Raw genomic sequence first — 72,089 nt, 5'->3', positions numbered from 1 at the left:
ATCAGGCAGCGCTGGCAAAAGTCAGAATGAGCGCCACCAAAAAGGCTATTTCTGCTCTTAAAAAACGGCGACAGAGAGTAGCTGAAAAGACATAGGAAGAAGTGTTAGAAATCAAAGACGAACAAACACGTCTCAGTACCTAGCCGACTGAGCTGACGGATAAGATGAGACAAACGTGCGAACGGGTCGCTCGTGTAGAAATTCGGCCTGAAGCAACAGCACAGCAGGCCTTTTGTGGCCGGGCGATTCTAGGCGCTTCAGTCCGGAACCGCGCTGCTGCTACGGTCGCAGATTACAATCCTGCCTCGGGTAGGGTTGTGTGTGCTGTTCTTAGGTTAGTTAGAATTAAGTAGTTCTAAGTCTAGGGGACTGATGACCTCAGATGTTAAGTCCCATAGTGCTCAGGTCCATTTTGAGCAACAGCACTTCACCGTGAGGCTGTTGGTCACCGGAATGTCAAAGACAAAATTTTGCAACCTCGAGCCAGCACAAACCGATATACGGCAGGAGCGCTTGCTTAACGGGGTACGACGCTCGGCAGAACGAGCGCATTCAATTGTGCGTAGTGCACAAAGTACCGAGCCGGACCACAATTTCCGGCAACTCACGTCGCACGGAAACATTACTAGATGTTACTACATGACTCTGATGACACGAGACTAGGATACAAGAGCATTCAGGGGGCGGTCGGCCATCAAATCTTGCGCGCACGCGCGCCAGAAGTCAGAGAAAGTCCAGGAGAGCAAAATTATGAATATTCCGACCTAAAATATTTTCTCTAAATTCAGAATTTTCTGGTTTAACAAGAGAACCACAATTCATTACATCCCAAATCATGGGTTGCTCACTATGAGAGGGTACTACCCGAGTCATGGTCACTGGTCTGCAAATTGGAATTTGTCTATTGGTACTTGTAATGTTCAGCAGCAGAGCACATGCGTAGAGCTGCAGCAAACTGTCACAGGTACTGCGAATTCAGAGAAGCTTTTCTAAAGATCTACTGGTCACAGGACATCCAAGAAAGTATTAAACAAGACATTATGTAAGGGAAGGATTACGCAGCATTGGGGTGCGGCAGCCCAGTACAGTTTTTCGAGACGCTTGTTAACAAGAAACGTTACCGGTACCAACCATATGGTAATAAGGAGATAATACGACACTGCTACATGAAACTACCATTGAGATGCCAGGAACTACTCATTTGCAAGTGTAATGACACAATAGAGTCATTCAAAAGCGGTCTATGAGAATTAGACGAGAGGGACCGAATGAGACATAATGAACGAAATTTGCGAAGTGCATTAGATGGAAACAATGATGGGCAAAACAGAAACAGAAACAGGGTGACAAGAAACCACTGTCAACGCGAAAGATTTAATAATGAGCATCAGTGGAATGATGGAAGCAGACGGTAATTTTCAAGAAAACAGATTTAACAATAAGACAGAAATGCAAAACTTCAACAGCCGGTCTGGAACTCAGGGCAAACGAGGAATAATGGAGGGATTGGTAGGCGAGGTCCGCAACGTGATCACCAGAATGAAGCAGTGGAAATCAGACCATCAATCCATCAAACAGAAACCTTAGCAGATGTCCGTGTAGGAATTGACAGTCGGCTGCTGGTGCCTCGTTATACCATTAAGTTAGTGTTAAGAATCATTTGTTTCCAGTTCATTTATGTAGTCATTTAGTGTATTGTTCTTTATTTGTTCGCACTTGCACTTTTTCGATGATTTATTACTTAAGATCTTCTCCTGTGGCATATGATCAATGAGTTTGGAGTTTTTAGTTTTCTGTCCAGCATTTGCGCTTTGCTTAATTACAGCAAATTTCAGATGTACTGGTATCCTCGCATGTTTCACAGATATAAACCTATTTCGTGGAAAGGAATGTACGGGCTTCTCGGCGGAAAACTCTTGGGTTCATGACAAGACTTGTTGGTTTAACACTTCGGCATTGCTTTATTGGTAGTGTGTCACTTCACAGCTAAGGTATGTGTTGCAACAACGTGAAAATTTATTTTTCGTTCAGAAATAATTGCACAAGTCTTGCAGACATAATTATTCTCAAAAAATTACCAAATAAGCAGCAACCAGTCGCAAAATCATGTTTTCTTTATTTTAGAGGACATGAAGATCTTTTGTCATCATAGATCAGCTAACGTGCCCCTTCTCAATGAGCAGGTGAATGCGAGAGGAGTTCACTTTTGGGAGCTCTTCGCCGAGCATTTGCTTGATGGGAATGGAAATGATAGGACAAGGAAAAACGAGAGAGGGGTGGAGGAGGGAAGAGTGAAAGGGGGTTGGGAGATAAATACATTGGTGATATGAATTACGTTATTGTGACTAAGCTTGCGTTAACGCCCTTTAATTTGGGCTTCCGCCGTCTTTGTCGGCTGCACCAACAAGGACATTGTGTGGAGTTACGTCTCATGAAATACGAGCACACCGTAAGAGCCCCTACGAATTCTCAATTCACCTTATCGAGCCTGTGTTAATTTTCCCATGTATGAAGTGTGCTAGCACTTTATTTTTCCATTTGGTTTTGTTTCTTTAATACGTTTGTTTAGTTCGTGATCGTAATTTTCTTATCTCAACTTAGTTTAACTTTACATGTGCATTCAGCAATGTGGCGCAATCTGCCGAAAGAATCCGATCTTCCTGAATTTCATTAACTGTACGCTAGATGGATGCCAAAACCGATTTTACGTTTTGGCATCGATTAACTATTGCTCTTCGATAACATGATAAATATTATTAACATTTTTAAAATTTTTGAAATAGTTTTTTTAAATTTTTTCTATGGTTTCTTTCTCACCTATGTTTATTCCTTTTTTACTAATTTGTACAATCGCTTTTCGGCGTATATAACTGTACTATGTGGTTGACAAAATCTTTGTCAATGTATCCGTTTTTGTAATTTTTCAGTATTTTATCATTATATTTTACTGCACTTTGTATATGTCATTTCTTCTTCTCATTTTTATTTTTGATGTATCTTTCCGCATAGACGGCGGATTTGCTTTGCAGCGCCCCCTACATCTACATCTTCATCTACATACATACTCCGCAATCCACCATACGGTGCGTGGCGGAGGGTACCTCGTACCACAGCTAGCATCTTCTCTCCCTGTTCCACTCCCAAACAGAACGAGGGAAAAATGACTGCCTATATGCCTCTCTACGAGCCCTTATCTCTCTTACCTTATATTTGTGTTCTTTCCGCGAAATGTAAGTTGGCGGTAGTAAAATTGTACTGCAGTCAGCCTCAAATACTGGTTCTCTAAATTTCCTCAGTAGCGATTCACGAAAAGAACGCCTCCTTTCCTCTAGAGACTCTCACCCGAGTTCCTGAAGTATTTCCGTAACACTCGCGTGATGATCAAACCTATCAGTAGCAGCCCGCCTCTGAATTGCTTCTATGTCCTCCCTCAGTCCGACCTGATAGGGAACCAAACGCTCCTGCAGTGCTCAAGAATAGGTCGTATTAGTGTTTTATAAGCGGTCTCCTTTATAGATGAACCACATCTTCCCAAAACTCTACCAATGATCCGAAAGCGACTATCCGCCTTCCTCTGAACTGCCATTACATGCTTGTCCCACTTCATATCGCTCTGCACTGTTACGCCCAAATATTTAATCGACGTGACTGTGTCAAGCGCTACACTACTAATGGAGTATTCAAACATTACAGGATTCTTTTTCCTATTCATCTGCATTAATTTACATTTATCTATAGTTACAGTTAGCTGCCATTCTTTACACCAATCACAAATCCTCTCCAAGTCATCTTGTATCCTCCTACAGTCACTCAACGACGACACCTCGCCCCCCCCCCCCCCCTATGGTTTCACGCCCTGTCATAGTAAATTCTTTATGTATCACATTATGTTTGACCTGTGCATTAGACAGTGTTACTACTCAGGGACCACATACATTGAAAGGTAAATTTGTATGTGCATTTTAAATGGTTTAATGTGTCTATATTGGCTTTACGTTTCTTTATGTACATTTATTCATTTGTTCACTGTTATTAATTATTTTTATTTTTATTCTTGTATTTGTAGCCCCGATGATGGCTGTTAATCAGTTGAAGTCGATTTGCAAAAGTAAGTAAAGAAAACGTGATTTTGCGATTGGTTGCTTCTTATTTGATAATTTTATGGTTTACGGTCGCTGCACGACTTGGGAACCATATGGAGCCTACCATTCACAATTATTCTCAGTTCATCTTGGCATGTAGTAATGGTTTGGTTTCTTCCGTTGACGTTTGGAGCATTGCCAGTGGGGCGTATGCACCGTCTGTTCAACCACAGGAGGTGATAGTTATGGCACAGCAAGTTAATTTGCGATCCAGTAGTGGGTCGTAACATGATTTTGGTCATGCCGCCGATACCAATGGCGGTATCTTGTGAGATGGACGTGGGCTGTCCACGCCAGAGGCGTGTTGACGTTCTGTTATGGTTTTTTTCTCACTGTGTTTCACTTACGGTTTTCGAAGTGGTGCGATGTGTTCGTTGGTGGTTTTCGTATGGTTCAAATGGCTCTCAGCACTATGGGACTTAACATCTGAGGTCATCAGTCCCCTTGACTTAGAACTACATAAACCTAACTAACCTAAGGACAGCACACATCCATGCCCAAGACCGTAGCAGTAGCGCGGTTCCGGACTGAAGAGCCTAGAACCGCTTGGCCTGTGGTTTTCGAGTGTGGTCACAGTTACGGATATGGTACACCTGCGGAGTGTGGTTACACTTACAGATATGGTACACTTACGGTGTGTGGTTACACTTATGGATATGGTACGATATTTTTCACTGGTGCTACTTTTTCTTCTGTGTTATCGCTTATGGATTATTGCCAGTAATGCGATGACGTTTACCTTGAGGTATTTCGATTGTGGATCGCCAGCGCCAGGGGCCCGTGATGGGCGAAATTTTGTATTACGTGGCGTGAGGAGGTGGGGTGCGAGTCACGGTAGTACGTTTGTAAATGAATAGTAAGGAAACAGTGGATGGGAACATACAAAATGAAGAAGGTAATCACAATTCCTTATGCCCTACAAATTATAAAAAACTGGTATTTTATGTCTTTGCAGCAGCTGTTATTTGATGATATCTGTACGCTGAGAGTTTTTGAGAGTTATTGCCCAGTTTCAGACTGACTGGTGAATTCATGCTGAAGTCTGATGTATCCTGACAGCACAGAGAGGAGTGTACCGATGGCGGTGAGCGGTATTCGATCCAGATTATGCGCCAAATATCCGCATCAGCGTCACCATCCAATATGTTGGCATCACGAGAAGTATCAAAGTCCACATCAGAGTTGAGTAGAACGGGTTAGAGGTAACTAGACTTTGTAATGGTCAGAATATAATCACAAGTAAGTGTTGCCATGGTGTGAGACTGCTTGATGTATGAATGTGCTAGCTGTGCCATCCTAGCCCATTGAAGTGAATGAGTGGTGTTTGTAAACTAACAAAGCAATGACATACACTACAGCAACACGGCTTTACCACTAGAATATAATTAGTTTCTGTCTTTTAGATAAGCGGTTAACTATCAACGGTATTGCAATTTTTCTCAAAAGAACTTAGCAATAACATTGTTTAAATGAAAGGAAGCAGTAAGGCAATTTGTTTTTCTTTAAACATACTGTAAATTTTCAACTACAAACAGGTCCTATTTTTGTTATGGTTTTTATGTGTGTGTTTTTGTACACATTCATTGTAAAAACATGGCACTAAAATACACGCTAAGGCTTGTGCAGAGGACTACAGCATTCCAAACAGCGAGCAAGAAGCAGACCCAGGCTGGACGTCGCCCTGGACACTGGCAAGGTCGCCTGAGTAGGTTCCACATATCGCAATGTGGCTGGTGGGGCTGATGCAACGTAGCGCTACCTCAGGCGCAGCTGCCGGTGTGACGTCACAGCAGGACAACCATCCGGGCGAGTGACCGGCTACGTGATGTCACTGCAGTGCCACATCTACAGCTGTCAGCTACAGGTGACCCCTCTACCGCCCCTGAGGTGACAGGGCAGGCAGCCGGTTGATGTGATGACACTGGGGCACCTCAAGGGTGACAGAGGTGTGCACAGACTTGCACTCATGCCTTTTGCTCGTGCCAACGGAGAGTGAAAGAAATTCTGTGCGCTCCAGCTGAAATCATCAGCAGGGGTGTCTTTCTTGCAACTAGTAGGTAACAGAGGCCTGCTCCTGATGTTATGCGACCACCTGGGGCCACTGCTGTTTGACACAAAAGTCTCGAGGGACTGAACCTGAATGTAACGCCACTGCCGGCGAGAAAGGAGGTATCAGAGAGCGCCAGAACAAGCAATTGATGTCTCTCGACACCCACAACACTGAAAACCGCTGCTGAAGGCCTGTCATCAACAAGAGTGTCTGTTTGTCAACTGCTGCCCCATCACTGGTCTGTGAATAGTTCAGATGCCTTCCTCTCGCTGGTGTAGACAGGAGACCGGTTCCATGGATACCGCTGCCACTACTTATTACGTTATGTAATGGGTAACCTTTTCTTAGCACCAGTTCACTCCCTAGGGCTGCCACTTCCAGCCTGTTACCCACCTCATAAGTGTAGTGCTGTGTTTATTTGTGTGTCTGATCTAAAGTTAATTTCTCGACCCCCTAAAGATCCTTGAGAAAGGAGCAGTAAGAGAATTAAAACGAGTTTGTGTATTTTTTAAATTGTTATTTTTGGTGCCTTGCTGTATTTATCTTATTAGATTTGATGTAATTTTTCTCTTTTCTTTCCTACTATATTTGTCATGAGGTACAACACCATTTTCAGATGTGTACTGAGGTACAAGATCAGACATAACAAATAAAATAATATTAAAACCACTTTTGTAAATTTAATTATGTTCTTATTTTGTCTTTGTCATTTGTGTAACTGCTTGCTATGTTTCTCATGTCATTTAAATGTTCTTTGTATTAATACCAGATACATCACTGTAATAAAAGAGCAGAAATGTGTCTTACCATTACATAAGGTTAACAGATGACACATGTCACAAGAACACACACTTGACTTGCCTACATTTGCTGAATGCTTGGAAAGAATTTGTCGTATTACTTGTCCCAATGGAAGACTGAATCACTATGGACACTGGACCAGGGGTAGCAAAGTATCTGAGGCAGACAATGCTCAATGTTCATTGATACTGTATAGGTGTTAGGGAAACTTATCATTTCTGATGTGAATAGATTAGTTATATATCTGAATGACTTGTTTAACCTTTCAGTCATGGTATTTAGAATAAGGTTGGTTTATCAGAGGCCTGAGGGTCAACAGGGGGAACAATTCTGACACCCACCAAACTACAAAATTTTGAAGGCTGCAGCAGTGAGTGTGTGTATGACCGCTCGTGAAATGAGGTAAAGACAGCATGTGGTATGTTTTGGTTTTTGTTTGTCAAAGTTGTCATGCTCCAGCATGTTATTCTTAAAGACCCAGTTAAACTCTCATAATTTCTTCTGCTCCACGTCATACTAATCTCTTTGTAGAAGTGTGACACTCCTCACTCAAAAATTATTTGTTAACGAGGAGGTAGTGAGAGTCGGAATGCCAATCTCTCAATTTAACTACACTGTCAGTCAAATTGACATATACGTTCTAGATAACAATCTCGGTGTTCCACATTCCTACATTTGACATGTGGAATTTATGACTTTTTGCATGGGGAAGTTTTGGGCACAATATTCTTATAACTGCATGTGTATCCTATAGAGAACTTGTACCCAAGGGGCCATAGTAGAGGCAAAGGAGAACAGGGAGAGAGATGAATTGGGCACCAGAAATGCTGAGTGCCGTGACCAGGTGTTTGAGTGATTCTGGGAATCAGCACTCCGTAGATTATACCTGCAGAGGGACTTCTGGCCAAGGCACTCTCGTCCTTTCACTTAATTTCGGACAGGAGGGCGCCTGTTAGCAATACATTTTACCTGGGCTAGGTGGCAGTCCATCAGCCAGTTGGCACAAAGTGGTGGAGGAAGCCATTTAAGAGAGACTGCTGTATACTGAGCCTTTGTGCAAACTGTGGGAAGGTCATAAAACTCTGTGCATTCTCATGTTAGAAGCTATGACGATATGGACAGGTTGGCTCATGCATGTGTTTAGTGGAGGCAAGACTGTAAACTCCTCAGACACCAGGAAGTTGCAAGGTTTTCTTAGCTAACATCAAAAACATACATTATACGGGCGTGACTGTCTGGGAAGCGTAACAGCCTTCTTGCAGAACCTGTAAATGGTTGGCCTGCAAAGATTACATCCCTCCATAAATGATAGACTGTGGTCCCAACCAAGTAGATGTTTTTTGCAAAAGCATGGCCATGATTACCGTCAGAACGACACCTTCGTAGGCTAAAATCTTCTATTTTCAGACAAGAGAGATTTCGAGTCTTTGATTGGCTGCTCTAAGATATGCCAAGTGGAGGATTGCTTCCCCAGCATGGAAACTCCAGTACTGTGCCTGGAATGGATAACTGGACAAAAAAACTGTCAAGAGAGGAGAATCGATGAGTAAAGAATAGTTTGCTTGGTTTTTGCTATGTGGGGGCAGTTTCGTTCTTGCTAATTCAGCTCCCATACTGAGGCTTCGTACGAAGTGGATGTGTTTCTATGCCTTCTTCATCTTCTGCTCCTCCCCTGGCGGAGAACTTCAAGTCTTTCCCTGTTAGTTGAAACTTGTGGTCTGTATCTTGTGGTGGACTTAGAGCCATTGACAGTTTCCAACTGCATCGACACTGTAACTGCATATTATCTCGAATGTATTGTGTGTCATGAGGGTAAACTTGCCAGTCATGAGTCAGCCATCTGATGCTTGATCACCGAATTCAGCGTGGTGGAGCGGTGTCGTTGTGCGGATGTCGGCCGACCTCGTGGTGCGGCAAGGCTGCGCTCGTCTATTCACTCCTACCTATCTTGCTCAGTACATAGCTGAACCAAAACTTCCTACCTCGAAGCTCAATCGTTCCATTTGCTAAGTCCTAAACTGCAGAGATGCTCACTCTTTCTCAGGCAAGCTGAGTAAAGAACGCCAAGTCCGCACTCTAGGCAAGCTGGAAACGGAAGACCACTACGGACACTTCTCCCAGTCTGCTCTTTGCCGCAGTTTCCCCTCCAGCAAAATAACTTACGCCAATTGCAGCACAAGTTGCGTTAATTATGCGCCGACCAATGCCTGCTCTGGGAAGTGAACAAATTCCCACAAAATTTCCCTTCCTCTCAACTTCTGCTATTTAACTCCTCCCAGGCCACCCATCAAGGTTAGCGTCTGCACAAACACCAATTTTTCCGGAATTCTGACTCCCAGGAGAGTACTTCAAATTCCTTTGTCCTATATTCCCATCGGAGGTCAGCGTATTTCATTCTGTCGCTCTTCACCTGATTTACTTCAGGCCCTGCGGACCCTGAATGCAGCGTGAAGTTGCTATAGTCACGAACACACATATTTTGACCTCTGTTGACCGCTCCACCATAGCTTTGCGCGGCTTTCTCGCATGTTTCACTGAAAATGGTACGACAGACATTTATCAACAGGCGTACAAGTTCTCCGTCTGCTTCCTGGTTCACCAGCATGGGGTCAACCACCATCTCACTGCCACTCATCTTAAGGCAGCTGGAGGCTGTGCCCCATTACCGCTTTCTCAGAGCTTGAGGCGCCCTAAGCTGGCTATTGTCACTCCCTTCCCCTATCCCCCGCTGGACAGCCACGGTCACTCTGTATGCTTCCCTGGGATAAACTAGTCTACAGTAAATCGATGCGTTTCCACAAAGTTTTTCATGTCGTGTGAATTACTTAAAACCACCACCTGACATTAATAATTCCAATATGTCCCTACTATACCCTCTAAAAGATGCATTGTGCCTTGTCAGTCATTTTTGTTCAGCCCTACTGTTCGCTCAACGTGAGTTAGGTGATCTTTAATGACTTCATGTAAGGGGCATAGTTCTTGCCATCTTACAAAATGTCATTCTTTTTCTGATTTGTGTTTGTCATTTTGTTGTAAGATGTTCCAACTACTTGTAGTTACAAAATGATTAATGAAACTTGTCATTAATCTATAAACATCAATATTCCACTGTTGTGATTCTTACTCCATCACCACCGGCTGGAGTGGCTGTGCGGTTATAGGCGCTACAGTCTGGAGCCGAGCGACCACTACAGTCGCTGGTTCGAATCCTGCCTCAGGCATGGATGTGTGTGATGTACTTAGGTTCGTTACATTTAATTAGTTCTATGTTCTAGGCAACTGTTGACCTCAGAAGTTAGGTCGAATAGTGCTCAGAGATATTTTACTCCCTCACCTATTCATTGTTTCCTTATTTTCGTTCTGAAAGTGACCACAGGCTTATCCAACAAAAGTGCCGTGAGTAAATTCACTAGTTCATGTATAAAAATTGAGCGTGTAACTCACGATGCGAGGGTTCTTTCCTTTATGTAAAAATAATAACATTTAGCGTCACTCTGACACATATTTGTGCAAATTTACTACTCAAAACACTGTTTTTTTTCAGCAAAATTCCCAGTCTTGTTTGGAGAAATTCTCTGCTACACTACGCAGGAACTTTTTATAAATACTCACTACTAAGTAGTACTAGAACATGCGATTTCCCTAGCAAACATTTCTTGGTCTGAAACATACTCGCCAAAAGTGCTGTGCTACTGATGTTAGGCACTGTATGGCATTTTAATTTCATTCACTTCTGAAGCATTACACATTGAAAACCGACTTCAGTGGTATACGTTGGAAGTTTAAACTGTGAAATTAGATGAAAAAAATAAAAAAAAAGGTTTAGACACGTTTTGCCACTTGAAATATTTGGTGTGTGTAAACTTTTTACAATTAATTTTAACCGTTAAGACACGATGGTAAACTGAATAAATAGCATTAACTCAAATTTTAAACCATTCATACTCTTTAGCAAATAGGCAAAATATTTTTAAAGGCCTCATATTCAACTTCGTTACACTGATGACATCTTGTAATCTGAATTCAAAACACTTCCTTTTGGGCCAATGCAGTGAATGTAACTGTAGCAAAGTGCAACCTATTATTTGAGCGGGATGATGATATGAAGGCAGAGCAAAGCAGAAAGGTATAGATATCCATGTCAGCCATGCCCAGGTCTCTCAGAAGTGGGACTTGCTAGTGGTCAGATATTTATGCAGCAGCTGCTGCCTGGACAGTTAAATAGGGGTTTTTGTTTATTTCTCAACCAATTATTAACCAGTTTTAAAAATTAAAAATGCTAATATAATCTACAGAAAAAGAATTGTTTCGAGAAATAATAAAGAATGTAAACCATTAGCATTAGATACTGATTTTTCAGTTCAAAGATTCTCAGTTAATATTCTGTGTTGTGCATCAAATGTGAGATTCTTCTTTCCAATCACAAACATGTAGATGATTGTGTACTTCAGTATGCTATAGTTAAATAATGTGCATAATTTCATAGTAGTCTTTTGTTTGATAGTAAAATTATTTGTGCTAGTCATATTAATCACACAGATAGGATAGATCGTTATTAAATTATATTAACTTAGATCTACATCGCCCTTTAAATGTGTAATCCGTTTAAAATCAAGAAATGCATCAAACGCCTTCATATAATTATCTGGTGTATACAAATTCCACATTTCTGGTGGGAATATTTCATTCCTTCCATTTTCAATATAAATATTAGGTAGTTTCACACGATTATATCAAGAAACTAATCAGTTTTTCGATTAGTTTAAATCACAAATAAAATAAACTAATGTGTATCAGATTCTGTGGAGTCATACCATTTTGTGAGATTTAGCTCAAAAGATTTCTTGTTTCTTAAACCAGCAAATTTCACAGTTGGTAGATTATGGAAAGATATAGGAACTTAAGGGTTTTTCAGTATTTCTTTCAGTGTTGAAGCTCATAATTCACTTCATACTGAAAGACAGGTACAAGAATTTCCATAGATTCTACTACAGTTTCACTTTCTCTTGGAAGTGTATACTTTATTTCAACTCCAGCATCATTGTAGTCAGCCCATCTATGAAGAGCATCTACAGCACTGGAACGCCAAGTAAAAATTACAGTAAGATTCCCCTACGATAAAATTTCTCTATTGTCCCTAAGGAAACAATCCAGCATATTCAATGGATAAAGCATTTATTTTTCTTATTGTTTACTTTACCATTATTAAGTATGTATCATTTGATGCTTATATTATGATTAAAAGATGAAGTCAAACACAACAAAACTGATGAAGAAATAAAAGGGTGTTCTATTTCAGCCATTACATTATTCCCTTTCTTTATAGTTCTAAACTCAAATAGCTTTCCCATACAACTATCAATTAATTATTATTACATTTTCCATTATAAGCTTTTAATCTGTACCATCAGTTCCAATAATACTGAAGCCCATTTAGAATTGAGCACAATTAGGATGAAGCCATTCATCTCCTACATTTAGGTTAATTTCTGTCTCCTTGTCAGGAATATTTAGATTATTTTTTGATTTCCCATGCACAGGGAATGAGTGGAACTGATAGCCCTCAATCATATTGACTTAATAAGGATAAAATTTTAGAAAGACATTTGTAAAACAATTGTCACTCAAGTTCCAATGAAGTAAATTAAATTATCATTTTCATCAGTTATAGTTATTTCTAATTCCTGTACAGCATCAAAATTGTGAATGTATACAGTATAATGTGTTTCATGAATTGTTGCTCCACGTAATTCAGAAAGAGGTAGGAAGTATAAAAATGTAAGTCTTGATCTTTATCAGAAACTTGAAAATGTTGATTTTACTGCAGTGGTAGATCTTATTCCTTAAATTATTAATAAAACTAATATATCTATCAACATTTATAAATTTGACGAAAATACATCGCATATCTATTAAAAGTTACGAAAGGTAAGAAACAGAAACTTGCAAATCTCCTTTTTTTCAAGGAAGGAAATAATTCACAATATTGTTCTATAAAAAAATTATCTAGGCATGGTTTGAGTCAAGTTAATGAACATAAAGAAGTAAAATTTGTTTGTAATATGTGTTTACTCCTTTTCACTAGCAAAGAAAAATTGGATAATAACATATCAAGCTGTTTAGTTAAGAAAGCATTAAAAGTAGAAATGCCAGAGACAGGTTTGTATGTAACTTTTAGAAATAATCAACATATACAGTAAATTCCATATCTTATTTGTGCTGATTTGGAAAGTCTACTATCGAAGATGGAGAACTGTCAACTGAATCATGCACCAAAGGTGTGCTCTGCCCAGAAATCCAGAAAATTCATACACAATGAAATATCAAAAACATGAACCAGGTGGATTTTGTAATTATATTAAGTATGTAAATGGAGAATAGAAAAATTCTGTCATTTATAGAGGACCATATTGTCATAAAAAATTTATTGAATCTATATAAAATGGGTTGAAGAAATTGAAAGAATTTATTCTGAAGTTGAAGAAATGAAATCATTAGCTCCTGAAGAAGAATCGAGATTGCAAGATCGAGAAAGTGTTCATTCTTAGACTGTGATTATTCACTGAACAGTAATAATGTTTTTAGTTATGTTTATTTGACTGGAAATATATAAATCCACTATGTAATAAAAGTAATATACAGTCAAAACATCTAAGTTTTGTACCAGTTTACTTACATAATTTATCAGGACATGACTCACATCCGTTTGTGGAAGAACTTGGTTATAATAGGAAAGAAACACATTTAGTTCCAAACAATGAAGCTAAATATATTACTTTCGATAAGACAACAGAAAGTTTAAAAGTAAGATTTATTGATACTTTTAAATTTATGGCTTCTTCACTTGAAAAACTTTCATCATATTTCAAGAGAGAACAAAGGAAAAACAACAGAACTTTTTCGACGAACAAAAGGTATATATACTCAGTCAGAAAATGTATATATCCATATGATTACATGAATTCTTAGAAAAAAATTTTAAGAGACACAATTACAAAATAAACTGAATGAATGTGAAATGTGAAATATTATAAACAAGGCAAAAAAGGTTTGCTAAAGCTTATAGCTTATTATTAAAAATTTAGGTGAATTTCCATAAACCATTGAATAATTTGCTCTTTGGAAAGAAAAGGAGAGTTCTAGAAATAGAGTGAATATAAAACTAGTGTCAGATAAAGAAAAATGCGATAAATTAGTAGCAAAGCTAAATTTTAAACCAAGTACTATATTTAATGGAAATCAAACTGCTACTCATATGAATAAGACAAAAAATATTTAATAAACCCAACTCTATTTGTATGAGTATACTTCATTTATCTCAGGAACTGATGAATGATTTTCACTATAGAACAATGAAACTGAAATAGTGAGAAAATATTGACATATGTTATCAAGATAGAGACCATCTTAGCTATAATATACAAACTGAAGATTTCGATGAAGATAAGTAATCGATGATTGATAATTTTGATACTAGTGATTATCCTGAAAATAATATTTATGGTAATCCACAAGTTAACAAGAAAGTTGTAGAAAAAAAGATGAATGCAATGAAAAAGTAATGAAAGAATTTTGAGGTTTAAGAGTAAAAATATATGCTTATGAAGTTGGTAATAATATGGAGAAACAATCTAAAGGCGTTAAGAAAGGTATTGTTTAATATAGAATAAGATTAGAAGATTATGTACATTGTTTAAGAACAGAGAGTACAGAAGAATGAATAAGATTCAAAGTGCAAAACACAAAATATACACAGTTGAAATGAACAAGAATGCATTGAACCCTCTTGATGACAAAATATATGTTTTTGAAAATAAAGCAGATACATTACCATACATACATTAACAGTCTAGGACTTACATCACTTTACAAATCATTTAAAAAATGTAATAAACCTTTTCCTATGTATATGGAGACTTTAATAAAGAAGCTGAACTACACAAGTGTCTCAAAACAGATTTAGAAACTAACTCATCTAGAGATAAATGTATTATATAAAGTTACTAGATGTGAATATTTATGAAGTAGATATAGAGAAAACTTTTTATTGTGCTTAGTAATGATTTTATGATTATTTTACCATATACATATTCTAAAGTAATTACTGATGGGGATTTTCAATTAACTGAATATGAACAGATGAAAAGGAAATATAAAGGAATGAATAAACTTAAAAAGAGATATAATTAATTTAAAGATACTGAATTCACAATATGAAAAATATGGACTTTTTGATAATGAATTTATTTACTTTTTTACATTCACCATAATTCGCTTTATATATTTTCTTCCATTAATTTTTTATAAAAAATGTTAAATTACATTTCCTTACTTTCACCTTTTCTATGAAAAAGTAATTATTTTGAAAATTGGTGAATGTGATATGAAAAATACTCATTATTATTACTTTTCCTAAGTAATTTAAATGAAATGAAGGGAGTTAGACATGAAAAGTGGATTATAGTAGATACATTTAGTAGGTTATCGGTAAGTTTTCGTTTTCTAGTGAAACCAGTGAGCTATAAAATCGAAATTGAGCTAGAAACTACTAAATGGGTCTACTGATATTTCTCGGCATACTGCTGTTAAGTTAAAATCTGTTGTTTGAACATTGTATGATGTTGTACAGAATATTCTGATTATAATATTATTTATATTGTTGAAGTAACTGAATATTCATTACTTTTCTGAAAAATATTGTCTATCTCAATACTATACTTACGTGCAACATTTTCTACTTTGTTTGTGTTTATTCCTATGTATGGAGTTTATTGATGCTTTAATGAATGTGTTCAACTCCCTGTTAATTACTCTTCATGAACTTCATGTACTAGAGTTGGTTACATATGTATTACCTCTCTGTGTTTTCGTGTACTGGAGCTGTGATTATATTTATCTTCTCTTTGTCTATTACATGTACTGCAGCTGAGAGAACATGAGTAAAATGTAAGAATGAAAGGGCCACATGTCTTTCAGAAAGCATGAATCTTGAGTGGTTAAGAGATGACCGTTTTGCTGAAAGCTATTCTATCTCTATGGTCGAGATCTGGAGCAAATGAATCGCTGGAAAGTTTCTGAACGATGAGGAGAATATCATGGAGGACCAGTATTATTAACACATGTCTGTAGTTCTGCTGAGGGGTACTCAATCAGGACTAATGCTGAATCATTTATCCACACCGAGTGTTGTACTACCTGCTCCAATGTGAATTACATTGCTACTGAAATATAAGGTGGATAGGAGAGCCACCCACAGTCACTGGTAGCGATAATGGATCAGAAGAAACTGCTATCACGAAACTGTGTTGGAAACACAAGAATGTACTTTACCATTAGTTTCCACCACAACAGTTTCATCACCATCATTTTCTCCCACTATAGCCTACCAAAATGTCATGTACCAAGCCCGCAACTAGAATTGAAGGCGTCTATTGTTATATGTACCCTGTGAAGTCCCAGTGTTATCACCTGTGCAGTTATAATAATAATACGGTATATGTTTTTTTTCCACTTTCACACTTTGGCTACGATTCTTAAAATTTATTTCTCATAAATTACTCATAAAAATATGATTGAGCTAGGACATTAATAAACTGGGTCTAGTTAACAGACACCATTTTGAGAGTCATTTACCATAATTTGTATCAATATTTACGTTATCCAATATGAAGTTTCAACAATTTTCCAGGTGTTCTTAGCAAAAATCGATTCTATGTTGTTTTAACATTATTGTGATTCAGGTAATGTGAGTAAATTAACATGTAAAGACAGTCGTTTCAAAAGTCTGCTTAACAGACATTTTCTCAGGTGTTTTATATGTTTATTTAATGATCGAAGGTTCTTTCTCTTGAACATTATAAGCTACCAGACCCCTACTTGCAGTATGATTCACATACTTGTAACTAGGAATATGCCTGCAAAATGTTATCTATATTTGGGTTTTCAAAAATATGTTGGAATATTTTCTGTTATGTGGTTACTGGAACACTTTCTGAACATTTATTTAATATGAATGAGAGAGAGACGAAAACCATCTGCTACAAACAACATACTTGTTCTGTACCAGCGCTGAGTTGCGAAGAACTTGTATAACTCAAAGACTCTATATTCTGTGTTTTCGTCTGCTAAGATAGCCTTTTCTTTAGCTGAGTACTGACAAGCATGTCTTTAAGCACTGCTTCGAAAGTGGGGCACGAGCAGCCAATCAGGTTATCAATTTCAATAAGACAGCGTGAATGGGCAGTCTGTTCACACTCTTCTTCTCCGCCTGAATCTATATACATCGTGGTCCCTGCTGGCGACCTTAAAGTTTATAAATGTCTCTTGTGTACTATTTAAGTGAGAATTTCTAAGTTACTTCACGTAGGATTATTTGTGAGGCTCTTGCTTTCTCGTGATGCAGGAGGGTAATTCCATATTATATGATTTTCAGGTTTATTTGCTATATGTGCTTTTGCAATTGCCTATTCATTGGCTCTTTTTTCAGTTAGAGTATTTTTTGAATACACGAGGATGAGTATCTCCTTTCTGCTGAGTCATCTGAGTATAGTGGTCATCGTTTACATTCCACTTGCTAAATAACATTACGTGGATTAGAAACCATATGCAGTCATTTCTCTGTACTTGTAAACGTGTGGTACTGTACAGCAATGTGGTCCTTCAGAACGTTTTATGAATTATTCATGAGCTTTCGTGTCCATTTTCTGAAACACCTGCAATTCCTTTCAAATCTCCCACAAATTATTTTCCTCATGATGTACCTTTACAGTCCTACAGTCATTAATGCTCATGTGTACTTGTGGTCATTTAAGCTTCGTTCTTACAAGCATCATCGACCTATGCGAGGGAAATGAAAGAAACTTCCTTCAGGATAATTAATCTTTCTAGAAACTGACTTCAGCAGTCACATTATTTCTGCTTTTACGTATATTTTTTTCCGTTAAATAAGGTGATTGGTAGTTGCAGTGAACTTCAAGACATGTGTTGCCGTGGTGGATACTAGAGACTTCCCTTTCAAATTAATCATTTTTCTTTCGACAGGTTCTAGACTATACTGTACGAAGTTACATCTCCATTGCACATGTGTCCCCTTCAATGAGGGATGGATGTATAATGGTAGGTTGTATTAGGGCAGTTGAAAATCTTGGTTGCAATTTATGTTCATTTACTGAATTTTAAAAATTCTTTTTTTGTTACATAGCACTATAGTCCAGTGAAACTGTCAGAAAAAAAGCCTGTACCTTGCAAAAGGTGGGCTAGAAGATTTAATTTTTTTTATCTCGTTCATATTGTTGGAAAGGTTAGAAAACCAAGTTTTGCCAACAAAATTTCTCTTGGGAAAACTTTCTGCAGTCAAAAAACTTCGAAACTTTCGGACTTTTTTCAGTTTTTTCCAAATATCTCAGTTTCATTTGCTCCTATCGCTTTGACGTCTGTTTTCTTTTTTAAGGAGCACAAAATTCTCTACAAATTTGATTCTTACCATTTTTTTCTACTCTCAGTATCTAAGGCGCTACAGCGCGCCAAAAAATACCATTTTTTCAAATTTCAAGTAAAGTGGCAAACTACCTAATTTTTGAACACTGTTATTTTAGTTTCTATTTGTGTAGTGTAAATATATTACTCATCATGTTATTCGTTGGAATTTATCATCTCACTCTGCTGCAGGGCCAGGACAAACAGCATCATATTCAGTAACAACGAACACATTCACGTCGGATTGCGTGAAGTTTATTTCTGTTACAATATGTAATACGATTGCATGCAGGCGCCGTACATTTTCTACAGTTGATTGACGCTAATGATAAGTTATAAGAAAAAGTATGTAGGAATTGTTCTTTAGCGGACAAAAGCGTATTTATTCTCTGTCGGGCGGAAGGCGATTATCTCTGGTGATTGTTCACAGCGCGCTGACAGCTATTAGCACACAACAATAAGGGTGCTACAGTTTGTAGTCGCTTCCATTCAGTATATGTTGTGGTGCTGAAAATGAGTATGTCTGACATGAATTTGTCTTTCATTTGCGAAAAAACTGTGGTGAATGGTGGACGCAATGTGAAAAAGAAAGGACTGAGCACACTTATCGATTGTACTGCTAAACGCTTGGAGTCTGCTCACACCCGTTTTTTGAAAACGCTCAGTGAAGTGATGGTGCATGAAGCATGCTACAAGAAGTACATGAACGAGAGGGTGATAGCAGCTAGCCTTCGACATCCTCAGGAACCAACAGGCGTGCTACGTCGGTCGCAGGGAAAAGGTCAGTTCAATTTCAAAGAGAAATGCTTCTTATGTGCAAAAGGGAATTCTGATGACTTTTTAACCAAGCAGTTAAGATTGCCATATGCCAAACGAAATTTTGTTTACAAAGTAATGAAATTGGAAATGCAATCGACAGTATTAGAACAGGCTAAACGACGTGGTGATGAAATGGTTCAAATGGCTCTGAGCACTATGGGACTTAACATCTATGGTCATCAGTCCCCTAGATCTTAGAACTACTTAAACATAACTAACCTAAGGACATCACACACATCCATGCCCGAGGCAGGATTCGAACCTGCGACCATAGCAGTCGCGCGGTTCCGGACTGAGCGCCTAGAACCGCTAGACCACCGCAGCCGGCGACGTGGTGATGAATTTGGCCAACAAGTGATAGAGCGGATTCAAATTGTAAATGATTTGGTTGCTGCAGATGGGTGGTACCACAGATTTTGCTACAGAAAGTTCTTTCACCGTGTTTCAGCTACTGGACAGAAACGAGGTTACCGACCTGCAACACAAGTAGATGACGGCATGGAGGCTATATTTGCCTACCTAGAAATCAATTCGGAAGAATGTCAGTTTTCTATGGACGATCTGTTAGAGCAAATAACCACATCACCTCGTCCTGAAATTCGAACTGTCAATGCTCGCCTTTTCCAAAAATATGGTTCATTTATTTCATCACTTTTGAGTGCTATTAGTGTATACTTGTACCGGAAGTTTGGCTCAAAACATCTCATCCAGGTTATGTCTTCCCTTGACTTTGCAGCATCTTATACGGAAGCTGCCCTATTGGAAGTGTCTTTAATCCTTCAGCTAGACAACGAAAGACAACGAAGTGACGCATTTGGCCAATTTGTGTTTGATAATGCCGATTTCAATGTAAACGCCCTAGATGGAACTGGTACTTTTCATGCAATGGAAGGTATAATGTGTGTTACTCCTCATGATGCATTGCTTCCTCAGATAAATATTAAAAAGTCGAATCATCGTCCTTCAGCTCAACTTGTTAGTGAAGCCGCAAAAAATGACATACAGACATTCCACAGAACACAAGTTGGAGGGCTGAAGGCTATAAAAATTAAAGATTTGGACATAATTGCTCCTGCAAAAGGTGAGATCGTCATCTCAGCAGCGGAAATTACGTGGTCATATTGTAAATGGTCTCAGAATGCAGTTGTTTCAGGATGGAATGGTTACATGGAACGCTTGACGGCAGGCAAAGAATATGAACGTTCTAAAATAACGTGTCTTCCAATTATTAATTCATCACCAATCCATTATGACACCATATATACTGCTCTGATGATAGCTAGAGATGCATGTAAAAGACATAATCAGACTACATGGTTTGTCACATTTGATCAGCCTCTGTATTGGAAGGCAAGGGATATTGTGGAGATTGACCTTCCTGAATTTCATGATGTGGAGGTTCGACTTGGAGGTTTCCACTTCCTTATGTCGTTCATGGGATGTATCGGTATGTTCATGGGTGGAGGTGGATTAAAGGACTTATTTGGTGTAATATTCGCTGAAAACAGCGTTGAAAAGATTTTGTCAGGACGTGCATATTCCAGGGCTGTGCGAGCGCATTTATTGTGACACCTTGCTTTGGCCTGTCAAGTGTGGGATCACATTGAGATAACAGAAGATGAACGTGGGACATTGAATGACTTGTCTTCCCCTTGTGGTGAGTCAGAACTGTCAGTTGGCCAGGATACCAGTGTTCTCAGGGAACAAGTCATAAAAATAACTGTAACTGCCCTGGAAACGATTGAAAGTAAGGGACTCACAGCATAATTATGGGTTCAGTACTACAAGATGGCCACTCTCATGAAACAATTTATTGAAGCGGATCAGTCAGGGAATTGGAAACTTCATTTTGAAAGCGTGCGAAAAGTGCTTCCCTACTTCCATTCAGCTAGACATTTTATGTACGCTAAAAGTGGCCACCTCTAATTAAAGGATATGTTGAGACTCGAGGAAAAAATGGATTTATCAGAATATAAGAAGCTCACAACGAAAGGACATTTTACAATCCGGTGATCAGAAGAGTATTGGTCAGGGGTTCCTTCTGACATGACAATAGAACAAACATTGACGAGAACCATGAAGGGTTTTGGAGGACTTACTTCTGGCCGAGGAATTACGGATAGTGTATTAACCAGACGGACATTGGGTATGATTCACATGCAGTACATTTGTGAAGAAATTGAGTCTTATTGCAAAGCGAGCGCAGTAACATCAGAACAGCATGTAGATGAAAGAAGTTGTGGCATCGAACGAGATGGCATAGACTTGCGTAAGCTGCGTGATTGGTTGTCAGTGCACCCTCCCTTCCCTGAAAGTGATTTTATAATGTCTATCAGCAGTGGTGCTGTCGGAACGGAGGATGTTAATTGTCATATGTGTCACGAAGAGTGGGAAAAAAGCATGAAAAGAATAGTTGGTGACAATTTCCACGATGTAAAGTTCCGTAGAAAAGATAAAGTTGTGACTCTCCTTTCTGCGTTCAATTCTGTAAAAGCTGGGAGCACTAAAATTACTCCTTTTGATCCTTTAACTCTTTTACAAAGGATTTGTTTAATGAAACAAAGTGAAGAAGAGTTAAAAGCCTTTCTGAAATATGAACTTGCTCCTTACCCAATCTCCCTATTCGCAGCAAAAGGCATGTGAAAAGGAACCAAATCTTCATTCTACAATGCCTTAGTTCCAGTGGAAGATGTGAAGTCAGGTGGACCGAGTAAATTTTTTGTCATTGATGGAGGGTACCTTATCCACAAAGTGACTTGGACTCGAAATGTTTGCTTCAAGTCAATAGCCCAAAAGCTATGTTTCTTACCTGCAACGTCATTTTGGATCTCAATTTGCTATTGTATTGGATAGGTATCCATGTGAGGGAAACTAATGTGGCACAAAGAGTGCTGAGAGGATTCGTAGGTCCAAAAAACATTCTTCGATGACGTTGTGGGTGAATCAGAGATGGTGTACCAAGTCCCTCAGGACAAGTTCTTGTACAACGAACGTAACAAGATGCGTTTGATCACACTGCTTAAAATGGAATTTCTGGAGTGTAGCATTGAAGTGCACCAGGCACAAGAAGATCCTGACTTTATGAGTGTAGCATCTGCCATTTCAAGAACCAAAGATTTTGGAAGTGTTGTCATTGTAGGAGAAGATGTTGACCTGCTTGTGCTCATAACCGGTTTGGGGCAAGGCATTGAAAACTTATTTTTCTTAAAGCCAGGAGGAGGAAATGCAGAAGACAATTGGTTTTCTACTACATCTTACAAGTTTGACAGTGAATATATTCTGTTCACTCACGCCTTTAGCAGATGTGATACAACATCCGCTTATTTTGGTCAAGGAAAAATTAGGTACTGCAATATTGTTGCAAAAAATGAACACCTAACATCAGCGCTTTGCACGTTCAATAAACCACATGCTACCCGTGAAGAAATAATAACAGCAGGAGAACAGGTTACTATCGCATTGTATAGTGGAGGTGTCAGCAGTTCCCACACACTAGACGATTTGCTGTACCAGCTATTCGCCAAGTCTGCCACAAAAAGTAAACTGAATCTTGCACGGTTGCCACTTACACAAGATGCTGCACAACATCACTCGTTGCGGACTTACCAACAAGTCGAAAGTTGGATGGGAAACTGGAAACCTCCTGAGAAATGGGGCTGGAATCACAGTGACCACGGTCCAATACCCGTTATAATGAGCCAAGATCCAGAACCTGAAGCACTTCTTCACATTGTTTCATGCTCATGCAAGCTGAACTGTGGCGAAGCGTGCTCCTGCACAAAAGCGGGTTTGAAATGTTCTTCAATTTGCAAGAAATGTATTGGGGTCAATTGTGAAAACGTGCCAAAATTTTTATATGAAGACGGTGAAGAAGTTGTTATGGAGGATGTTGAGGAAACCGCTGACGAAATCAACGAACTTGCTGAGGCTCACTCGCTGTTTAAAGAATAGGTCAATCTGGGATCCACTCTATGTACAGACTCTGAATCCGTAACTCAAGGTATTTCTGGTGACACTGAGGAACCTGATCCATCAAAACGTTGGAAGTGATGCTCATATCTGTCTCTGTATCACAAGTATTACACACCCAGAACTGTAAACATTTTTTAGTAACTGAGAATGCATTTTAATGGTAATAAAGCTACTTGTTTTTAATGTCAACTGTGTGGCTTTTATACACAAGAATAACTACCTACCTAATTAGGTTGCCTATTGCAGCTAATAATAGTTCAGTTTCCTGAGACAATTTATTTTGTGTGTGTGTGTGTGTGTGTGTGTGTGTGTGTGTCTATGACTCTTAATGGTGTATTTTTATATTTATAGTTTTACAAATACCAGGGCTGAGGTGGCCCATAGTGAACTTCAGGTAGTGATGTAACAATCACAATAGTTGGGTGCCCAGCAACCCTCATGTTGCATACAGAGAAATTGAATACCTGAAAGTGAGGTGGTAAATTCCAACATATAACATGATGTATAATGTATTTATACTACACAAACAGAAACTGAAAAAATAGTGTTCAAAAATAAGGTATCTTGCCACTATGCTCAAGATTTGAAAAATTGGTATTTTTTGAGGCCCTGTAGCGCCTTAGATGTTGGGAGTAGAAAAAAATGGCGAGAATCAAATTTGTAGAGAATTTTCTGCTCTTTAAAAAAATAGACGTTAAAGCGATAGGAGCAAAAAAACTGAGATATTTTGAAAAAAACTGAAAAAAGGCTGAAATTTTCCAAGTTTTTTGACTGCAGAAAGTTTTCCAAAGCGAAATTTTGTTGGCAAAACTCGGTTTTCTAATCTTTCCAACCATATGAACGAGTTGAAAAAATAAACTTTTCTACCCCACCTTTTGCAAGGTATATCTGCTATTTGCCTGGACTACTATGAAAGTATGCTCGCTACTTCATCATTTGTTAAAGGCTAATCACATTGTTATTTATTCATGGGCCTAATTTCATACAAAGAGGAGCATTTTCAGGCCAAAGTCGTAACTTCCTTCGCACTGATGGATAAACCGTATAATGGATAATTTTAAAACCAGGGTAGCCACGGCTAAAATAATTATATACGATTGACTGATAATTCATACAGTGCAACAGGTATTTAAATGGAAAAAAATGGAAATGAAGTCCCATGCTTCTTTACAGAGCGTAGGGGAACGATGCGGGAGACCCGCACCGCCTTACTAGGCAAGGTCCTAATGGAGGTGGTTTGCCGTTGCCTTCCTCCGAACGTAATGGGGATGAATGATGATGATTAAAACGACACAACAACACCCAGTCATCTCGAGGCAGGAAAAATCCCTGACCCCACCGGGAATCGAACCCGGGACCCCGTGCTCGGGAGGCGACGTTAAAACTACTAAACTGGAAATTCATCATTTATGGCTTTTATCAATTGAGGAGAACTGAGAACTTGCCTAGCCAAGCCAACTGTTACTCTGCGGCATTCTGTAACAGCTCTCTGTACCATATGACATAGCATTTGTAAGTAACCTTCTTTTGGTATGGAATTACAAATCTTGCGTATTAAATACGCTTAGGGCCGTTCTTTGTGGGGAATATGTGATCCACACCTTGTTTCCTAACTAGATGAGTAATATTTTCTTCCTTGTTTAAGTCTATCATTCAGTAGTTTCAAGCATCTCAGGTAACTTCCTTTCCCCATTCTCAAAGCTTTAAATTATAAAATTTTCTGTACAGATAAACAACAGAATATACCACTTACAAGTTGCGTAACCGGTTGTGCTGGTCTCTAATCGACTTAAATACAGCTACAGCGGGCTATTGGACTTCTCATTCAGTTTTATATTTTAATAGTTTTAATACCTATATTTAAACAACTATTTACCATATCAAGTGCAGTAATCATGTAAAAATTATAAGTTAGTGGGCGGTTGCATCATTATCAGTATTTCACTTAGCACTACAGTTGCAAATAGAGGTCTGCACACAACAGCTATGCGAGTCTGTGAATGAAGGGAACATTATTCCGTTCGTTTATTTCAGCCAGTACTCGATGAGTCTGTCTTTGTGTTACTTTTCTCTCTTTCGACACTCTTCCCCTTTCTATTTTGACTTACTCGGCTCTTGTGGAATCGTGTAGGATTTGTTGTCGGTAATAGGTATGATGAGTCTGTGAAAGGGTGGATTTACCTGGTTGGACATTTGCCCTCATCCAGACAGGACGCAAGCCTGTCAACATTGGTGAGATACTGAAAAGTATCCTTTGCGGAACATAGCTTGTAAATTTCCTAGAATTTCTTATCATTCGAGTTTCCATGCTACTCTATTTCTCTGAAAGTTAGAAGGGAAATTTGGCAACTGATATATGAACATTTTCAAAGTTATTTTTTGTGTAATCATGACCCGTCTGATACTGACAGCTGGCGACCTCCCCGTCCCCCTCCCCCTCCAACAGTTCCTCTTCGTTCGCGCATTCGTGATGCGCTACGCCACTGACTCTTGCTGTATCCTCTTCTGGCGAAAGTTGAAAAGCAAGTGCCACCAAGCCACAGTTCTATTTTACTCATGTCTGGTCTTACGTGAGTCGCTGTCTTCAACATCTCTGACTAGATAGCTAAAGCTATATCTCACCAGGTTGCCTTCAGCCTCAAAGCAATTGTCAACATTACTGAACTTTCCTTCATCTCCTGTGATTACTTTTGAAATTTATTGTTTGAATTTACAGTCTCAGTTCTAACTTTGCTATTTGGTTCTGTATCAAAACTACGATTTTTAAGTAGTTGTCTAGTGTGATCCTTGATTTCAAGTAAGACTTCTACACAGTCTAGCCATTGTTAATTTGGCAATCCCATTATCTGCTGAAACGTTTCACAGAGCACTGAAGGCAGATAGGTCAGTGGGTATTTGTTCCAAATTCAACTACGGATTAATTATTTCGGAATCATCACAGTGTTTGGTCCTGTCTTCTTATCTTCTAATGTAGCTTTTTAGTTAAACATCGTAAAATCCCCATACATAAACACATTCTTACACTAAACTGTCAGTAAAACAAAGTTCTTACCCTTCAGCTTCAGAGTGCATGGAGTTTTTGACTTCATATTATGTTGCACAAATGTTTTCCATCCCTTTGATGCACTTCTGCTGAAAATTGTAGTGTACACCAAGTAATACTCGGTAGTGTGAGTTGAAATGGTTAAGAAGGTTTCAAGTTATTGACGTTCCGCCCAGAGATCTCCGATGTGTGATGTTCGTCGCCAGTTCCGAAGCATGTGAAACATATCTGCAAAACGCCATATGGTCAGCACAGTTCATCTACACGGTCGTGAAAATGTACCTTGTCTTTGTCCATAAAATTTGGGGCTTGCAAGAGATAAATTCTATCTCGCCTTTAATATTTCTGTCGCATATCAACCGTCCTCTGCTGAATGATTTCAGGTAGCCGAAATATCAATAGAATAGATGAAATTTGCATCCCTGCAATCCCGATATTAATGGCTTATTTTTTATAACGCGAAGCGTTGAACATATTTTATCTTTTCTTACGTACAGCGGTATGATGTCTCACTACTTTAAAGAAATACTGTCGATTTAATACTGACACGGTTTGCAGATCAAGGATTACAACCCGCTTGCATCGTCAGCCAAACTAAAGTAATTACGAAAAATCTTGTGAAAATGAAGGTCATAGAAGGGAAACTACAAATGTCAATTCCGTCTCAAGCGATTCGATTTAACGACGACATTTTAAATAGTATTATTTTTGATTGAACTACAAAATTAAACACAAATTAATGAAGTACTCTTATACGAAGTGTTTCTCGTATGATGTCTAATCTTTCGGTTTAAAATTAAATTTGTAAGTATTAGATTGGACTGAGTTTCCAAGAAGGAGGCAGTATGGGGGATACTTGAAAACTACATTTCCGTTAAAAGATGTAATTGTGGATATAATTTGTGATTCGTGTCACTCATTTGAATTTTATGCTTAAAGATTGCCCCAGCCGCTAAAATCCTACCCTAAAATAAGTTTTTGAGGGAATTACTGTTTTAATGTGCCAATGATCTTGCCGCAGTGATAACGCCGGTTCCCGACAGATCGCTGAAGTTTAGCGGTGTCAGGCTTGGCTAACATCTCATGAGTGGCCGTCCAGGCTGTCGAATTCTGTTGGCAAACGGGATGCACCCAGTCATTGTGAGGCAAATTTAGGAGCTACTTGATTGAGAAGTTGCAGCTCCGGTCTCATAAGCTGACAACGGCCGGTAGAGCGGTGTGCAGACCACATGCCCCTCCATATCCCATCCAGCGACGCCTATGGACTAAGTATGGCACAGCGTTCCGTCGGTACCGTTGGGCCTCCAAGGCCTGTTGGGACGGAATTATGATTTAATGTGAATGTAGTCATCTGATAGTTATGAAATAAAATGTAATCATTTACTTTCTTTCAATTTCCTGCAGTGTGGAGAATTGACGTCCTGCGTGTTCTACACCACAAAAGCACTCTGGGGTCTGAAACATTCAGAATTTTGATATACAACCTATGCAGATCACCAAATATCAGGTGACATGTGTCAATGAAGTGACGCAGTTCCCTCGAAGCCGGTTATGTCACTACAAACTGAGTACTCCCGAGTGCTCCAAGAAATTAAACTATTATTTAGTGTGTATACAAATCTGAAAACTTGAGGATCTCCTATAGCGGTGTCATCTGGGCTGATAGAGCATCTGAGGATACATGTGGCAACTAATCTCCACAGTCAGTGGAAGTATCAGAACTCGAGAATTTTTTTGCGTTACTGTATTCATTCTACTTGTATTCAATAACACTCTGCTTAAACGGACGAATCACTGGAACGTGGGAGCATGGCACCAAAAATAAAACATACAGTTGGCTTTAGTGCTATGACTGCAGAACGAGTGGTGACGAGATGAGCTCAGGTCAATAGTACGACAAAAGAGTAGGCATCGGTTTTCCAAGAAAGACTAAATTACGAGAAGATCGTGTGCTTAGTCGAATGGCTCTGACGAACAGAAGGATAGGAATATCTGAAATCAGGGCTCATCACTACGAACTGTCTGGAACAGGTAACTGGAAGCTGGGCTGAGATTTAGAATTATCATGCGACGTTTACTGTTGACAGTGTATCACAGACAACAGAGACTTGCATGGTGTAGAGCTAGAGTCAACTGCGACACTGAGTAACATTCTGTGGTATTCAGCGATGAGTCTCGTTTCTGTTTGTGGTGGTAAAATCGGTGCCAACATGTGGGTAGTTGACCTGATAAAAAAATCACAGATGTTAGCAATTCTCGAGGCCCGTACACCTCCAGCTACTGCAATCATAGTGAAGGGACATGCTGAATATCATAACGCGACTGATTTCGTAACAGTTGAAGGGAGGGGGGGGGGGGGGGGTGAATGCTCTGTAGTATGTGGCAAGATTGCTAGCTAAAATCTGTTGTGGTTCCCTTCATCACAAAGGTACCGAAAGACATATTACACCAGGACAATGCTAAACTCATCACTGTCCTTCTCACTGCAGATCTTTGAAAGGCCTGTCATGTCCCCTGAGTTGTCTGTGATGCTGTAAGACGACGTATACTTTCGTAGCATCCGGCAGCCATGAATTTGAACAATGACCTTTTGTGAGGTACCCTAAAAGTCTACTGCACGTAGCTCCCCTTCGAAACGCTTGCTCGGAAACTGGTTTACATGGACCTACATTCCTGTCGAGATCGGAACAATAATTTACAAGGCCTGACAATCATCTCTTGTCACTTTTTGGTTAGAATCGTTTTACGACTACGTTTCTTGCGCCAACGTAGATCGCTGCGAGTGGTACACTGTATCTTGTAGACACGTTGGACCGCCTGAGTTGATTCACCAACAAATCGAGCAATTTCAATCACGGTGAGGTCATGGACTTGTTAAAATTCTGTAGCTGCTTTATGTAATTATTTCAATTCGGGAAATGTATTCGCATTTGCGAACATGGACAACAATCAGCTGTATAATGGCTCTGAGCACTATGGGACTCAACTTCTGAGGTCATTAGTCCCCTAGAACTTAGAACTAGTTAAACCTAAGGACATCACAAACATCCATGCCCGAGGCAGGATTCGAACCTGCGACCGTAGCGGTCCCGCGGTTCCAGACTGCAGCGCCTTTAACCGCACGGCCACTTCGGCCGGCAGCTGTATAATGGAATGAAGACAATGGAAATTAGCACCGGGCCGGGATTCGAACCTCTATTTTCCGCTTATGTCGAGCGGTTGCCGTATCGTTAGGCTGTCCAAGCACGTGTTACGGAGAGATCCAAACTTTCAAATGTCATCAACCATGTGACTGCCGCCTGCACCCGTACATCCTTTATGTATATTCCCATACAGGGGAGCCGTTTTAATTGAAAGTTGCTTGCCCGGTGTCGGCGGATAAATAGGATATTGCACTTCCTGTGTGTTCAGAAGCAGAATGCGATGTTTCTTCGCACATGAATGCGTATCCGTACTTATGAACAATACAGGCCTTGTAATATCGTGTTACATCATTTCTCCACCCCGACCCACGTCACAGGGCTGGATCCATACTGACGACTCACACATATACCCAATTGCAGTGCCATACCTTACGTGAGGAGTGGGTGGTGGCATATCAACCATGTACCATTTCGATGTCTATAGCGCAACAAAGTAACCAGAGTGCTCTTTTTAGAAGGTGACTACTATGTGAGCGTCCTGGAAAGTAGAGCCTCCGAATTTTTATGTGAAAACTCTCAAAGCTTTTAAAATAAAACGAAAATTATTAATATTCTACATCTTTATTTTTCATGTGACATTATTTTCAGGGATCTGTCGCTAGAGAGCTTTGAATTGTAGCTTGCAAACATGGCAGTGCGTACAGTAACTATGTCGGTGCGTAAGAAACAACGTGCTGTAATCTAGTTTCTTAGTCGAAGAGTTCGTCGGCACATGGAGCATCTTCTCCTTCAGCATGACAACGCCAGGCCACACACGAGGGCAGCCACATCTGCAACAATCCGACGGCTCGGGGTCCCTGTCATCGGTCGTCATCCGCATAATACCGACTTCACACCATCAGATATTTATCTGTATCCAAAACTTAAAGAACACCTTTAACGTCTTTACTTTGATAGTACTGAGAGATGCAAGAATACGTGAGGTTGTGGCTCCGTCAACAAAGACAAACATTCTACAACGACAGTATCAACAAATTGATATCTCGTTAGAAGAAATGTGTTTGTCGCTAGAGTGACTACGTCGAATAATAAATATGTAGATATGCATGTCATGGCAAAACGTTACTTTACGAAAAAAGAATTCATGGCTCCATGAACTCAACTCAAGTTGTGGTATTCAGCACTTCAGGATCACGACTTCACGTCTGCATGCCACTTCACTTACCCACTATATTTTATGCATTTTCAATCCCTCAACCCGGTTAAAGCTTAACCACTGTATTAATGTAAGAGAGGCACCATCTATTAATGTAATCATTTACTGCTAGTACACAACTTCACGCACTCTCAGACTTTGCATTAATTCGAGAGATTCTATGTATACGTTGCAGTTTTTACAACTGATAGTGTACATCGCCACTAATGAGAAGAAGCTTAGCATTCGCGAAAGGAAGCTCCTGCGGGAGGAACCTACAACAGCTGTTAACGGAAATAGCGCCGGCGCTTTCAGTTTGGTTTTGCCATTACCGCTGGTTGAGGCGCCTTTCAGTAACCTGTGCACAATCCGGCCATTCACTTCCAGCGGCCAGATAAGCGAGTGGGATACGAGGCGGCCCTGCTACGCCGCTAAGCTCACTAGATGCCGCCAAGAGCAGTGCTTTTCCACCGCCGGCGTGGCGTTCTGGCCGGGTCAGCCGTATGGAGCCGCGGGATCCTGCGGTCAGCTCACTGTAATGGAAGACTGCACCACATCGCCCTGTGGCCGGCCAGCGCCCGCCCGCAGCTCGCTACAATGTCTGTACCAGTTAGTGCACTACAGCTCATCTCTAATCTCACCAAGTGCGCTGTTCCGTACGTGTACACCATCACCGCCTCTTTTTTTGTTACTTGCGAAATACGTCATGTAATTGCGTTTTAATGTATATTTATAACATACACTGAAATTGGTCAGCGGGAATTTAAGCCACATGGCACATTATGCAGATGGTAATCACTGTAGAACTGTCCTTGTCTCCTACAAATGCTTCTCATTTTCACTTTAAGTTAAAAATACGAGTAACAGGAAGAATAATATAGTGGTGTGTAAATTTTAGTGATGAAAGTAATTTTTGCATGATACAACATTGTGAAGTAATTTAACTTGATGAAAATTGTACGATATTTAGAGAGATCTGCTACCATATTGTATAGAATGTAAATGAAAGAAATACGCAGTGAGACGAATAGAAATGACATTTTATTCATAGACAGTAATTACACTTAAGTCACCGCGATTTATGATGGATCCTTGGACATTACAAAAGGCCGCCGCTGTCCAAAAATTTGGACATCAGTTAAGTCCATATAACATTATACCTAGACCAATAAAACGATCACCTTTGACAAGGTTCCTGGGTGCACTGTGTTCCCACCTCTGGATATATATGGGTATGTCCAGCATTGTCGATCATGATCGTTCTGGTGGTCCAGGTCTCGTGGTATGGGGAGGCATAATGTGCCATGGTAACGCCAATTTCCAAATGTTTGAACACGGTATTTCGGCTGTCAACTTTATTGTGACACTGTACTCCTTCCATATGCGCTTTTTTTCAGGAGTGCATTCTGTTGTATCCTGCCTACTCGTCCAATATGGGGTGCCTAGGAAACCTGCATTCTCGTATCGCTGGACAACAATTCAAGCAAATCGTATTAATGAATTTTATTACAGAAAATAAATGGCAATACTCGACTTTGAGAAATATTTTATTTAGAATTACTCACGAACTAGAGATCGTGGTAGAAGAGGATTTTCCAATAACAGGGAGTATGGAGAAATAGACTGTTTGCAATGAAAGAACTGTGTCGTAAGTGCAATGCGTGTCGATAGGAAGATTTGGGCGAGTGGCTTTCTCCTGGAGTTTGGGTTTGGTTGCGTTGTTTAGGGGAGGAGACCAGACATCGCGGTCATCGGTCTCATCGGGTTAGGGTAGGACGGGGAAGGAAGTCGGCCGTGATCCTTCAAACGAACCGTCCCAGCATTTGCCTGGAGCGATTTAGGGAAATCACGGAAAACCTAAATCAGGATGGCCGGACGCGGGATTGAACCGTCGTCATCCCGAATGCGAGTCCAGTGTACTAGCCTATGCGCCACCTCGCTCAGTGGAGGTGGATGGAGATGCCGACGCTGTAGGCATGCAATTTGTTGTCAGACTTCTTTAATTCCATTCATAAATGCATTATGTCTGCAGCACGCCGGCGGTAGGCGGTTGGTGCTGAACCTTGGAACTAGGCTATCTGGTTCGGACGAGCCGGTACCAGTATATATCGAGGAATCGTGCGGTAGCGTACAGCTTCGCTATAATTAAAGGACTTTTTTGGAACGATGACTACGAGTGTCCCAAGGGACAACTGCTTTCCATTACAATCACACGGAGCTGCTGATTAATAAACTCGTCAACCACTGGTTGTGGATAGTGTGGAACGCCGGTACTAGTTTTTGTATTCAGGTGGCTATTTCCCATGGGAATACTATGCTGCACTGCTGGCGTAACTGGCAGTCGTCCAGGCTGGTTAAATAATTTCGTGTATTCCTCCAATAACCTATCCATGTCCTCCTTTTCACATCCTTTCAAACGCAACACGTTCCTCTCAGTGGGGTTAAATCGACAGACTTTCTTGGCATCAAATATTCTACACTGAAATCTCTAGTCAAGTCACCTACCTCTAACACTTGTAAACGAACTGTCACTGCAGCACTTAATAACTTTACCTATTCAGAAACAAAATTTTCTACAGTGGGAGGCACTACTTGGCTTCTGTCAGTTTCCTGCACATAGGAAAAACTGCGTCGTTTGAAACATTGTGCCTGTATCAGTTCTTCATTTTCTGTAAAGGGCTCAACCACACACAAAGAATTAAGCGGCAGATCAGCTCCTATGTTCAACCAGAATCGAGGAGACCTTGTACGCAGTTTAGCTGGCGTATACAAAGTTTTGGTTGTATCTTGCGACAGTTCGGTTTTTTCAGCTCTAAAACTGAGATGGAATGACGTTGTACCAAACTCCAATAGGCGCAGTTGGATATCGACAATGGCGTAATGTTTAGTTATGAAATCTAGCCGGAGAATGACGTTGAAGCTATTCCCACTCTTGAGAGAATTTCAACACACACCCGGAAAGTTCCCAGCCCCCCCTCCCCTCTCTTTATACCTCTCTCTCTCTCCCCCTCCTCTGAAACCTAAGAACGCCGCAGCGAGCGAGTGTACACTATTGTCACCCACAACACTTAGCCTAAAATGTGATGAGTTGAAATTTATTGTACCAACCACTTTGGCTAACCACGTCTATCTGGCAACCTGTATACAATAGAAACGTGCAAACCTTGCCTTTTATTTAGCCGACATGACAAATGTTTGCCAATGGTTTCACAAAGGTATCTCCTGCGGTCACAATTACTGGGAGCTTTGTACAGTGGTCACAACATACTGTCCCTTTTAACACAGAGGTGCGAGTTTTATCCAGAGCCCCCTTCCTCGCGCCTGCAGATGCTTTCGATCGGAGTGCCCAACCTGCATGCATCTTTGACGCTATGGCTAGTTATAAAACCACTGAATGTGACCCAGACAGCTACATCTATAACATATTACTTCTGCCTTCTCCCTGTTGGCTTCGTCACTGTCTCAGTCTCTACTACAGTTGCCATTGTTGATACTGCTTTGTTCAGCGTTTTCGGCAATTCCATGCACAATTTTCGCGTCATGTCAGCCGGTAGACACCGCGGAACAGCACCAAGCACCCTTTTTTCTGCTTCCTACAAAGTAGTGATTCTTTCAGCGGTAACACTGAGATGAAACGACGTCCAATTCAACTTCACTGCGTGGCTTGATGATGGTGTTGGTGGCTAAGTCACAAACAAGCACGGCGTCGGCAAGCAGAGGCTGAACGTCAAGGCAAGGCTCAGCTGTACCGATGATGACAGGCTGGCGCTGGTGGTTTAAATGCAGCTCTCTGCAGCTGATCATGCACAAGACATACCACTGTTGTTCGGTGGACGTGCGGCAAGAGCACTAGTGTCAGCAGGTAATTAACTGCGGCAGTTGTCAGTGGCTCTTCCCCAGTTACGGCTATGGTCGCTGCTTTCACCCATATCGCTCATAAAGATGAGAGGAGCGGTGTCTACTACGGAACTGACATGATTTGGATCAATAACTCCTGATTTTCTCTGTACATTCAGAGTTTTTGGGGCCGATCATTCCGAAGTTGAACACTAAATTCAGAAGGAAGTTCGAGAATGTGACTGAATTGTGGACTTATGAAGAGATCTATTCCTCTTTTATATTACGTCCAATACTCTTGCACATTTTAACTACTCCGTATATTACATGTTTCTCGGCTGAGGACCCAAGGCGCATACAACCCTGGTCGAGGTAGTCCCACAGATTCTCTATTGGGTTTAAATCCATGTAGTTTGGTGACTGCGACGGTTCGGTAAACTCAGCCTGGTGCTCTTCGAGTCATGCTCATACATTACGAGCAGTGTGACATGCTGCAATGTCCTGCTGGTAGATGACATCTCTCCAGGAATAAACAAACTGAGGTGATACATTGTAGCTACATGACTAACGAGATAACCCAAAGAACGCTATGAAAACATTTCCGACATCATGACGTTCCCTCATCGGGACGAGACAGACGTTTCACGAGGTACACGCCAACGGCCATCTTTCCGATTAAACATAAAATGTGGCTGAGCGGAATGGCCAGCAGTCGCCACTCAGATGACATCCTGTTGTGGTGCTGGCGTGTCAATTCCAGATTTCGTCGTCGAAGAACAGCACTCTTCATGGGTGCATGAAACAGGCGCCTATTATGGAGGCCCATACGCAGCAAGGTTCGCTGAGCTGTCATTGAGGAGCCAGTTGGTATCCCCTTGGTTCATCTGGGGGGGGGGGGGGGGGGGGTCAGTTGCTCAGCAGTTGCATCTCTGGTCGTCCATCAACAACTCCACAGCCGTCATTCACCACTGTCATCTGTGGCCCGTGGTGCTCCATATTTGCGTCGGTGTCGGATTTGTGTAGAGCCATTTTGCAAAGCACGGTACACGCTAATCACGGCAGCATGCGAAGAATTTACAAACTTAGCCATTTCGGAAATGCTTCCACCTTTGGCCCGAAACCCCATGATAACGTTCTTTTAGACGTCGGATGAACCGCTCCGTTTCCGCATTACGACAACGACTGCACAGTTTTCCGTGTCCTCCCCATCACCCGACACGCTTTATATACCCTCCGCTGCTGCCACCTGCTGTCTGTCAGTGGTTATTGCACGTTGTTGTCGAGCATAGGTGGGGGTAACGTTAATGCGACTGGACCATGTATAAAATAAAATATACTCTCAATAAGTAACTGAGCCTCAATTATTCACGCTTGAAAACTAAGACACTACAATAAAAAGTATAAAATAGAATGATTTCCCGAGTAAAGAAGCCTGAACGCTACTTCTCAGCTTTCATAGATGTTTCGCCCTGCACGTTCAGCTGGAAAATCAGTTTTCTCCTCTAGAATGTAATTTGCTTATGAGACGAACTACATTGCCTATTTTTGCTACACATGGCTTACTTGTGGCTGAAACCTTTCCAGAGCACAGATGAACACATGAACAAGAATTATTATTGTAATCACAGAAGGTAATCCTAATTATGTGATGTCGAGAATCACTGCCGACAAAAGCTTTTCCACGCATAGAATGCCAAATACCCAAATATGTGAGAAAAATTAACCAAATATAGTAGTAGACGGAGCTGTTAATTCGTGTATCATAGTGATCCTCATTATGTTTTTCGACGTCTAAGGGATCACTTAAAAAGTATACCGCATAAGGAGAGACAACTATTACAAACTTGCCAAGGTTGCACAAAAACGCATAATAGTCAGATGCGTGTGATTCAACACCAAAGAAATGAATACTTAATCTCGAATGACAAAACTCGAGCGTATGCCTCGAAAATTGTCGGCCAGAACTCTTTTCCATTCACAAATTTTCAACTGTTCGTCACTCAGTTTTCGTTACGAAAAACAGGAAGGTTTCTCTGAAGATAGTAAAATAAATACGACTATGTATTATTAACATTGAAAAGGCAATGATCGACCTCCCGAAGGCCATGGGAATAGAACTATGAAACGGGTTGCAATGGCTTCTCGAATACCTTTTCGTATGTACAGCTCTACAACCACTGTGAATTATATACCTACCTAGAATGTTCTAATTTGAAATAAGTACTTCATTCCAGAATTGAAATGTTAAGTTCGTTGACACACATTCTACTAGTTTTTAAGATGCTGATCACATCATCTGTGTCTTTACTTTAACAGTTACACCAACGTATTTTAGTGTGCGGTATGCTTGCGCAGTGATAAATCTCATATAAGGGTTGCACTTTGTCCGTTCTATATACGGAGGCCACACCAGGGTATCTGTGTCCATGCCTACAATGTTTGTAGGAAATTCTTGTGAAGGAATCCATTACTTGATTGTTCCCTCAATCTGGTGCATGGAATATATCACAGTACACAGGTAACAATTTCTACCGTGATGAAGCTTGATAACGTCCAAATAAGAGATGGGATAATTATGTAGAAAAATGGCTGAATGTAATATTTCGAATATCTCCTTACGTACTTAAGGATACAGTACGGTAACAATTTGGTATTAATTTACTTTATTTACAAAGCGCCGTTCCCGTTTTCGGATTTGTAAATTCATCCTCCGACACCCATGATTTTACGGGAACACGTGGTACGCTACTTAGAGGTTACTGCCAGAAGGTTATTGTACGTTAAGTCACTTGTGAATAAACGTACTGTATGTTTTCAAAAAAGAATGAAAGCCATCTCATTATGAATTTCTAAATTGGAAACCTGTAAGAGTACTTTTTAAATATAGTGAATCGAAACATAATTTTATGTGATTCTTGCTACATCTGATAAATTTTGTGTCTCATGTACACTCCTGGAAATGGAAAAAAGAACACATTGACACCGGTGTGTCAGACCCACCATACTTGCTCCGGACACTGCGAGAGGGCTGTACAAGCAATGATCACACGCACGGCACAGCGGACACACCAGGAACCGCGGTGTTGGCCGTCGAATTGCGCTAGCTGCGCAGCATTTGTGCACCGCCGCCGTCAGTGTCAGCCAGTTTGCCATGGCATACGGAGCTCCATCGCAGTCTTTAACACTGGTAGCATGCCGCGACAGCGTGGACGTGAACCGTATGTGCAGTTGACGGACTTTGAGCGAGGGCGTATAGTGGGCATGCGGGAGGCCGGGTGGACGTACCGCCGAATTGCTCAACACGTGGGGCGTGAGGTCTCCACAGTACATCGATGTTGTCGCCAGTGGTCGGCGGAAGGTGCACGTGCCCGTCGACCTGGGACCGGACCGCAGCGACGCACGGATGCACGCCAAGACCGTAGGATCCTACGCAGTGCCGTAGGGGACCGCACCGCCACTTCCCAGCAAATTAGGGACACTGTTGCTCCTGGGGTATCGGCGAGGACCATTCGCAACCGTCTCCATGAAGCTGGGCTACGGTCCCGCACACCGTTAGGCCGTCTTCCGCTCACGCCCCAACATCGTGCAGCCCGCCTCCAGTGGTGTCGCGACAGGCGTGAATGGAGGGACGAATGGAGACGTGTCGTCTTCAGCGATGAGAGTCGCTTCTGCCTTGGTGCCAATGATGGTCGTATGCGCGTTTGGCGCCGTGCAGGTGAGCGCCACAATCAGGACTGCATACGACCGAGGCACACAGGGCCAACACCCGGCATCATGGTGTGGGGAGCGATCTCCTACACTGGCCGTACACCACTGGTGATCGTCGAGGGGACACTGAATAATGCACGGTACATCCAGACCGTCATCGAACCCATCGTTCTACCATTCCTAGACCGGCAAGGGAACTTGCTGTTCCAACAGGACAATGCACGTCCGCATGTATCCCGTGCCACCCAACGTGCTCTAGAAGGTGTAAGTCAACTACCCTGGCCAGCAAGATCTCCGGATCTGTCCCCCATTGAGCATGTTTGGGACTGGATGAAGCGTCTTCTCACGCGGTCTGCACGTCCAGCACGAACGCTGGTCCAACTGAGGCGCCAGGTGGAAATGGCATGGCAAGCCGTTCCACAGGACTACATCCAGCATCTCTACGATCGTCTCCATGGGAGAATAGCAGCCTGCATTGCTGCGAAAGGTGGATACACACTGTACTAGTGCCGACATTGTGCATGCTCTGTTGCCTGTGTCTATGTGCCTGTGGTTCTGTCAGTGTGATCATGTGATGTATCTGACCCCAGGAATGTGTCAATAAAGTTTCCCCTTCCTGGGACAATGAATTCACGGTGTTCTTATTTCAATTTCCAGGAGTGTAAGATCCACAGCTTTCCAAGAATGACATTATTTGGCAGAATTGCATGCGAAATGCCTTTACAGATATTTACAATTGTTAACTGGATCGTCCCGAAGTATCTTAATACTTTGTTGTACAAATGGCACACACTAGGACAGTCCGTCCCACTAAAATGTATCGTGTCTGTATGTCAGTCATAACTAACTATAGCCTTGTTATATTCGTTTAGTACGTGTAATTTGTCTCTAACCGACTCATCACTCTCTAAGTTTCTTGCACTTCTGTGTTTATCATCCTTCTTTCCAACCTTAGCCCAGTTCAAAATATCAGAGGGAAATGTCCCCTCGTAAAAGTTCCTCTTTCGTATTATATTAATTTCCATTCTCAGTAATTTCAAGTGATAATTACTAGCAATCACTAAGGTCTTAGTATCACTAAAACAGCTAATGCTATGGCCTTTGATAGTATAAGGTTCCAGGGCCATATTCACGCACAGGATATCTAACTTGGAGCCTAAGACCTCGTTCCATGTAGAGGCTCTCACTACGGAAATTTTCCCTGTATAACAAGATCTACTTTAATAATGTGGTGCAGTCCCTCAAAGAAGATGTAGAGGCAGTTATTTTAAAAGGACTTATTTGGCTGTATTTTTCAGTGGGCAGCTGATATACATTACGTGAGCGTGAGCGTAGATAACGAAATTTTGATTGTTTGAGTGAATTCCATTTTTCAGAAAGCCCGTTTCTGCAATACCTCATTTCATCCAAACTAGAACGCATACATTTTTCTTTACTTGCGGTTGGCAGATGTAGCTTCGTAAGCTCTTGAAGCTGAAGAGAATCATTTTAGATAACATTAGTCGTCAACCAGATATTTGCGAAAAGTATCGTTTTTGTATGTAATATAAGTAAAATTTGCTTGCTTGCAACACTGATTTCTGTATCTTGCATTTGAATAACAAATTTGTTTTCTTGCAGTGTAAATATATTGAAATATCGACTTAAGTTATTATTTATTTCCTCATTTATTTATTGTTGGTCACTAGTTTCGGACTTGTATCCAATAAGTCATTTACGAAGGAGGATGGTTTGCCATTGCCTGCAGGTACGAAACTAGGCAAAATCAATAAGTAGAAAAGACTTCCTAATGCAACTTAAGGCGGTACACCACCCACTTGTTTCATTAAATAATTCGTAGTTATGTTAACATGTAACGCCGGAAATACATATCCTCCTACTTCCATCTTTTTTCCTTATTTTGTCACCTGAAGATATAACATTTCTGTGTCTTTGTATATTGTAATTGTTTTACTATTTGTATATATATGCATTTATGTCGATTTATAAATGGTTTGTTTTGTGAATATTATTTGTATTTATACGCTGGGTCTGGCCTAGGGAAAACTATGCTATCGAACGAATACATCGATAGGTCGTGTGGAGAACCAAAGTGTTTAGGATCTTTGGTAGTGTTAACTCTGTCGCGTGGAGCGCAGGTAGAGGGGGAGTCAGGCTGGGGTGGTGCAGTGGAGCAGGTGTGTTGTGTGACGCTCCCGCGAGTTGCCGCGCTTTCGGGGTTGGGCAGCATGTAATTGCGCTCGACTTGCTATGATAGTTTTTGACACGGTGTCGCGGACAGGAAGCATTAGCTGGCGCACATCAAGAGCCCGTTTCGCCTGGTGACCGTGTCGAGAAGAAGGCGCGCCAACATCCAGCTTCTGCAACAGCGACGGCCGACTATGAGTGACTGTCGCCACCTCCTCGATCGACGGTTTCAAACCTTCAATGAACCAACAAGGAAGACTGGAAGCACGTAAAATTTTAGAACTGTATGGCAGACCTCAGCTTTTCAAACTGATCCATTTTCATAACTAAATTACAGCAACGTAGCATGAACCTTTGTTGCTCATTGTCCCAATAGCATTACCAAGCAGGGTCCTTTCCTTTTCCGGAATGAACCCGAGTGTCGTTGAAATTCAAACGCCAGCATCATTCGATTTCACTGCTTTAATTTCAAAGTTCAGTTAAGGTATTCATAGCTGGCTACAATATTTAGATTACACAAGGGCAAATTAAGAGTGCGAGTTTTGTTACCGTATTTTAGCTTACCTGTGGCTGCAGCTCAGCTTGTTACGTACTAAATTTTACTATTGTTAATTCTTCAGAATCATTTAATTCAAGTTCAAAGTTAAATCTCTTATTTCTAAATTGCGTAGATTGAAGTAGCTTTTGAAATGATTGTTGAGGCAGTCCAAGACTAACCGTATTTTACTGAATTTCGATGTGCTTCAGAAAGAAAGTTCACTATTAACTTCAGTCACTAAATTAACTTTCGATTTTCCGGTTTTATTAATTCTTTTGCTAAATTAAGTCAGAGTGTAGCGGGATTTATTACTTCTGACAAACTTTCAGTTTTCACACTACACGTGTCAACTTTCAGTTGCCACGCTTCTAGTGCTAATTATATGTGCAATAACCTTTCTTTTTCAGTTACTATAGTAATTGTCCATAAGACCGGCGACCGTAATTTTCCCCAAATCTCAAATATCTAATTACCGCTAGTTAATTGTTAACGTAACGTTCGCACATTTACTTTCTTTATTAACTTTACCCCTTTTCAAAACTAATTTCCACCAGTTTCATTTGCAATTTTCCTTTCATTTAGATGTAACCCTTTCCTCCCTCTTTACCGACGGATTAACTTCGGTGACGATTGCTTTTCTCAAATTTCCATTAGGTACACGCGGTTTAATTTTTCACTGTCATTAAGGTCGATAAGTGAGGGGGAGGTTACAAACGCATACATTTTTCTTTACTTGCGGTTGGCAGACGTAGCTTCGTAAGCTCTTGAAGCTGAAGAGAATCATTTTAGATAACATTAGTCGTCAACCAGATATTTGCGAAAAGTATCGTTTTTGTATGTAATATAAGTAAAATTTGCTTGCTTGCAACACTGCTTTCTGTATCCTGCTTTTTAATAACAAATTTGTTTTCTTGCAATGTAAATATATTGGAATATCGACGTAAGTTATTATTTATTTCCTCATTTATTTATTGTTGGTCAGTAGTTTCGGACTTGTATCCAATAAGTCATTTACGAAGGAGGATGGTTTGCCATTGCCTGCAGGTACGAAACTAGGCAAAATCAATAAGTAGAAAAGACTTCCTAATGCAACTTAAGGCGGTACACCACCCACTTGTTTCATTAAATAATTCGTAGCTATGTTAATAAATCGTGTTTGATATCAAAATGGCTTAAATTCCTTGTATTTCTTTATATCCTCCATTCCTTAAATTAAAAATAGTATAGCGAGATTCTATAGAAATAAGTAGTATACCTTGAAAGCGGCAATATAGAATTTTTATTTGAAAATGGCTACAAAATACTACTTTTGAGTGTTATGTATCACAAAATTTCCCTTTGCAGGAAGTGTACCACAGCTTCAGCATGAGGATCTATAGATCTTAAGTACGGCTCTGCTCTATTAACCTACTGTAGACCTCTCACGTATTCCTAGCTTACGGCTCCTTTTGCTTTCCGTATCTCTTGTATGGATGGTGATTTTACTCGTCAGGATTTAACTTTTCCGTTCGACTGGAGAACGGTAAAAGATTTCACTATGAAATTTGATTGACACGAAGCGTTCTCTCCACCCACTGGTCTTGAAAAACTTATACCAAAAAGTATTACCATTAATTTATAGCCAAATTGTCTCTTAAGGGAAATACTGTCTTAATCAACTACATAATCAGTTAGTATTTTGCTTCGCATGTTTGAAGAATTGGTTTATAACCAACGAGTCAAACCACCCCCACCACCCTTGTGTTTTGTGGTTCCAGGCTCTTCGAAACTGTTTACGGAAAAATTTCCGACTTTTTCACTCAACGTACTACCAACATGAAGAACTAGCTCAAAGAGCTCATTCAGTACAATTACAAATTGGTAATGTTTGTCTTTACACAGAGTGTGTTTCCCAAGACGTATCAGGCGCATTTTCTCTGGTGTTTCGGAAGACATCTGCAGTTTAGTTTTTGCAATGTGCAGATGGTGTCGGCCCAAAAATATACTGTCATCGCATGTTTCATGCGACACCCAGTGTGAGCAGAAAGCAAAGCTATGTTCCACGTTACAATCGAAATTACTTTTAAAGCAGAATTATACGTGCTCATTGAATAGACTGGTCCCATATTTGCCTAGTGCGATATTCATTTTACCATTGTGTATTTATAGGGACAGTAACACAGGAACAATTACTCCAGCAGCGATTGGCGTGTCGCCTTGCTCTGCGCGGTGTGATACCACTATACGGCAGCGCCACTCAGTCGTTGGTGGAGTAATGGTTATTCTTGGTGTTTTATTGCCTCTGTTAACATACACAGCTAAACAGAAGGTCGAACTAGACTAATTTTTAATCACTCTATCGAAAGGACACCTGAAATTCCTCTATAAACTTCATTTCTGTCTGTAACTGGAATGAAACTGACGCTTTCCGCCGGCAGTTTCCGTAGCACGACACCTGTGATGAGGAATATTTGTTTGGCTCGATTCCAGCTACACACTGCCGAGAGACCAGAACAAATGCGCTAAAGACTCTTAGGTGAGACACGCAGTATAACATTGTGGATAGACAGGCATAGGAAGAAAGAAATACGAATTTTGAAATGAACTGCATTCGTTGAGGTATGGCATGTTACATGCGGAGCGTGTCCTGAGATAATGGTCAGCAAAATTGAGTCAATACTAGTTCGTCAAGAAGGCTTTCTGAAATTGTTAATTTCTCTATTCCCCAGTCATACTGGTATTCGAAACTCAGGATTGTGATTCACGGATCCTCGCATTCGAAACTCAGGTTAACAATAAGAAGGACCTATTGACATCAATTTCTCGTTCACATTGAAGTTATTAGAATTCACTTCGTTGGTCTAGAACCATCGTGTGAATGACATGAATTATAATAACTCGGCATTTTGTAATCGTGTTTCTGAATTCATTTTCATTGCTATAATCATGGTATGTGGTTAACACCCTGCATGTTCAGATGGACTTGGAATATCAGAAAACCTACACTGTAGTTTCCACGCATGTTAATATCAAGTTAGTTGCTTAAAATATCACATTTAATTAGTAATAGTATTTAGTTCTAATTTGACAGCATCCAGTAAAATATTTTTTTTTTTGTCATCGGTCTACTGACTGGTTTGATGCGGCCCGCCACGAATTCCTTTCCTGTGCTAACCTCTTCATCTCAGAGTAGCACTTGCAACCTACGTCCTCAATTATTTGCTTGACATATTCCAATCTCAGTCTTCCTCTACAGTTTTTGCCCTCTACAGCTCCCTCTAGTACCATGGAAGTCATTCCCTCATGTCTTAGCAGATGTCCTATCATCCTGTCCCTTCTCCTTATCAGTGTTTTCCACATATTCCTTTCCTCTCCGATTCTGCGTAGAACCTCCTCATTCCTTACCTTATCAGTCCAACTAATTTTCAACATTCGTCTATAGCACCACATCTCAAATGCTTCGATTCTCTTCTGTTCCGGTTTTCCCACAGTCCATGTTTCACTACCATACAATGCTGTACTCCAGACGTACATCCTCAGAAATTTCTTCCTCAAATTAAGGCCGGTATTTGATATTAGTAGACTTCTCTTGGCCAGAAATGCCTTTTTTGCCATAGCAAGTCTGCTTTTGATGTCCTCCTTGCTCTGTCCGTCATTGATTATTTTACTGCCTAGGTAGCAGAATTCCTTAACTTCATTGACTTCGTGACCATCAATCCTGATGTTAAGTTTCTCGCTGTTCTCATTCTACTACTTCTCATTACCTTCGTCTTTCTCCGATATACTCTCAAACCATCATTTAATTCTTCTTCACTTTCACTCAGGATAGCAATGTCATCAGCGAATCGTATCATTGATATCCTTTCACCTTGTATTTTAATTCCACTCCTAAACCTTTCTTTTATTTCCATCATTGCTTCCTCGATGTACAGATTGAAGAGAAGGGGCGAAAGGCTACAGCGTTGTCTTACACCCTTCTTAATACGAGCGCTTCGTTCTTGATGGTCCATTCTTATTATTCCCTTTTGGTTGTTGTACATATTGTATATGACCCGTCTCTCCCTATAGCTTACCCCTACTTTTTTCAGAATCGCGAACAGCTTGCACCATTTTATAATGTCGAACGCTTTTTCCAGGTCGACAAATCCTATGAAAGTGTCTTGATTTTTCTTTAGCCTTGCTTCCATTATTAGCCGTAACGTCAGAATTGCCTCTCTCGTCCCTTTACTTTTCATAAAGCCAAACTGATCGTCACCTAGCGCATTCTCAATTTTCTTTTCCATTCTTCTGTATATTATTCTTGTAAGCAGCTTCGATGCATGAGCTGTTAAGCTGATTGTGCGATAATTCTCGCACTTGTCAGCTCTTGCCGTCTTCGGAACTGTGTGGATGATGCTTTTCGGAAAGTCAGATGGTATATCGCCAGACTCATATATTCTACACACCAACGTGAATAGTCGTTTTGTTGCCACTTCCCCCAATGATTTTAGAAATTCTGATGGAATGTTATCTATCCCTTCTGCTTATTTGACCGTAAGTCCTCCAACGCTCTTTTAAATTCCGACTCTAATACTGGATACCCTAACTCTTCTAAATCGACTCCTGTTTCTTCTTCTATCACATCAGACAAATCTTCGCCCTCATAGAGGCTTTCAATATATTCTTTCCACCTATCTGCTCTCTCCTCTGCATTTAACAGTGGAATTCCCGTTGCACTCTTAATGTTACCACCGTTGCTTTTAATGTCACCAAAGGTTGTTTTGACTTTCCTGTATGCTGAGTCTGTCCTTCCGACAATCATATCTTTTTCGATGTCTTCACATTTTTTCTGCAGCCATTTCGTCTTAGCTTCCCTGCACTTCCTATTTATTTCATTCCTCAGCGACTTGTATTTCTGTATTCCTGATTTTCCAGGAACATGTTTGTACTTCCTCCTTTCATCAATCAACTGAAGTATTTCTTCTGCTACCCATTGTTTCTTCGCAGCTACCTTCTTTGTACCTATGTTTTCCTTCCCAACTTCTGTGATGGCCCTTTTTAGAGATGTCCATTCCTCTTCAGCTGTACTGCCTACTGCGCTATTCCTTATTGCCGTATCTATAGCGTTAGAGAACTTCAAACGTATCTCGTCATTCCTTAGTACTTCCATATCCCACTTCTTTGCGTATTGATTCTTCCTGACTAATGTCTTGAACTTCAGCCTACTCTTCATCACTACTATATTGTGATCTGAGTTCATATCTGCTCCTGGGTACGCCTTACAATCCAGTATCTGATTTCGGAATCTCTGTCTGACCATGATGTAATCTAATTGAAATCTTCCCGTATCTCCATTGTTAACGTTCAGTAAGGCTTTCCCATTGTGAGAACGCTATTATCTGGAAGGCAGTTAGAGAGTGGCTGTGGCAGGGACAGTTTAGAGCCACGACCTAGTACTGAGGGCAACCTGAAAATGGCGATTTTAAATTCATTAATAGTGAGAGGAGAAAGACAATCCTTGATGCTTGCGCTGTAGCTTAGGCCCAGCACGTTATTAACAGTACTAATTGGAGAGGATTCTCCTCGAACTATTGTCGAGTAGGGGTGTGGGGGAGGCGGGTGAATGTAATTCAACAAACAAGTGATGAGTGAACTATCAGAAAACACAGCTACTGCTTTGATTATAATGTTAATGTTAAAATGCAGTTCCACCACACTCTCAAACTGTAGCTTTCCTCAAACACCTCCATTTTCATGGATTTACTTATTTCTGATAATCTTATTAATATTGCTTAAGTTCCTCATGTATTCTGTATTTACATTGATAACTGTCTCTTCTTTTAATTAGTTGTGTATCACTCTCCATGTTTCATACCTCCTGATGCAGGCTTGTCTAGTACTAATTTTATTTTATTAGTTTTGTTTATTAATAGAAACTGTTATGTAGCCATGCTATTCATATTTTGTGCTAAAGGTTTTCCTGTCTACTCCATAGTTATTTATGTACTGTTCAGTATTTACTTTTTCATTGCAAAGATGTTATGTTATGTTAACTGGGAACCTAGAAACGACGGAGAGGCTCCGTCCCCGCCACAACCGCAGTGGTCCACAACCCCACGGCGAATACGGCAGTCCACTTCACCCCTCCGCCGCCCCACACCGAACCCAGGGTTATTGTGCGATTCGGCCCCTGGTGGACACCCCAGGGAACGTCTCACACCAGACGAGTGTAACCTCTATGTTTGCGTGGTAGAGTAATGGTGGTGCACGCGTACGTGGAGAAATTGTGTAGCTGAGGCGAAATAAGGGGAACCATCCCGAATTCGCCGGGGCAGATGGAAAACTGCCTAAAAACCATCCACAGGCTGGCCGTCTCACCGGACCTCGACACTAATCCGCCGGCCGGATTCGTGCCGGGGACCGGCACTCCTTCCCATCCAGAAAGCCGTGCGTTAGACCGCACGGCCAACCGGATGGGCTGTTACAAAGATGTTACTTACTGTATGTTTCTACTTTAGTCTAGATGTGTTACTTCTCTTCCAATGTTGTTTGCTAACATTTAACTTCTTTGGTGATAATACTCAGTAAATGTTGGAAGATTGCCTTCTAAGCCGTAAACCGGTTAACAATAAAAGTAATATTGTAGAACAAAGCAAACTGGTGCTTTTCATGTATTATAATGTTGTTCTACGAAGAACCGACCGAAGATTCTGTTAATATGACTTTGTAGTTTCTTTTGTATTTGAATGCTTTCAAATGGAAAGCAAGATATCAACTTTAAATAACAGACTTTAATGAGAGAACGGGTGGGCAACGATCGAAATGGCATACGTGAACTGTCTGGTTACCTGCAAGAACCTTATCGTTAGGAATTGGTTTATTATCTTAATTGTTACGTGCTTTTAAATATATTGGAAAGCTAGTTATTTAATAAAGTATGCAATTATAGGAATTATTTTATTATGAATCAGCCGTATTTTATGTAGCACAAGTAGGTTAAATCATGCAGTAAATATATTATTAGACAGTGAAGAAGGCGTTCTAAGGAAACTTATCCGTTACACTAATGTGGGATTTCATGTGAATAAATACAGATAACATAGAGAAGACCCAAAAAGATATAGGCTAACTTAGGTCTACGAAAGACGAAGGATCACTAACTGAACGAGAGGGCAATATACCCCGCTCAGGATGTGTCGTTGAGCGTCAAGTTCCAATCAGACACAAGGCTACCGAGTGGTTGCGGCGAAGCTCCGCTTCCTGTCGGATCAGACGAGTAGCCTCTTATGTCTCTGTTTCCCTAGAAACTAAATACTTAGGGTAATACATGGTGACCATCACAACCATCACTAATAAAATGAATGTTTCTGTCGAAGTCATTGTGGTAGGCCTCAACCAACAGTGATATTTGACTGTGTAACGTAACTGATTTCAGCATCATTTAATCCAAAAATCAAATAGCCGTGCACAAAATTTAAAATCCTCTGAAGACGGAAATGGACTGAATTGTAAATGAAGGCGCCTTTTTTTCATATAGATTGTATTTATGTACATCACTTTTCGTTCCACATAATTTCAGCATTTTGAGCAGTTATCGAGTATTTAGTTATAGCCACGAAACGGGAACACAATGGTGTGAATATAACTTAGCAGAACAGTAGTGTCATACCCATGATAACAACAGCGTATTCACATAATGTCCTCCCGTTCATTTTGGTTTACAAATTGTACTACACGCATCAAAATACGTTTTGCACCACCACGGTTCCGAGAGTTCCGGAACCTGTACAGAAAATTGGAATACAGATTAACATAAACATAGTTTCCGCCCTTTTTTTTGCTCATCAAAACTTCACATTGCATGTTGTACCACCATACAGCGAGATCTTCAGAGGTGGTGGTCCAGATTACTGTACACACTGTAACACTACGCTCGGGCGCAAGATACTCTTTAAAGCCTGTACTATGGTAAGTTGACGGTCTTCACCTTATAAGAAAGAATTTTGGTACATACGTTGTCCGCGTGTACCTGAATGGAGGCAAAATCAGACTTACACCCACTCAGTAACAACAATGATACGTCAAGCAAGTCCGAAGTGCAACTACACGTTAGGACGGACAAGAAACAACACAGCAGATGCTACCAATTGTTAGTAATACGGTCGCCAGCGCAATTAGGCATTAACTGAGTTTCTTCACTGTACAAGTGGATGTACGTTCAAGCATAACAACACGTAGTAACACTGCATTATATGGTAAATTTTAGAACCGGAAAATCAACTGAACTGATAATTTCACTTTCTGTACTAATATGGACAAGCCATAAATACACAACAAAACACTATAATGTTTACTACAAACTTCATACTGTCTATTGATCTGATTAAAATCGGGCATAGGTCACCCTAGAAATAGTACTTTCGAAACACACATACAATGTCAATTTTGAAAAAGGTAAACACTGATAAATTTTGGTTTTATATTGACTTTAACTTTGATGGTCAAATCAGTTCAGTACACTTCAGACTTCAAATGTATAGAAAAGAAAAAGGGGGGGGGGCTGAAACTGTTATGATCACTGTATTGAAACTATTAACTATTGAAAGCATTAAGCACTCAAGATTTTCAATATATGAGTTACTACTCTTTTTGTCTTATTTCCTGCTCATTTAACTACCATTATTTTTGCCTCAAAATAATTAAACTTCATTACTAAACCAATTTCAACATTATCTTCCAACTTTGTCAGACCTATATTATTTACCTATATATTCATTAACAACAAAGTTCTTTAAACGTCATTCTAACATAGATAGGTCTGCAGGTAATTACTATTAACATAAACTTTAAATCTTCATTTCGGGACACTCGGATCGCACAACATGTGGAAAGGACCCTGTCTAGGTTAGTTGTGAGGATAATTAACTGATAGGATAGTTCTGGTAAAATTTAAGTTGTTATTGAACAGTATGGAACAAAAATAACACTGGTCCACACGAATACAGTACTAAAAGTTTCAACCTGTTCGTATCGATGAGGCGGTGGGCAGGCAGCGAAATGGCGTGGCACAGAGCACACATACAATCACAGCAATGGCTCTTGATGTATCGGCACTTTAGTTCTTCTTAGCGTCGCAATACTTTTCCGTTTAGTGCCTGTGGAATATTGCCATGCTGTATAGGCGTCGGAAACGGCACATCCGAGGCTTAACGAAATCACGTTTTCCAGGAGAGCCTCCTCGATCCAGAACGTGTTTCTCAGACCGATGCCCAACTCCGACTACTACTGCTGGGCCCGTTATGCCGTGCAGCGCCCGTGTGCATTTTCCCGCGCTCGCCTGCCATCCACCTTTTACCGCTCCCCTACAGACAGGGTATTCAGCAAAGGTTTTGCATTCTACATATCCTAATACATTGCCTACGTATGGACCAGGCGCATGATTACAACTTTGACATCTTTTAATAGTTCCAACGTTTCTTACATTTCAATTCTGTTATAATATTGCTTAAACATTTTACATAAACAGTAATAATCACATCGAAAATTGTTTACAGTTCATTTAACATAATGGCATGAAACAAAAAAGAAATGAAATCAGAACATCGATTATACTAATTTACCGAAAATCAGAAGAAAAAATTATTATATGGACAATAGTACAGCATTGTTGTTGTTACACATGCCCCTGTTTCCAGTAAATTTCACTAAGTGCAAATTTGATGGGAACACAATTTTTTTATATTTATACAGTGGTTCTGAACCTTTGTGTGATTGTCCCATCAAAAAAATTTTTACCACAAACTTCCTTTCACTCACAATATATAGGTCTATAATTTTTCAATATATCGAGAACATTTACTTATCATTTACTTAAGTGCCTTTGGCACAGTCCAACCTCCTATCAGAACATGATTTAAATAGCAAATTACTCATTTTTAATAAATTCCTCAAAGAAATAATTTCAAAATCTGGAACACAAACACTTAACTACAAAGCAAATACAAATATCTATATACGCTATAAGACAATTTGTTGCTGCTTGCATTGAATGGCAGTCCATTTCCTTATTTACTAAAAAAACACACAATAAAATTTAGAAAAATCCCTACATCTATTTACTGCCTATTATTCAGATTTGGGCAGTCCATTTCACATCATTTTATCACATCTCCTGCATCACACTCACAATTCTCCTTTAACTATTTATCTGCCCTCTTTGGTGTTTGGCAGTCGTTTAGATTATGACTCATATACTGCCTATTTTGGTTTTTGGCAGTCCCATCTTTTATTTCGCTTGCAGAATTTGCTATTTCTTTTCAGCCCTTTTCTCCATACATCTTTACATTTACAGTACATATGGTAATCTGAAACTCACATAAGTACATTAGCACACTGATATTGGTACACATATATTAACAAAGATTAGTTACATTTGGAATAAATTAGTTTCAGCATAAGATACAGCACATTTACTGCAATTTGCTTTCTGAGAGTACTTAGGTCACTCACTCCTAGGAAAATACAGTTTCAGGTCCACAACATTTCTTACACCTAAAGGTCTTTTGGATTTTGGGTAGATCAGGTAGTAAGCATTATCGTGTGGAATGTTCTGTATTATATACGGTCCATTATAAATATATTTAAATTTGGAAATTTCATGGTTCAGTTCACTAGACTTTTTGTGGGTTTTTAAAAGAAAATAATCCCCAATTTTAAATTTTGAAACTTTCAGATTTTTATCATGTCTTTCAGATCTAGATTCAGCTTTCTGCTTTGCCCTTTTTCTGATTAATTCTTTCTTTTGATTCAACCCCAAGCTTGTACAAGGTGGAAACTCTAGTTTTTCCTCAATTAAACTTTTACTTCTGCTGTCTAACAGAATTTCTTCCGGTGGGAACCCAGTAGTTTCATGATGTAAGGTGTTCATGACATTCTCAAAGTCCGATATAAACTTGCCCCTTGACGAATTTTCTATAGAACCCACATAAACCTAAAAAGGCTTTTCACTGTTTTCTATTTCTAGGAGCTGGACACCCTGCTATTGCACTTAACTTTTCCAGGTCCTTGCCAATACTGGTCGTAGTAATAATGTGGCCCAGAAACTTTATTTCCGACTTCATAAATTCACATTTCTTCCACTTAAGTGTCATGCCCCCTGCTTGTAGAGCAACAAAAACTTTCTGCAATAATTCACAATGTTCTTGCCATTCTTCTGTAGCAATCAGTAATTAATCTACATAAATGGTTAGCCGGGAACTCAATTCTCTCCCTAATACAAAGTCCAGTGCCCTAATAAATACTGCCACAGAAGTGCTAAGCCCAAATGGCACTACTTTATACTGATAGCATTTCCCGGCGAATAGAAAAGCGGCATATTTACGGGAGTCTTTGCTCAATGGGATTTGCCAGTATCCGGCGGTCATGTCCAGACTGGTTAAATATTTCACGTTATAAAACTTTTGAAGCATTTCGTCCAGATTTTCAGGTCTGTCTATTTCCTTCTTTACAATTTTGTTCAAAGTCCAGGCGTCAATAACTACTATTACTCCGCCATCCCTTTTGTTCACGATTATAAGGGGACTATTATATTCGCTGCTACTTCGTTCGATTACACCCCATTCTATCATTTTATCTATTTCCACTTGCACAGCCTGCCTCTTTGATATGGGTACCGAAAACGGTCTTACAAAGAAAAGTTTATGCTCTATTGTCTCAATCTGGTATTCGAAGTTCTTAACTAGGCCAGGTTTGTCCGAAAATACGGTGCTATTACTTCCTAAAATATCAAGCAATTCTGTTTTCTGATCAGGAGATATCTCCTTCAAATTTTCCACAATTTCGTTAAAATTATGCCCCTGCTTGTCACTCTCATCTATTAACCTCTGGACATGGTACACCTCATACATGTTTGTCAAACCATCATTCCCTTGGTCGATCTCCAACAATAAAGAATCAATTTCTGAATCGAACACCTTCCCATTTTCCTCAAATTTTAATTCCAATTCCTAGATGCATTATTAATTTTGATCACTTCCTGGCTACAATCAATAATAACCTTTTCTTTATCTAACCAATCTATTCCCAGAATCATTTCCGTACTCAAGTCTGGCACAACCAAAAAATCGTGTTCAAATTTTTGTCCTTTTACACTAAATTCAACCAAAATCTGGTTCTTTACCGGCTTGCTAGTCTTGCCCGTAGCACCAACAATTTTTACACCCGGCACTGACTAATCCAGGCTTATCACAAATGTGTTCGAAAAACGACTGGGAGATTGCACTTATCTGAGATCCAGTATCAAGAAGTACTTGCAATTTCACATTATAAATTTCAACTGGTATTACAGTTTGTTTAACCGTCAAATGTTTTTCATTGTTGTGGTCTTCCCTAAGCAAATCCGGGTCGAAGATAACATCGTCCCAAGATATGCTTTTAACATTCACATCACCTATATCTGGCGGTTTCTTTGGTTCCGGGAGTTCAAAGTCATTAATTACTTGAACTCTTTGTAAAATATACCCTGAGTCATCAGGTGGCTCATTCTTTCTTTGTTCCGTCTCTAATGACCTCGTTGTCGACGGGACGTTAAACACTAATCTCCTCCTCCTCCTATTTCTTTGTTCAGTCTCAACATCTGGATTTTGTTTTGAAACTTCGTCATCATTAGGTACAATATCGCAATTAGCTGTATCCCCATTATTTTCACTAGTACCGAAGTATTCGTCATCTGAACTATCGTCAGAATCCGACCATTCTGGATCGCTTTCAGGTTCCAACATAAAAGCTTTTCTGAGACAGGCACTAAGTTCTCCCTCTTCATTTTCGTCAGGCTTTAATTTTAATTCAATATCCTCTTTTGGCGAAACAGCCTCATTATCAGCTTTACTCACATCCACTGTTACTTCATATTTAGTGTAATCCTTGTGGACTTCAATTACTTTCAGGTAATTACCTGCCTCTTCCTCGCGGTGCCTTTCGGTAGCAGCTTGTACTGTTGGCGATTTGTTAACAGAAGTTACTTCATCGTCAATGCTAAGTATTTCATCCTCCAATTCCTTTCTATCTTTAACCTTCGTCCTATCGGCAGCACGCGTACTTTGCGCTGCACTATTTACTTTCTCCTTTTCAAATTCGGGCCACGTCACCTTATCTACGTCCCTACTATCTCCTTTTTCACTAATTAACCTCCTTGCCTCATACTGCTTCTTAAAATCCTCCCACTCACATTGCTTAAGGCCCTTGTACAGATCGTCGATCTGCACACGCCAATTACTTACTTCCGCTAATTTATTCTCGCTCTTTACTTCATTGCTAACACTGCTTACCGCACCTCTCTGTGTATTCACTGTTCCATTTACTATTTCCTTCGCCACGGAATTACCACTCGTTATGTATTCACGAGTTCTTACGGCAATGTTCGTACCTAATGCTGCCGCATTGCTAGCGGCTTGTCTCTGAACAGCTGTCTGCTAGGCTGGGCCGTTGCCCTCTGATGCTCCATTCGCCTGTTAACAAGTATTGCTCTGCGCAGCGAAGATGACTCACCAGCGCTCGCACCTGGCGCTTGGCCAGCAACTACACGTTGCGTCGTTCCACGCCTGTCTCTAACCTGTCTCATAACTTTACTGTTAGTCCGGTAACATTTCTTAAATCGGGGCCGGTATGTACTGTCCGCTTCCGTTTGGCCCGCAACGTTCGCGGAAATCAGTTTCCCGCGTCGTTATTATTTTGCGCGGTGTACCCTCTACCGCGACCTAGATAACTTCCTCTTCCTCTTCCTCTGCCTCTACCTCTCTGTATCATATTGACGCGAAACCCATCGCCGTCATTTCTCTCGTCATTATTACGATTATTTTTGTTACCAAAATTCTGATAATTGGCACGACTTTCGCGCCAGTGGTCTTCGTCTTCGACCCTTTCGAGAAACGCTTGGAAGCTGCGATGATTGCTTCCCACGTATCTCTTTGAATCTTCTGGAAGCTTTTTATATAGCTCCCATATTATTTCAGAATCGGATCTCCTCCCTCTTAAGTGTGTCAACTTTCGGTACCAATATTCTCAGAAATCTTTCAAAGAATTTCTGCCCCTGTTATCATGAAGTTTGGTCATGATAAACTCGCGCCACAAATGATCCTGTTTTTGTTCGGACCAATATTCTTCCGTAAACTTTTGCTTAAATTCTTCGAACGTCATTCGTTCGGTATTCAAACTAATTCCCCAGCGCTTAGCGTCACCTGCTGAGGCGCTAATTACTACGTTTATCTTTTCCTGATCAGTCAAGTGTTCAGCAAATATCCTCTCGCAGTTTTTTATGAAATCTAACGGAAGCCATCCGTTATGTTTCTTGCCGGGATCGAAGCGTTCCTCACCTTCCAACAGCTTCGTAAGTGGTGTGCCATTACAGACAACACCAGGCCTATCTTTAATTTTACTCTCAAGATCGAAAATTTTGCCTTGAATTTTCGAAGTATTTTGTTCACACTTTTGTACACATCCGGTCACTTTTTCGCCTAAATCTCTTTCCGTGTCTGAAACTGCCTTTTTCAATTGTGAGATTCCGTGTTGACATTCGTTTACGATCTCAGTTTTAAGACCGAAAACTTTTTCGTCTACTTTTGTTTCAACCATAGGCTCTACTTTCTCTCGGATGGTGAGAATTTCAACATCAAACCTACTGTTAATGTTGTCAATTTCCCCCTTCATAGTATCCATATTTTTGTTAATTGTGTCAATTTCAAATTTCTTTGTATTTACTACAGAGCTTACATTACCCACTTTTTGTTCTACCTGTTCTATTTGTTTACTAATTTTAATTCCTTGTTCTTCGACCTGTGCTTTAAGCTGATCATTCTGCATTTTGAGCTGATTACTTTGTGTTTTAAGCTGCTCGTCAACGTGTGTTTTAAGCTGACCAACTTGACTACTGACTTGTTTTTGAAGCTGATCATTCTGCGTTTTGAGCTGCTCAGCAACGTGTGTTTTAAGCTGATTATTCTGTGTTTTGAGCTGTTCAGCAACGTGTGTTTTAAGCTGATTATTCTGTGTTTTGATCTGCTCACTCTGTCCTGCAATTTGTTTTGTTCATTGTTCAAATAAATCGTTCATGCTTAAAGTTTTCACACTGTTTTGTTCTACGGAATCGGTGTGTTCCAACCCTACCTCAAAATTTTCTTTCGATTCTTTCTTTATCTGTGGAGAATCAAATATGTCAGTGGATTCGTTCACGTACCCACTATCATCTACAAAGTCGTCCTCTACTTCCTGTTTTATTCCTTGCTGTGTTCTAGGCAATCTCGACATTTCAATCTGTTCGTTAACATGTTCGTGATACTGTATGTACGCCAATCGTCTTCCGCTAACGCCATCTCTTATCTGGCCGCGTAAACTCCTGCTACTGCCAGCCGCATTTTCCATTACGCTCGGCACATCTACTGTTTCTACGTTCTTGTCCATATTGAATGCAAATTACACCACACTACCGTACTTGACGTTCACTACTATTTATTTTACTGAATAATATTGCAATACGTGTCACTGAACATCCACTGTTTGGTATTCACATTAATTTGTGACCGACAACAACTGGATGTCCTGTCACCGGGAGCCACTTGTAACACTACGCTCGGGCGCACGATACTCTTTAAAGCCTGTACTACGGTAAGTTGACGGGCTTCACCTTATAAGAAAGGATTTTGTAACACTACGCTCGGGCGCACGATACTCTTTAAAGCCTGTACTATGGTAAGTTGACGGGCTTCACCTTACAAGAAAGGATTTTGATATGTATGTTGACCGCGTGTACCTGAATGGAGGCAAAATCAGACTTACACCCACTCAGTAACAACAATGATACGTCAAGAAAGTCCGAAGTGCTACTACACGTTAGGACGGACAAGAAACAACACAGCAGATGCAACCAATTGTTAATAATACGGTCGCCAGCCTAATTAGACATTAACTGAGTTTCTTCCCTGTACAAGTGGACGCACGTTCAAGCATAACAACACGTTGTAACACTGCATTATATGGTAAATTTTAGAACCGGAAAATCAACTGAACTGATAATTTCACTTTCTGTACTAATATGGACAAGCCATAAATACACATCAATACACTATAATGTTTACTACAAACTTCGTACTGTCTATTGATCTGATTAAAATCGGGCACAGGTCACCCTAGAAATAGCACTTTCGAAACACACATACAATGTCAATTTTGAAAAAGGTAAAACACTGATAAATTTTGGTTTTATATTGACTTTAACTTTGCTGGTCAAATAGTTCAGTACACTTCAGACTTCAAATGAATAGAAAAGAAAAAGGGGGGGGGACCCTGAAACTTTTATGATCACTGTATTGAAACTATTAACTATTGAAAGCATTAAGCACTCAAGATTTTCAATATATGAGTTACTACTCTTTTTGTCTTATTTCCTGCTCATTTAACTACCATTATTTTTGCCTCAAAATAATTAAACTTCATTACTAAACCAATTTCAACATTATCTTCCAACTTTGTCAGACCTATATTATTTACCTATATATTCATTAACAACAAAGTTCTTTAAACATCATTCTAACATAGATAGGTCTGCAGGTAATTACTATTAACATAAACTTTAAATCTTCATTTCGGGACACTCGGATCGCACATGTGGAAAGGACCCTGTCTAGGTTAGTTGTGAGGATAATTAACTGATAGGACAGTTCTGGTAAAATTTAAGTTGTTATTGAACAGTATGGAACAAAAATAACACTGGTCCACACGAATACAGTACTAAAAGTTTCAACCTGTTCGTATCGATGAGGCGGTGGGCAGGCAGCGAGATGGCGAGGCATAGAGCACACATACAATCACAGCAATGGCTCTTGATGTATCGGCACTTTAGTTCTTCTTAGCGTCGCAATACTTTTCCGTTTAGTGCCTATGGAATATTGCCATGCTGTATAGGCGTCGGAAACGGCACATCCGAGGCTTAACGAAATCACGTTTTCCAGGAGAGCCTCCTCGATCCAGAACGTGTTTCTCAGACCGATGCCCAACTCCGACTACTACTGCTGAGCCCGTTATGCCGTGCAGCGCCCGTGTGCATTTTCCCGCGCTCGCCTGCCATCCACCTTTTACCGCTCCCCTACAGACAGGGTATTCAGCAAAGGTTTTGCATTCTACATATCCTAATACATTGCCTACGTATGGACCAGACGCACAATTACAACTTTGACATCTTACAATAGTTCCAATGTTTACTACATTTCAATTCTGTTATAATATTGCTTAAACATTTTACATAAACATTAATAATCACTTCGAAAATTGTTTACAGTTCATTTAACATAATGGCATGAAACAAAAAAGAAATGAAATCAGAACATCGATTATACTAATTTATCGAAAATCAGAAGAAAAAGGTATTATATGTACAATAGTACAGCGTTGTTGTTGTTACAACACCAGTACCTCTAACGCCCAGTAGCTCGTCCTCTAGCACTGATGCATGACTGTATTCGTCGTCACATACTACCCACAAGTTCATCAAGGCACTATTGGTCCAGATTGTCCCACTCCTCAATGGCGATTCGGTGTAGATCTCTCAGTGTAGTTGGTGGGTCACGTCGTCCATAAACAGCCCTTTTGAATCTATCCTAGGCATGTAGTCCAGCGATGTTGTTATCCTGAAGGAAGTCATGGGGGCGCGAATTGTCGACCATGAAGACGAATGTCTCGTCAATATGCTGCCGATATGGTTGCACTGTCGGCCGGAGGATGGCATTCACGTATTGTACAGTCGTTACAGCGCCTTCCATGACCACCAGCTGCGTACGCCGGACCCGTATAATGCCACCCCAAACAGCAGGGAACTTCCACCTTGCTGCACTCGCTGGACTGTGTGTGTAAGGCGTTCCGCCTGACCAGGTTGCCTTCAAATACATCTCGGACGATTGCCTTTTGAAGGCATATGCGATACTCATTGGTGAAGAGAATGTGATGCCAATCCTAAGCGGTCCATGCGGCATGTTGTTAGGCCCATCTGTACCGCGCTGCATGGTGTCGTGGTTGCAGAGAGGGACCTCGCCATGGACGTTAGGAGTGAAGTTGCGCTTGATGCAGCCTATTGCGCACAGTTTGAGTCATAACACGACGTTCTGTGACTGCACGAAAAGCATTATTCAACATGGTGGCGTTGCTGTCAGAGATCCTCTGAGTCATAATCCGTGGGTAGCGGCCATCCACTGCAGTAGTAGCCCTTGGGCGGCCTGAGCGAGGCATGCCTCTCTGTATCTCCTCCGTATCCGAACAACATCGCTTTGGTTCACTCCGAGACCCTTGGATACTTCCCTTGTTGTGAGCCCTTCCTGGCACAAAGTAACAATGCGGACGCGATCGAACCGCGGTATTGACCGTCTACGCATGGTTGGACTACAGACAGCACGAGCCGTTTACCTCCTTCCTGGTGGAATGACTGGAACTGATCGGCTGTCGGATCCCGTCCGTCTAATAGGCGCTGCTTATACATGGTTGTTTACATCTTTGGGCGGGTTTAGTGACATGTCTGAACAGTGAAAGGGACTGTGTCTGTGATAGAATATCCACATCAACGGCTGTCTTCATGAGTTCTGGGAACCGGAGTCATGCTAAACTTTTTTTGATGTGTGTGTTACTTATGGACTGACAGATTGATAAAAATGTTTCTGAATAGTTTAAACAGTCAGCTGACTATGTCGTTTATTACCAGCGCTACGTCGATAACGCTCGCAGTGAAGCGGCATTAATTAATCTGTGAATTCGATGAAACCTGTATTAACTTTGCAACTAAGTTTTCGACAACCGACAACTACTGCCGAATTAATCAGCAAGAGATCGTGCCACCAAGTAATTTATAAAAAGACATACTTTAACGCACAATAATAGAGATAGCTAAATATTTAACACAATGTAGACGCGATTAACAAAGAAGTACCAATTCTAGAAAAGTAAGCCACAGTAAACGATTCTGAAATATAGATAATTAAAGAAACGTACAAAAGGAAAATCAGCCGACAGCGAGATTACTCTTTGGGGTGAAACAGCTGAAAAAAACGATTAACGTCGCAGGTGATCCCTACTACAGTACTATTTGTAATAAAGCAGCCAAACATTAAAAAACCCGAAAATCAAAGTTGAATTTCATGCCGAACACTGATAATAAAAGACACACCACTCACAGAATGGAACCGTTAGTTAAATCAAGATTACACAGTGCTGGATGTGATGATTGCGGCACGATACAAATCAGATAAAGTTGCAGGAACTTTGTAATTAGTTTGAAATATTCTGATGAAGAGGGGATATACGTGCTCCAAGAGCGTCATCAAACAACTAAAACGAAGAAAAAGAGTGCTGCACAAAAAAACAATATTTTTTAGGCATTTTAAAAGCCATCCTGCTACACTCGTCAATGAACAAACTGATATACAAACAAGGAGATTTGTAGATAATCTTAGTCACGTTCTTCTAACAATTGATCAGAATAGAAGTAACATTCCAGTCGTAGTTACCACTCTAATAAGTATGATTATTTATGTTGTTTATACTAAAGGAAAGTTTAATTTTTTTAAATATTTCTATTTTAAGCACCATGACCTTTCAATTCTTTTTATTTTTCTTCATTACAGATTTTATTAGAGTTTATGTTGAGATTGTAAATAAATATACTGGAAGACGCCATTGGGCTAGGGCCTGATATATATAGTGCCTTTGATATGGATCGGTAAATAAATATACTGGAAGACGCCATTGGGCTAGGGCCGGATATATATAATGCCTTTGATATGGATCGATTGAACCAGTTCAATATGCAGGTGCCCCCCTGCGACTCAGACATGTTTAATAAAATGTGCGAAGGAGAAACAGTAGGAGAATGCGTGCGTCTAACAGGTGAGTCAAAGGTGTGGTTCTTGCTGAATTTTAAAGTGCTAATTGGGATCAAGGATTTCATTTGACTACGGTTTATTACAAAATATTCCACATGGGAGACAGTACGTTACAAATGACGTTATAGTGATTGAGCTACCTCAAACTCTGGAGATGAATAAATCATGAGATGAACTCCGTGCAATTACACAGTTGCCAGAAATTGAGCGCCAAAGTCGCAGGAAGATAATGAACATTGTGTGATAACAAACACATGGAAGCATACGTGTAAATTAAATATACGGTTACTTTAAACTTGATGATAATTGCAGGAAACCAAATAATGGAGTCTTTGCTAGGCCATCGTTTGCTAGAGCAGGCTTTGAAACGAGATCCCCTGCGTCTAACTTAAAACGCCAATTCCTGCCTCATCATTTGCACTTCCTGCCACTTTGCTGCCGGAACCACCAAGACGAGCTGTGACCGCAGCCACTCCAGGCGGCATGCGAGCTAAGGGCTGCCATGGCTTACGTAGAAGAGGAAATCCGTGTCTCAGATCTCTGCCCCGAGTTCTTACAGATTTACGACGCATCCTAGAGTATCCTCTACCTTACATCCCGTTCGACGGTCTAGTTAAAACCACGCCCCCCTCTGAGACCTCTATGGAAAAGACCACCAAAAGTTATCGAATGCCCAATCAGATCTAATGAACGAACCACCGCCGATGAGAGACCATGCATCAAACATTTCAATCTCTTCCTCAAACTTTCTTGTTATCTACATCTACATCTACATTGATACTCCGCAAGCCACCCAACGGTGTGTGGCGGAGGGCACTTTACGCGCCACTGTCATTACCTCCCTTTCCTGTTCCAGTCGCGTATGGTTCGTGGGAAGAACGACTGTCTGAAAGCCTCCGTGCGCGCTCTAATCTCTCTAATTTTACATTCGTGATCTCCTCGGGAGGTATAAGTAGGGGGAAGCAATATATTCGATACCTCATCCAGAAACGCACCCTCTCGAAACCTGGCGAGCAAGCTACACCGCGATGCAGAGCGCCTCTCTTGCAGAGCCTGCCACTTGAGTTTATTAAACATCTCCGTAACGCTATCACGGTTACCAAATAACCCCGTGACGAAACGCGCCGCTCTTCTTTGGATCTTCTCTATCTCCTCCGTCAACCCGAACTGGTACGGATCCCACACTGATGAGCAATACTCAAGTATAGGTCGAACGAGTGTTTTGTAAGCCACCTCCTTTGTTGATGGACTACATTTTCTAAGCACTCTCCCAATGAATCTCAACCCGGTACCCGCCTTACCAACAATTAATTTTATATGATCATTCCTCTTCAAATCGTTTAGCACGCATACTCCCAGATATTTTACAGACGTAACTACTACCAGTGTTTGTTCCGCTATCATATAATCATACAATAAAGGATCCTTCTTTCTATGTATTCGCAATACATTACATTTGTCTATGTTAAGGGTCAGTTGCCACTCCCTGCACCAAGTGCCTATCCGCTGCAGATCTTCCTGCATTTCGCTACAATTTTCTAATGCTGCAACTTCTCTGTATACTACAGCATCATCCGCGAAAAGCTGCATGGAACTTCCGACACTATCTACTAAGTCATTTATATATATTGTGAAAAGCAATGGTCCCATAACACTCCCCTGTGGCACGCCAGAGGTTACTTTAACGTCTGTAGACGTCTCTCCATTGATAACAACATGCTGTGTTCTGTTTGCTAAAAACTCTTCAATCCAGCCACACAGCTGGTCTGATATTCCGTAGGCTCTTACTTTGTTTATCAGGCGACAGTGCGGAACTGTATCGAACGCCTTTCGGAAGTCAAGAAAAATAGCATCTACGTGGGAGCCTGTATCTAATATTTTCTGGGTCTCATGAACAAATAAAGCGAGTTGGGTCTCACACGATCGCTGTTTCCGCAATCCATGTTGATTCCTACATAGTAGATTCTGGGTTTCCAGAAATGACATGATACGCGAGCAAAAAACATGTTCTAAAATTCTACAAGAGATTGACGTAAGAGATATAGGTCTATAGTTTTGCGCATCTGCTCGACGACCCTTCTTGAAGACTGGGACTATCTGTGCTCTTTTCCAATCATTTGGAACCCTCCGTTCCTCTAGAGACTTGCGGTACACGGCTGTTAGAAGGGGGGCAAGTTCTTTCGCGTACTCTGTGTAGAATCGAACTGGTATCCCGTCAGGTCCAGTGGACTTTCCTCTATTGAGTGATTCCAGTTGCTTTTCTATTCCTTGGACACTTATTTCGATGTCAGACATTTTTTCGTTTGTGCGAGGATTTAGAGAAGGAACTGCAGTGCGGTCTTCCTCTGTGAAACAGCTTTGGAAAAAGGTGTTTAGTATTTCAGCTTTACGCGTGTCATCGTCTGTTTCAATGCCATCATCATCCCGGAGTGTCTGGATATGCTGTTTCGAGCCACTTACTGATTTAACGTAAGACCAGAACTTCCTAGGATTTTCTGTCAAGTCGGTACATAGAATTTTACTTTCGAATTCAATGAACGCTTCACGCATAGCCCTCCTTACGCTAACTTTGACATCGTTTAGCTTCTGTTTGTCTGAGAGGTTTTGGCTGCGTTTAAACTTGGAGTGGAGCTCTCTTTGCTTTCGCAGTAGTTTCCTAACTTTGTTGTTGTACCACGGTGGGTTTTTCCCGTCCCTCACAGTTTTACTCGGCACGTACCTGTCTAAAACCCATTTTACGATTGCCTTGAACTTTTTCCATAAACACTCAACATTGTCAGAGTCGGAACAGAAATTTTCGTTTTGATCTGTTAGGTAGTCTGAAATCTGCCTTCTATTACTCTTGATAAACAGATAAACCTTCCTCCCTTTTTTTATATTCCTATTAACTTCCATATTCAGGGATGCTGCAACGGCCTTATGATCACTGTTTCCCTGTTCTGTACATACAGAGTCGAAAAGTTCGGGTCTGTTTGTTATCAGTAGGTCCAAGATGTTATCTCCACGAGTCGGTTCTCTGTTTAATTGCTCGAGGTAATTTTCGGATAGTGCACTCAGTATAATGTCACTCGATGCTCTGTCCCTACCACCCGTCCTAAACATCTGAGTGTCCCAGTCTATATCTGGTAAATTGAAATCTCCACCTAAGACTATAACATGCTGAGTAAATTAATGTGAAATGTATTCCAAATTTTCTCTCAGTTGTTCTGCCACTAATGCTGCTGAGTCGGGAGGTCGGTAAAAGGAGCCAATTATTAACCTAGTTCGGTTGTTTAGTGTAACCTCCACCCATAATAATTCACAGGAACTATCCACTTCTACTTCACTACACGATAAACTACTACTAACAGCGACGAACACTCCACCACCGGTTGCATGCAATCTATCCTTTCCAAACACCGTCTGTACCTTTGTAAAAATTTCGGCAGAATTTATCTCTGGCTTAAGCCAGCTTTCTGTACCTATAACGATTTCAGCTTCGGTGCTTTCTATCAGCGCTTGAAGTTCCGGTACTTTACCAACGCAGCTTCGACAGTTGACAATTACAATACCGATTGCTGCTTGGTCCCCGCATGTCCTGACTTTGCCCCGCACCCGTTGAGGCTGTTGCCCTTTCTGTACTTGCCCAAGGCCATCTAACCTAAAAAACCGCCCAGCCCACGCCACACAACCCCTGCCACCCGTGTAGCCGCTTGTTGCGTGTAGTGGACTCCTGACCTATCCAGCGGAACCCGAAACCCCACCACCCTATGTGGGCCAATCACCTAATATTTTGTTTTAGACAATTTTATAACATTTTCCTTCGAGACTCCCACCATGGGAGACGGTGGCAACACTAACTAATCTGAAATCGCCAGTAGCCGCCCCCCCCCCCCCCAAAGAAGACGTCAGACTCCCGTCTAGGGCTAATTTTACGGGAGACGTCCAACCACGAAAGCGAAATTCCCCGCGTCCATCTCGCTGGTCAATGAACTCTAGGCATTGGGCCCCAGGAGGAGGAGGTGTGAGTGACGAGGATAATGCGTGACGGCAATATATGGTGACATGTGCGATCTTATCCATGAACCAAACAGTGGCCTAGAAATTTCAAGATCATCCGTTTGCTCATCGTCCCTGCGCCAGCCACGATACTATCAAAATTTCCATCGGACCTCAGGAAGATGACCTTCTGCTTACGGTCTCTGAAAGACAGATTCTGCAAGCAGCACAGTGGCCAACAGTTTTAGGACAAGTTACAGTTCGGTGCTACCCTCGATAACAAGGCCGGTTGTGCGTTTCATTTTAAAGGCTGATTGGCACAGGGGGTGGGCTGTCGTCCCATCCATTGTACTGACCACTCATTCACCTGAGACAGGTATGCCACGCGTCGCCGAACTCTTTCCTTAGAACGGTTTGCCGCCCACGCCCTGCTGAATGCCACGCCAAGAAACAAAGAAACCGTTAGTCAACCCCAAATGTGCAGTTTACATGCAGCTAATGGGAAAAAATATCATGTTAGAGGGGAATAATAATCTCCACAATCATCATGCAAATTACGTTCACTTATCGATACCAGATTGTATTAGTACAAACGCCAAAACATCCCTTTACCTTTCAACTGAGTAATCTGTACCCTCAATGAGAATTAAAGCGGCTGGCTGGCTCAAACCTGGAGTTCTATAACCTTACAACCCGGGCAAAATTTGTGCCAATGATGTCGTACTTAGTTTGATCATAATACGTCAGTCATCAAGCTATCAAAAAAGGGGTAAGAATGGAAGTGTCTTGTGCGGAACTGTGCCGATATGGCTTGCATTTCTATATTGTTACTAACTGCACTAATACTTGTAAATCTAGATATTGTTATCACTACGATTCACACGTGCTGCTGGCGAACACACAGGGAACTATACAAAGTAAATGACAGCAGCCCAAGCCCCACACATTCTTTTAAAAAAAGGAATTACAAGTTCCCTAATGTACACCTCCCGTACTCCAGTGGGTCAACAATTGTTCATTCTCTGATGGCCGCAAACACCCGTCCACTAAAACACAGTGATTGTGGTAATGAACGCCTGATGGTGATAATGAACTAAAACATACTTTCATTAAACTACGCATCTAAGTGTAGTACAACCATAGCAGAACGGAACACAGAATTTGCTCGTATACATTAAACGGTGTTGACTATACCAAGATCCGTATTCGTACCTAAACACACAAAAATGGATTTACAAAACTCATGAAACAAAATTCCTGAAAATACTTATAATTCAACAAAGTCGCAAACATCGTCAGTAGGGCATCGTGCATACCACAGAAACACGCGAGTGAAAAATACTTAGTAAAATGCGTACAAATGAACACGATTAAACAAATAACATATAAATGAACTGATCAGACATGGTGTCTACACTACGCAGTTGCTTATTAAAACATGTACAAATGATCGAGAATAACAGGTACAAGGTAAACCGACTAAAGAGACAATATTTCTATACTACCCAAGTGAAAGTTGCTTATTTAAACACATAAAAATGAACAATATTAATCTGATACCAGATAAATGAACAGATCAGGGATGATTTCTACGTTACGCAAGTGAAGATTACTTATTAAAACACATACAAAACAACAAATTAAAGTAATGGTAGACAAATTGACTAATCGGACATGAGTTCTACAAGTGTAATCAAATAAAAAATGGTGGGCTCTGAGCACTATGAGACTTAACTTCTGAGGTCATCAGTCCCCTAGGACTTAGAACTACTTAAACTTAACTAACCTAAGGACATCACATACATCAATTCCCGAGGCAGCATTCGAAATTGCGACAGTAGTGGTCACGCGGTTCCAGACTGTAGCGCCTAGAACCGCTCGGCCACTCCGGCAGCCAATCAAATAAAATCCAACAGAGGAAGCTCATAACCTAAACTTATCGCCCTAGGCAAAGTCATTTGCAACTGAAAGGTGTCAGCTTAATAAGAGAAAACGCGACAAGGAAAACAGATGACACTGTAATTCAATATATGCAAAATAACTAATCAGCTACAAGAAGACCGCATGTTGCGTCTCATTCTTTAAAATCATGAGCCTTCCTGAATATTCTCACATCTGATGCCAAAAAAAGAAAAGAGAACACGATGTAATCAGATACGAAAGTAACATATAGGTTACAGATTGTAAAAGCATATATTTACTAACTTTAAGCTAGTGTGTTGGTACGCAAACAACAGATATAGCCACAAAGTAAGCGCAAAAAATTGTTAGTTTGTGACACTAATGTCGACGATACACTTTTGCGAGAGTCGACCTATCTGGATGTACTGAAGCTCAATTCACACGTCAGCAGCAGAATACTCACCACACGTACACATTCCGTGGTTGTGAATATGGAAAAATCGTGCGACGACGGAAGCGATTAACATCGGTAGTAAACAATTGCCACTGTTGCTCCGGGAGCCTGCGGTGAAAAGTACACTGTCGCCTACTCCGACGCTGTCGTGGTCTCGGACGTTGACGTTCAACGTCTCATCCTTAGTCAGTAGATAGGTGTGCGTGTGAAATCTTATGGGACTTAACTGCTAAGGTCATCAGCCCCTAAGCTTACACACTACTTATCCTAAATTATCCTAAGGAAAAACACACACGCCCATGCCCGAGGCAGGACTCGAACCTCCGCCGGGACCAGCCGCACAGTCTATGACTGTAGCGCCTCACACCGCTCGGCTAATCCCGCGCGGCAGCAGATAGGTGACAGGCAAATGGTCGCCAGGTATGACGCAAAAGTTAATCCCCCAGACATTAAATTGGAATTGTCTCTCCCACAGAAAGAAGGTTGCCCTGACAGACAGCTTCGAACGATGGCGGGCCTTGTACCAACATTGTTAGTAGCTACTCAGAGGAGAAGACGTAATTAATTTTGGAGCAGGACTACCAGATGAGGTATAAAAGTAACGTTATGTATCAGCCGATTAATTTCGGTGCAGGCAAGTGACACTCATCACGCAGAGAAGAAAGGATTGTAACTGCCTTATGCACAGATCATGTAGGTGCTGCAGACCAACCACGCGTCACTCTCACAAGGAAACCCTTGAGTGGGAGGTCGCAAAAGGCCAATGATGTTTACGGCATTCGACTCCTCGCATATCGTCAATCATCTAGCCACAATATTGGTTGCTAATGGCAAGAGGGGCGGGACTGGAGGTATCCAATGGTGAGCACAAGATGCTTCGCGCGTAGTTGAAATGCTCAGTCGACGGTAACTGACAACAGTTCAACAATGCTAGTGGTGTTGAAACAAAGCAGAGCAATGGCAATGATAAACAAAGCAAACATTGCGTTAATCGACAACAACAGTTACCGAAGTTGACATTTCGTCAGGAAGGAACCCATAGAATTTCACAGAGTGAGAAAGAAGTGGCAGATGAAGTACTTGCGTTTCAGCGAGATGAGTCGGTGGAATGTGTGGTGTCGTTTACGCTCAACTGTACGGATATTGTACCTCAGGAGCACAATGATGACGATACTCGGTTAACAAGTGAAAGTGATACTGAAACAGACGTCGAATCATGCAGTACATCATCCTTGTCGGACAGCGAGCCGCTAATCCCGTCTCCAGTGAAAAGCAGTATAGGACAACCATTGTCCGAGGAGCGGATACTAAACATAATCACGTACATGGAAGATTATTCGCAAAATAGTAAAAATAAAAAAAACAATTATGAACAGAGTTTCCGAATAAGCACGCAGCAATATGACTGTGTAGTGCATAGCAAACACCAAGGATATTCAAAGGAGGACAAGGCGCATTTTTTACAGAATCTTGCCTTTGCGCATTTCAATAATGCTGTATATAATTTAGAGTGTGTGCCAGAAAGTGACCTATTACGCTATGCACCTCAAATTGCTCACTACATAGATTACAAGATTTCAAGGGAAACAATGGATGGCTGCATAACGTCAAAGAGTGCTACAAAATAGAAAGAAGTAAGATAACTAAATTTCAAACAAACCACCAACCTGACGATGTACAAGAAACTGCGGAATCGGCCAGAAAATTTGTAGATGAGATAAAGAAAACTTATGCCATCATTAAGTAACGACTTTCTTTTCAATTCTGACCGATCGGGATTTGAAGAGGAAAGACATATGGAAGGAACTCAGGAAGTTAGAGAAACCAAGAGAGTTGAATTAAGATCAACTAATATTAATACCTGAACGCATTCTTATAGAATTACGCCGACTGATAACCTGGATGATAAGTTGGCTGAAAAGTTATTTATTGTGCTGTAAGAAGTTGGAGGGGTTCTGCCCCTATGATTCCTTATAGTGTGCGTGATCTTTCAAGGGCCGCAGGTAATATATACGTCACAGCAAGCAAGAGTGGAAACATGGGCGTACGAATACAACAACTGTGGTATGGACACTGATTTTGGCCAATAACTTGCTTTTGCTCGATTCCTGGTCTGCATATAAAATTCATACTCCTTTAGAGGAAACTATCCCTCCTGAAAACGGCATGACATTGCAGTTCATACCACTTGGAACTACTGGACAAATTCAGCCTCTGGATGTGTGTACCTGCTGTGCCTATAAACATGTTATCGCAATACCTTCAGCTACGCCTTAAAGGATAGCCAGTAACACAATAAACTCCACGGCAGACTGTTTCGCATTCGGTTGCGTGCCATCGCATTCCATCAGTTCTCATCACCCCGTTGCACGAAAATGATTTTATGTACATTGCTAAAGAGTGGATACCAACTCAACGTCCTACGCAATTGGTAACTCCCAAGGAGTTCGCCTTTGATATACTGATGGCACCAACTTTTTGTGATCACTGTGACGCTCCATTTTTCATTTGGTGTTCATGGTGCATGTTAATGATTTTTCTTAATTTCTTGATTACTGATGATTCTCATTTTGTCAAGCATAATTGATTACATCCCATAGAACGTCGATCTCTGCATCTCTCAGACAATCATTTTCTGTCGCCCTCCAGACACATGGTGAGTCATTAGCAGCTAATATTTTTCTTGTCGTAATTGTTAACACAACGCTTACACATGAGCCTAAGAAGAGACTGAATTTGTGACCTCGCACTCAAGGGATTCCTTGTCAGAATAACATATGTGAACATCTGCTTACGGAGAGCCAAAACCCTGCAAATTATCACCATTAGGCGTGTGAGAAATCTCTTTAGGCCATTGGCTGTGCTCGCTCGGAATTGCTAACATACGCCCTCCTGGCTGTTCCTCCATTCTGCAGGTTGCTTGCCTGCCTCCTGTAGCAGCGAAATATGATACGTGAATTGGAGTGGCAATCATTAAAACAAAGGCGTTTTCTATTGCGACGGGATATTCTCATGAAATTTCAGTCACCAGTTTTATCCTCCGATTGCGAAAACATTCTGTTTGCTCCCACCTTCATACGGAGAGATGATCATCACGATAAAATAGGAGAAATCGAGGCTCCACAGAAAAATTTAAATGCTCGTTTTTCCCGCACGCTGTTTGAGAGTGAAACGGTAGCGAGACAGCTTGAAGGTGGTTCGTTAAACGCTCTGCCTGGCAGTTTATTGTGAATAGCAAAATAGTAACGTATATGTAGGTCTAGCTGTAGATGCCCGGCCCACACGAGCCGTGCCATTCACCTTTCGGGCCACGTGCGTGGACAGCATGGCGTCTGGGTACGGGACCCATTTCTCGGAAGTCACAGGGGACGGTGCTCCCGCCGGCATGATAACCTACTTCCCGTGCCGTCCACTCTCGCCCACATTTTGCCCCAGCTGCGAGGCAGGTGGAGGCTCCCCATGGTGTCAGCTCAGTCTCTTCGTTGATGAGACGTCCGGGTGCTGTGCGGCGGTGCCTGCCGTCCTTTCGTTGCATCTGCACAAAACTTGAGACTTTCCAGTTACAATCCTCTCGCTGTATTAACATATACACATAAAATATCAGTAGCAATACATTAGTAAAGATTCACCTGTTGTACTTTACATGGGTGGATACAATAATGAGAATTAATTACTTTTGTTTTACTAATCGATGCAGCTATCACGCCAAAGAGTTTACAACTCTCGTACATTTACAATTTTAAACATGGCTGTCTCTCAGAAACTGTATAAAGGATTCAGCATAGGAATCACGTAGCCAACCAGTTGCAAATAACTGTTTGGTGCACTGACCTAGACTTCGACGCCTCTAAGGATGTCTCCATCACAATGAAATTTTAGGATACCTTAAAGTTACATTGCGAGAAGGCAAAACACCTTACAGTCTTTGGCACACCAAAGGCTGGAACGTGTTCATTTTAATTTTTGACTTGAGCATGTCTGCTCGAAACTTTGACCATTTCCTTCTTGTAGTGTAACTTTACAGTTTCTTAACATTTCAATGTGATGAAGATATCCTTAGAGGTATCGAATCCTAGGTGAATGTACCAAATAGTTACTTGCAACCGATCGGCTGTGTGATTCTTATACTGAATCTCGTACATTTAACCGTCAAAAATCGTATACTACATTTATTTTTAATTCCCATACTGACTCAGAAGAAGTAAAACAAATTTTATCATACCATCACCGGGCGCACATATATTTATTATTTACAGTCAGATAAGATTACTGTCTAGTATACCTTATACCTGCCACCAGCATCAATAATATTCTGTTTTTACGCGTGCGCCGTATTTAATAACATGCATAAAAATCACACTCACTTACTTTCTGACCTACTGATACAGTGGTCTTCATGCATCATGTCCTTGGTGACTCCACACAGACTCATTTACGAAAATAATATACCCATGAAAACACCTGCTATAGTTCCTGGTCGCATCCTTGTCCCGTCATCTGTTCCATAATGCAAGAAGCTTCTAAACAAACGTGAACAAGCAAAGTACAAGTGGTCACAAGCGAAATCACACTGAAACATCGGTTGTAACTACTTACGCTCGGTATTATTATTCTCGAAGGAAAACCGCTAAATACATTTACGTGGCAACAAACCACCGTACCTAATTTTGGCACATCTATTTGTGTCACTTTCATTCTTGATTATTTCCGTTGTCCTTGGTCATGTCGTCTCATTTATACTTACAAGTTGTCAGACTGTACCGGGCTTGCCTTCATCTTCATCTACATCTACGTGATTACTCTGCTGTTCACAGTAAAGTTACTGGCAGAGGGTTCTCTACCATTCCACTCTCGAACGGCGCGCTGGAAAAACGAGCACTTAAATTTTTCTGTGCGAGTCCTGATTTCTCTTATTTTGTCTTGATGATCATTTCTCCCTATGTAGGTGGGTGCTAACAGAATGTTTCCGCAATC

This window comes from Schistocerca serialis, chromosome 3 (assembly GCF_023864345.2).
Source record: "Schistocerca serialis cubense isolate TAMUIC-IGC-003099 chromosome 3, iqSchSeri2.2, whole genome shotgun sequence".
NCBI lineage: Eukaryota > Metazoa > Arthropoda > Insecta > Orthoptera > Acrididae > Schistocerca > Schistocerca serialis.
The sequence above is the reverse complement of the archived record's forward strand: the minus strand, read 5'-3'. Positions refer to the sequence as shown.